This window comes from Dendrobium catenatum, unplaced genomic scaffold (assembly GCF_001605985.2).
Source record: "Dendrobium catenatum unplaced genomic scaffold, ASM160598v2 fragScaff_scaffold_972, whole genome shotgun sequence".
In the NCBI taxonomy this organism is placed as follows: domain Eukaryota; kingdom Viridiplantae; phylum Streptophyta; class Magnoliopsida; order Asparagales; family Orchidaceae; genus Dendrobium; species Dendrobium catenatum.
In genome coordinates, this window is record NW_021319434.1 from 246,757 (window position 1) to 318,845 (window position 72,089).

General features: G+C 35.8%; 2 protein-coding genes across 4 annotated transcripts in view; both read left to right on the forward strand.

Annotated features, from left to right (window-relative positions):
• LOC110113109 (hydroxycinnamoyltransferase 1) overlaps positions 1–8,532 on the forward strand; it is a 13,782-nt gene extending 5,250 nt beyond the window's left edge. For both annotated transcript variants that reach the window (XM_028697561.1, XM_028697562.1), the window contains one exon: positions 7,149–8,532. In XM_028697561.1, coding sequence (XP_028553394.1) covers positions 7,149–8,015 — 867 coding nt within the window. In that variant the 3' untranslated portion in view covers positions 8,016–8,532. The remainder of the gene's footprint in view (positions 1–7,148) is intronic.
• A 16,085-nt stretch (positions 8,533–24,617) lies between these two features.
• Positions 24,618–57,700, forward strand: LOC110113113 (probable protein phosphatase 2C 11). Of its 2 annotated transcripts, none has more exons than XM_020845544.2 (11): positions 24,618–24,804; positions 26,946–27,064; positions 33,629–33,692; positions 41,862–41,970; positions 42,097–42,250; positions 54,024–54,149; positions 54,262–54,385; positions 54,464–54,540; positions 54,643–54,695; positions 55,354–55,408; positions 57,307–57,700. In XM_020845544.2, the coding sequence occupies exons 2-11, from the start codon at positions 26,948–26,950 to the stop codon at positions 57,496–57,498; spliced, it is 1,071 nt and encodes a 356-aa protein (XP_020701203.1). In that variant the 5' UTR covers positions 24,618–24,804; positions 26,946–26,947; the 3' UTR covers positions 57,499–57,700. The 2 variants fall into 2 exon arrangements, with proteins under 2 accessions (XP_020701203.1, XP_028553396.1); XM_028697563.1 differs by having other exon boundaries at positions 24,626–24,773.
• Positions 57,701–72,089: the final 14,389 nt, after the last annotated feature.

The following is a 72,089-nucleotide window of genomic DNA, read 5'->3' on the forward strand; positions in this document are numbered from 1 at the left end:
TTTCAGCTCCAAATTTGTCTAAAATCTAAATTTTGTTTTACCGCCACCTAATAACCCTCCCATCACAACTCTAAGTGAATACTAATCAAGTTATTGCCCTCGATATAAAAATACTCTAGGTCAACGATTCTCGAACTACCAATGTCTGATTATAGTCTTCCAATCATAATTGTCTAACTATATTCCTCCGGCCACTATCACCCATCTATGAAACTCTAACTACTTTCGTCCGACTATAATCCTTTGCCCATCATCAAATGAATTGTCTTCCAAACATTGTCGCCTGACTACGATCTCTTAGCCAGTATCACCCAACTATAATCTCGTTACTACTATCACTCGGTTATGCCGATGCGTACTCACTTTGTGGCCAATAGCATTGAGGCATGCCATTGCCTATTAGGGAGATGTGTGTCATCATCACAAAGGTTGACACTAGCCTAGTTTGTTACATTAAACATCAATGCATGTCAGTGCCTATAAGATTGATGATCAGTCAACACAAGCTCTAACTCTTGTTGTCAATGCTAATATTTTATCTTTGATATCCTCTCTTTAAAGAAGAATGAGAAAACATACAATAAATGATCTCTTGAATTTGGCTCAAATATTGCAAGACTCTTCCGACTTCTATCACATAATTTATTATACATAGTTCAAATATATGTATTATATGAAAACCTTCCTCAATCACGGGGAAGTGCATTATTTATAGTAAATAGCAAATATTAGGGAAATCATTTCAACTACAACATGCCCATGATTTTTCTCCTTTTTAATTTTTCGCATAGAACTATAATATTCCTTGCAACTTTTCTTTTATCTGTATGTGTTAGATCTTTTTACAAAGCTAAGCTTTTAAATGCTTTTTTCTCTAACATCATAAATGTTCTAGCACATAGTTATAGTAGGATAATGCCTTTATCATCCATTATTTTATCTATTATGAAAAAAGAAAGTTAAGACTCAAGGGCAAGTTTGGTTACAATTTTGAAGGGATAATATCCTAGACAGATTATAGTTAGAAACTCCTTTCTATTATTCATTATTATATTGAGGCCTACCTGTAATCTCAGAGGCATGATCATGCTAGCTTCTCAAGCATGGTTGTCACTGAGCATGTACTTTTATTCAATATTTTTATACATATAAGTTAATCTTGCGGGCAACTATACTTCTCAAAGTTTCTCTTAACTATAGAGAATTTTTCAAGAAAGTTCTAGGTGAATTTTAACTCCACAGTCCCAAATTAGGTTTCTACTCCTATATGAAAGTTATTTCCATAATCTTGAGAGGGCACTTATGGTCTAAAGATAGATTAATTTTTTTATTTGATTCATGATACACGTGGCATTCGCCCTCCCTCTATCAATATACAATCAAATCCTAGAGGAATTCAATTCTGCTTCTTCCACATAGGTTAATATGATCATACAATACTCTGATAAATAACCTTGGGATCTCTCAAACTCTTCCATACAACTTAACTTTACTAAGTAACAATCTGACAAAAAATATGAAATAGCTCAAAGATTTGTGTGAATTCTTCTTAACTTCTTTCGTATAAGCAAATGCTATCAAGCAACAACCTTGCATATTACTTTGAAAAGGTCAAATATCTTTGGCAGATTTTTCGTGGCCTCCTTCACGTAGGTTAACATCGTCAAGTAACACTTTGACAAATAATTTTCGATATGTCAAATATTCTTGGTGGATTTTTTTCGACATCTTCATCATAGGTTAACGTTAACAAGTGACACTTGACAAACTACATATGATAGAGAAAAAATCTTTGAAGGATTTCTTTAAACGTTTCCCATCATAGATTAAGGTTTAAGATGACACCTCATTCCAACAATCTAAGAAAGATAAAATTTCCAAAATAATTCTTCATAATCCTCAATATGGATAATGTGCTTGATTTAAAATTACAATATTGACAAAGCCTATTACCATTATATCGAAATGTCAATCACATCATGAAAAAAAGAGATGTAGGCATTGAAAAATGTTTTGTCTAGACATTAGGTTAGTATTATACTTAATACATCCTTAAAAAATTTTCATGATCGGGTACGAACCTCAAGGCAAATTCAAATTAGAAACTTCCAAAATTAAAATTGGGACCATCCGAACTCTGATTTTAGCAAACTTACACTTGACTTGAATGCCTCAAGAATACGAACCCAACGACACCAAATTCGACTCAATCTGAACCCAAATGAGTCCAAATCAATGACCCGAAGCGCTGTTGGAAGGTTCATACCACAATTTGGATTACCAAATAGTTTCCAAACATGACATGCTGGTAGTCGAATCAAGCAGCTCAACTAGACGAATTCAACGAGCCCAATATCATAGAATTATGACATCATTAAGTCCTTCAAATGACTAGCGAACGGTCCACGATTAAGGGATTTAACATCGGTCGTCCATCCAAACCACTCCTCATTTACACTTGGTCTTCATCTTATTTACGGGTCATGTCACTCTCATAAATCTATAAATAGAGCCACTCATTCCTCTTGTGAAGTGGGGGGATCCCAAGTAAGAGAGTAAGAGAAAGATCGGAGATCGCTCTTTCCACTTAGCTCTTCCTCGATCACCGCCCTGAGTTCCACCGGACCACCACCTAAAGTCGTAGGTCCACCGGACCACCACCTGACTACCGGAGTTTGGTCGAAGTTTCACAGGACTACCAGCTGACGTCAGTGTTCTGTCAGACCACCACTGATGCTCGGAGTTCCACTGGACCACCACCTGACGTCCGGAGTTCTACCGAACAACCACCTGATATCGTTGTTTCGCAGACCACCACCTGATGCTCGGAGTTCCACCAAACCACCACCTTATGCCTGAAATTCCACCGGACCACCACCTGACGCTCGAACATCTATCGGACCACCACCTAACGTCGGAATTCCGCCGGACCACCGCCTTACGACAATGGTCTTTCTGACCCTTGTCTTCTACCGATTACGGTCCTTCCGATCTCTATCGCCTACTACGGTCCTTCCGACCACCATCGTCAGACAACGTAGTTTCTTACATTTGTCTCCTGCCGACTACGATCCTTCCGACCTCCTCCGCCAGACAACGGTCATTCTGACCCCTGTCTCCTGCCGATTATAGTTCTTCTGACCTTCATCACCTACTACGGTCCTTCCAATATACATTGCCAGACAACGGTCTTTCTTACCCTTGTCTCCTGTCGACTTCGGTCCTTTCAATCTCTATCGCTTATTACGATCCTTATGACCTCCACCGCCAAACAACGGTCTTTATGAACACTGTCTCTTGCCGACTACGGTCCTTCCGACCTTTGTCGCCTACTACGGTCCTTCTGACCTCCATTGCCAGACAATGGTCTTTCTGACCCCTCCTGCTGACTACAGTCCTTCCAACCTCCATCGCCAACTACGGTCCTTCCGACCTACATCGCCAGATAACGGTCTTTCTGACCCTTATCTCCTACCGACCACGGTCCTTCCGATCTCTATCGCCTACTATGGTCTTTCAGACCTCCATCGTCAGACAATGGTCTTTCTCACTCCTATCTCCTGAAGACTACGTTCCTTCCGACCTTCGTCGCCTACTACGGTCCTTCTAACATCCCTCGTCAGACAACGGTCATTCCGACCACTATCACCCGACCCGATCTTTCTGACCTCCATCGCCCGTCGACTTTGGTATTGCCAATCAAATGAACATTTCAATACTAATTCTTCTAATTCCCACCCTGTAATATGATGTATATATTTGCTATATTAACCCAAGGCCTTCCTCCCAAGGAAGGGTCTCATTTGTAATCGACTACAAGTAATAGTGGATTCATTCAAACTGGGTTAAGACCCATGATTTTTCCCCCTTTTTCAGGGGTTTCCACATAAAAACGCTAGTGTTTCTTATGACGATACACCCTATCTTTTATTTGCTTGTGTGTTGGATCTTCGTACAAAGCTAAGACATTAAATTTTATATTTCTCTACCGCAACGAATATTCTAGGACGTAACAGTTTGGTGTCGTATGTGGAAACATCTTTCTTAAGTGGGGGTAATTTTTGCTCCAATATGTGAAAATCGTTCATGTCAACATCTTGACATCAATCATTACTGCATCAATTTTATGGGAATTAAATGTGGACTAGGGGCAATTATTGCTCCAATCTCTAAAGATCGTTCATATAAACACCCTGACATCAGTTATTTCTGCATCAATTTTGTGGAAATCAGATGCAGACTGGGGGGCAACCTTGACTCCAACTGTGGCCAAGAATATTTCTCCAATGCTTTCAATATCAAAATGATATTTCATGAAACTCTAAGTAAATTCAAAGATGTTTCCAATAAATTTTAAGCCCCATATAGTCCCTAGCTGAACTTCTACTTCTTGGGCAATGTTTTAATCTCAACCTTTTTTTTTTTTGAGAAACATCTTAATCTCAACCTTAAAAAGGCAGTAATGGTCTAAATATAGATCATTCTTCACCCTTGATTCGGGATATACGCGACATTTGCCCCCTCCCAATCAAGAAAAAATCAATCACAGGAGGATTCAATTCAACCTCTTCCACACAAGTTAACGTCATCGAGCAGCGCTCTGATATATAACATCGGATAAGCCATGCATTCTTGGTGGATTCTCTCGACCTCGTCCACACAGGTTAAACATCATTGAGCAGCGCTCTGACGTACAACCTCGGTTATGTCACACATTCTTGATGGATTCTCTCGACCTCTTCGACACATGTTAATGTAGCCAAAGCCCCATCATTTTTGAAGCCAAACATGTTGTCAATGAAGAGACCCCAACCATTAATGTTTGAAGAAGACCCCTAAACTTGAGAGCTCAGACATTTGAAGAATCACAAAGCATCATTAGACAACTATCGTCCAATTATAACCAACAAGCCACATCATTCTTATTACCACCATACGACTTGACCACTATACCAACACTATATCCTGGCTCTACTATATTATATCAATAATTTTTTTTTTTTCATTATGGGGAAGGACATCATTTAGAATTTTTTGAAGCCAAACATGTTGTCAATGAGGAGACCCCAACCATTAATGTTTGAAGAAGACCCCTAAACTTGAGAGCTCAGACATTTGAAGAATCACAAAGCATCATTAGACAACTATCGTCCAATTATAACCAACAAGCCACATCATTCTTATTACCACCATACGACTTGACCACTATACCAACACTATATTCTGGCTCTACTATATTATATCAATACTTTTTTTTTCATTATGGGGAAGGGCATCATTTAGAATTGATGACATATATTATTAAAATTTTTTTAATTTGGTCAAACCCTATGATTTTTCCTTTTTCAAGATTTTCACGTAAAAATCTGGTGTTTCTTATAATTCCTCTTTTATCTGTGTGAGTGCTAGATCTTTGTACAAAAGTATGATGTTAAACACTTTCTCTTTACTGCCTCAAATGTTCTAGCACAGGAACTGAGGGGGACATTGATGGGGATGGATGTGGAGGATGAAAGGGAGGGTAAGGCGACTAAAAGGATTGAGTGAAAGGGAAGTAGAGGAGACATCATAAGGCAACTAAAAGGATTGAGTGAAAGGGAAGTAGAGGAGACATCATTTGTGGTTGAGTGTTCGTCGACGAGGGGATCTGAAGATACTTTGAGAGGTTGAATGTTGAGTGGAGGTGTTGGGAGGGAAAAAATTATTTTTAGATATGAAGAACATTTAAAACCTTTCTTTATTAGATTTAAACGAGAACTTGACTTTTAATAGGACACAATGGAGAAAAAAGATTCATGTAGCCGACCCCACGTAGTGGGATAAAGGCTTGATGTTGTTGTTGTTGTTGTTGTTGAAGAACATTTAAAAGCTATTTTTTGGTATATTTTAAACAAGTAATTTTGTTTTTTAAAAAATAAAATAAATAATCAAACATATTTTTGTCTTTTTGAAATAGAATTTTAAAAATAAAAATTAGAAAAAAAAAAACTGATATTATTTTATTCATATCAATATCTAAGAGAGAATACAACCTCATATTATAAAGCTGGGGTTGGACATGAAGAGAGAGAAGATTTTACCTCTTCCTCTTCATAGAGTATTCGAAGTACAGTTCTTTCTCAACCTTCACTTTCTCCAGCCTTGAACACCTAAATTTATCTCATCACAGGAGAGCAATTTTCTTTCATTTACATCATCTCTTTGCTAGTTTTAATAGCAATCACAGATTCAATTTTTGTTGTCAATAGTGCCACCCAAAGTATAGAGATTGTGTCTAGGTTTTCTTTAGATCCAAATCAATATGGCACTGTGATTTTAAGTCAATTGTTTTTCAATTTAAAAAGTAATTCATTTTACATTCAAGATTCTGGGATTCACTTCTCAGGTTCAGTCCTTAACTTGGATACAAAAGTGATCCAACAATTAAAATGCATTGGATTTAGGCTTCTGTAAGGAAAGCTTTCTTAATATTTTTTAAAGTAGCTTTCTAGAATAAAAATTAAAAAATTTGTATTAAAAAACTGCTTTAAGAAATAGTAAGGGGTCTTGGGTTCGAGCCTTGTGTATGCGATGTGTGTGAGTCTACTTAATTTGCCTAAATGTAAAAAAAAAAAAAACTTTTTTAATAAAAAAACTACTGTCATAAAGGAAAAATTACTACGTGCTGTGTGCGGATGTGTCTGGAGGTCAATTCGGAATCACCACATCACCCAATGTATGTGGCATTTCCAAATTGTCCTCCGGATACATCTGGACTCCACAGGTAATAATCTCTCATCCTGATTATTACCTCATCATGAAGTGTTGAAACTATTGTATTTGTTGATTCCCATCCCATTGGAATTGGATTTGGAATTTGTCGTCTCCTCCCTCCAAGTTGCATTTCTTGACTTTCTTGGCTGATTCACAATTGAAAAATTGACTTCCATTCTCTTATACTGTAACAAAGTTTTAATTTCATTTTGCTTTCCAAATATTAAATCATTTTAATTTACAAATAAATTTAAAAAAATGAAGATATTTATCATGAAGTATAATCTCCATGGATATAAAATAAAATAAAATAAAAATTTAATTTTGTTCATGCGGAGTAAACTGATTTGAAAAGGATTTTTAATCCGCCATTGACTGTATCCGCATGGTCGCAGATTACCTACTTCAAGTGCGGCGGCGCGTCTCTCGGCGTCGGCATGCAACACCACGTGGCCGACGGCTACTCCGGCATCCACTTCATCAATTCCTGGTCCGACGTGACGCGCGGTCTCGGGCATCTCCCTCCCCCTTCATCGATCGCACCTCCTCCGCGCCGCAACCCCCCCCCCCACCTTCCCCACATCGAATACCACCCCCTCCCTCCATTGTCCACCCCCACCCCCACCGCCACCCCTTCCTCCACCGCCGTCAACATCTTCCACGTCAGCCGCACCCATCTCAACCTCCTCAAATCAAAAACCGCCACCACCAACTCCAACCCCCGCTTCAGCTCCTACTCCCTCATCGCCGCGCACGTGTGGCGCTGCGCTTGCGCCGCACGTGCTCTCCCTCCCAACCAACTCTCCAAACTCTACATCGCCACCGACGGCCGCAAGCGGCTTCAGCCCTTGCTTCCAGATGGCTATTTCGGAAACGTTATATTCACGGCGACGCCGTTAGCGACGGCCGGTGAGATGGGCGACGCCGCGGGGATAATACAGGCGGCGTTAGGGCGCATGAACCCGGAGTATTTGAGGTCGGCGTTAGATTACTTGGAGGTTCAGCCGGATTTAACGGCGTTAGTGAGAGGCGCGCACACCTTCAGGTGCCCGAACATCGGGATTACGAGCTGGGTGAGTTTGCCTATCCACGAAGCGGATTTCGGGTGGGGAAAACCGATATTTATGGGTCCGGGAGGGATTGCCTACGAAGGCCTTTCGTTTGTTCTGCCCAGCGCGGCCGCCGATGGCAGTCTCAAGGTTGCCATTTCGCTGCAGGCGGAACACATGGCACGGTTCAAGGACCTGTTCTACCAATTCTGATTCTTCAGTGTTAGGAGAAATTATTATGTGCGGTATTCGGACAGTGTTGATCAATCAGAATGCATCACGTTAGTAGTATCGAGCAGCGGTAATTCGTAAGGGAGTAACGTGGCACATTCTTATTGATTTCCAGACGGTGTTCGACGTCCGCACTTAATAATTAATCCAGTTTTAGGAGGTGGAGGAAAATTATAATGATATCACAGAAGAAAAAAATGTTAGAATTTTTTAATATGAATTATATTATATTGAATTTAATAATTATTTGATACACTTTGAGATTAGCCTCATCACTAATCTTAAAGAATATATAATAATTATTAAATTCATTATTATACAATTTGTATGATGATATTCTAGCAATTTTTTTTTCCATGTCGAAATAAGATATTATAGCTTTGAATGAATATTTTCTTATGTTTTATATGGGAGTTTTTTAATTAGGTTTGTTAGAGGATCGGTACATTTGTCGAACAACTTGATATTTGCTTGTATAAGGGTTGTTTAGTTTCATTTATTTAAAGCTTGAATGAAATTTTTAAAGCTCTTCGTTTAAATGAATAAACTTGAATATGAATTTGTTTATTCATTTATGTTATGAGCACATTTGTTTGTTGTTTAATAAGTAGCTTGTTAGCTTGGTTGGTGGGCAAGTACGATGGGAAATTCTCAACTCGTGTTCGATTTTCCTCAAGCGTCAGCACCTCTTAAATGAGGCTCAATCAAGTGCGGGCCAGGAGGTTTATGATGTGGGTGCCTCTTCTAGATTAGTCGATGATTAATTATGCTGTCAAGCGCCCTTTCAGGGGTGGCAGTGGATGGATTTCCCATTCCCACAAAAAAAAAGTAGCTAGTGAAGAATTTAATAAAATGACTTTTAAATAATAGTTTAATTATTTATTTATATTGTTAATGGTATAAGCAAGATGAAATAAACAAATATCTAGATGTATAAATTTCATCAAATGATTTATATAATACTAAGTGAATTATTAGAATTTTATTAAAGTTTATAATTTTATTTATTACTAGCTTTAAGTCTATAGATTTACTCTACCATCAAATATACAAGTAATCAGATACAATTACTCAATAGTATCACAGGTTGAGCTGAATAATTCATGATTGTAAGAATGATTATGCTTAATGCCTCTACATATATAATATTCCACATCATAAATTGATCTTTAAGAATGATTATGCTTCATAATTAAAAAAAAAAAGTTCTAAAATAATAAAATTCATTATCATTGGATACCATTTAGTTCATGATTAAATGGCCAAAAAAGATTTATGGAATTTTGTTTATATTTAGTCCTACAATCAAGTTGCAAATATCTTAGATGAATTAATTGCAACATATCAATTTTTAGCTATCTAATAGTATTGTTGAAGAAGATAAAAAATAATTAACTTAATTAGGAGGGGTTGACAAATCAATTCAATTTCTATTAAAAAGTATAGTACAAATGTGTTTATAATGATCCAATCATGCCACTCAGTATAGGGCTTCCCAAAGGGAAATATATTATAACTAAAGAAGTCTCAATATCGTCAAGGCACGTCACTTCATGAAACCTGATTGATGCCCTGCAATTACTAAAATTGAGCGAAAATCGTATCTCATCTCAGAAAGCTTCCATCTCAGCTGTGTATTTATAATCCTCCCATAACATATTCCAAGATAAGCTCTCATTGATCTATCAAAATGAATTCGTAATATGCTCAAGAGAAATGCATGCAAGAAATTTGCATCTATAAAGTATCTAAAAAATCAAATTATGCATGAGTGATCAAATTTGAATTTAAATAATGATAAGAAGCTTGACTCTCAATGGCATTGATGTAATTCCATGCAAGTTTAAGTATTTTCTAAACTTGAACTTATTAATTTATTGAATCTATGTCTATTTTGTATTGCGTGTTTATGTTAATATATTATCTTTTTCAATCTCTATCATAGAAAGCCAAGCAAAGTAGCCGTTAAATTACATTAATTAATCTTAAATGCTATATTCCAAGTATGGCCCCATCACTATATCTTCTATTATCAGAAGATTCTCTAACGATGAGTACTCAATAATCATAAGAAAAATAATATTTTATTTTACTTTTTCAGTGCATAAAAGAAATAATAGCATTGATTCATCATCAAAAAATTATCTTGATTAGGAGCGAATGTCAATGCAAAATTAAGTTGGAAATTTTCAAAATTAAAATTGGGACCATTCGAACTCCGCAAACTTATAGTCAAAACTAAGTCTCTCAGAACTACGAACCCAATAACTATGAACCCAACAACGCCAAAATCGACTCAATCTGAGCCCAAATGAGTTCAAATCAAGGACTCCAAGATTATTAGAAGGTTCAACCGCAATTTGGATTATCAAACGATTTTCAAACATGATAAGCTTATAGTCAAATCGAGTGGCTCGATGAAACAAATCCAACGAGTCCAAAATCACTAAATTTTGATATCGCTAAGAAATTCAAATGCCCAGTAAATGGTCCATGATCAAGGGATTCATTATCGATCGGCCATCCAAACTACTCCACATTTACCCTTGATCTTCATCCTATTTACGGGCCATGCCACTCTAGAAAATTATAAATAGAGTCCCCCCAATATCATGAAAAGGGGCCCCAAGCAAGAGAGCAAGAGAGATATCGGAGATCGCTCTTTTCCCCTAGCTCCTCCTCGACCACCGCCCGGACTTTCGCCGGACCGCCACCTGATGCCAGGAGTTTCGTCGAACCACCACCTAATGCCCAAGGTTTCGCCGAACCAATACCTCATGCTCGAAGTTCTACTAGATCACCACCTAGCGCCCAGAGTATTGCCGGACCACCACCTAATGCCTGGAGTTCCGCTGGACCACCACCTGATGCCCAGAGTTCTACTGGACCACCACCAGGCGCCCAGAGTTTTGCCGAACCAACACCTGATGTCGGAGTTTCGCCAGACCACCTCCTAACACTCGGAGTTCCGTCAGACCACTACCTGATGACTGGAGTTCCGCCATACCACAACTTAACGCTCGGAGTTTCGCCGGACCACCACCTAATGCCCAGAGTTCTGCTTGACAACCACCTGATGCTCGGAGTTATGTCGGACCACCACATAATGCCTGGAGTTCTGACGGACAACCATATAATGTCCTGAGTTTTGCCATACCACCACCTTACACTGGAGTTCCATCAGACTACCACCTCACGCCCGAAATTTTGCCAGACCACCACCTAATGCTCAGAGTTCTGCCATACCACCACCTGGCGATGGAGTTCCGCTGGACCCCCACCTAACGCCTAGAGTTTCGTCGGACCACCACTTGACGCTCGGAGTTCCGCCAAACCATTGAATAATATTAGAAGTTTCGCCAGACCATCGAATAATGCCCGGACTTCCGCCGGACCATCGCCTTATGACAATGAATTTTCTGACCTCTGTCTCCTACCAACTAGTCCTTCCAATCTTCGTCGCCTACTACAGTCCTTCCAACATCCATCACTAAAAAATGGTTTTTCTGATCCTTTCTTCTGTCGACTACAGTCCTTTAACATGTGTTGCCTACTACGGTTCTTTTGACCTCCATCGCCAGAAAATGATCTTTCTGACCACTATCTCCTACCAACTATGATCCTTCCAACTCTCTCGCCATATTACAATATTTCTTACCACTATCTCTTATCATCTTTGGTCCTTCCGACCTCCCTCGCCAGACTACGACCCTTCCGACCACTATCACCAGACTAAGATCTTTCTAACCTCCGTCGCCCGCCGACTATGGTTCTGTCGACTAAACGAATATTTCAATATTAATTCTTCTGATTACCACCATTTAATATGATATACATTTGTTACATTAACTCAAGGTCTTCCCCCAATGATAGGCCTCATTTGTAATAAACTGCAAATAATAGTGGGTTCATTCAAACTGGGCCAGGCCTCATGGTTTTTCCCCTTTTTTAGAGGTTTTCATGTAAAAACTCTGGTGTTTATTATGATACTACACCATCTCTTTCATATGATTGATGGATCTTCATACAATGCTGAGACATTAAACTTTATACTTCTATATCGCCATGAATATTCCATAACGTAATAATTTGGCATTATCTCTGGGAACATGATTCCCGACTAGGGGGGATTTTTATTCCAATATCAAAAGGTCGTTCATGTCAATGTCTTGGCATCATCTATTACTACATCAATTTTATGGAAATTAAAAGTGGACTGAGGGCCATTTTAACTACAATCGTGGTTAAGAAGATTCATCTAATATTTCCAACATCCAAGGTAATATCTAGGGAAACTATTTTCAGGAAACTCCTAGTGAATACAATGATGCTTCTAATAAATCATAAGTCCTTAATTAAACTTATACTCCTTATGCAAGGTCTTAATCTCTATCTAAAAAAGGCAATAATGATTTTAAGGTATATTATTCTTTACCTTTAATTCGGGATACACGCGACATTCGCCCCCTCCCAATTAAGGCAAGATTGATCCGATCCCAAGGGAAGTCTATTCGACCTCTTTAACTCAGGTTAATGTCATTGAGCAGATCTCTAACATACAACCTCTGATATGCATATATCTTTGATGAATTCTTTTAACATCTTTCACAACCTCTTCAATATATGTTAACATCATCGAGCAGTCCTCTGATATACAACCTCAAATAGGTCATATATTTTTGGTGGATTATATCGACCTCTTTTATATAGGTTATCGTCATTGAGAGTGCTCTGACATACAATCTTGGATAGGGCATACATCCTTGGTGGATTCTCTCGATCTCTTCCATACAAGTTAATATCATCGAGCAGTGTTCTGACATACAACCTCAGATAGGTTATATACCATTAGTGTATTCTCTAAGGAGCTAGAGACGCTAGCTCGACTGAAAGGAACATCTTTAATATAGGCTAACATCATCGAGTAGTCCTTTGACATACAATCTCGTATAGGTCATACATCCTTAGTGGATTCTCTTAACCTCTTTCATACATGTTATCGTCATCGAGCAGTGCTCTGATATTCAATCTTAGATAGGTCACACATCATCATTAAGTAGTGCTTTGACATTCAACCTTAAAAATGTCATACATCCTTTGTAGATTCTCTCGACCTCTTGCATATAGGTTATCGTCATCGATATGTACTATGAAATATAACCTCGGATATGTAACACATTCTTTGTGAAATCTCTCGACCTCTTTTATACATATTAATGTCATCGAACAGTGCTCTGATATACAACCTCGGATAAGTCATACATCCTAGATGGATTCTCTCGATCTCTTCTATATAGCTTAACATCATCAAGCAGTGCTCTGACATGCAACATCAGATAGGTTATACATCCTTGTGGATTCTCTCAATCTCTTTTATATATGTTAATGTCATCGAGTAGTGCTCTAACATACAACTTTGGATATGTTATACATACTTGGTGGATTCTCTAGACCTCTTCATGCAGGTTAATGTTATCGAGCTATGCTCTGACATATAATCTCGGACATGTCATACATCTTTGATGAATTCTCTCGACCTCTTTAATATAGGTTAATGTCATCAAGCCATGCTCTGAAAAACAACTTCAAAATGGTCAAATATGCCTTGTCTATTCAGGTGACCTCTTCTCCACTACATATTGATGTGTTTCTTATAACTTCATCTTCAAAGAAAAGTTATGACATGATTATCATTAGGCATCCACTCAGTTAATAGTGTTGGTGTGTCGTTAGACTACTGATATGGTACACTACTTCAACCCCTTTCATCAAGGATGCCTGATGTTCGTATGCGTCAGTGTGGATGAAGACTACTTCGAAGAAAATATGACTCGACTACGACCATCATTATTCCTTTGCCCCTCCATATCAAATATTAGTGGCCCCTTACTTGACTACTATTATCAGCACACTCTCCTCTTGAGCTCTTCATCTAGCTGTCGACTGCTATCGATCACAATCAAACTTCAACCTATCACCAGACTTCTACCCGTCGCCAGACTTTCCTCGGACTTTTACCCGATGTCGGACTTTCGTGAGACTTCTATCCGATGTCGAATCACCACCCATTGTCGAACTTCTATCTAACATCGAACTTCTACCCAACATCGAATTACCACCAGTCGTCGGACTTCTATTCTTCATAGGACATTCGACGTGCTTCTACCCGACCTTGAATTACGACCTGTTACTAGACTTCTACCCAATGTCAAATTTCCACCCATCATCAGACTGACGTCGGATATCTACCTAACATCAAATGTTCAGCTGTCATCAGACTTCTACCGGTCACCATACATTCATCAAACTTCTAACCGATGTCGAACTTCTATCCATCTCCAGACTTTCATCTGTTTCCAGACTTCTACCTAACTGTAAGATCTCTTGAAGAAGGAGGAGGAAACTCCTACTTAGTGAGGGGCCCTATATCTAGATAGGGGATACGACCTAAACAGGACTAAGGGAAGGCCTTAGAGTGAGGAAGAGGAGAAGGGAGGAGTGTAAAAGTTTCATACCCCTAGCAAGAGGAGGGGAAGTTGTTAAAATAAAAAGGCTAGATGTTAGTCGACGGTTAGCCGAACTGTTGGTTAATGAAGCCAATCATTACGGCTGGCATAGTACTTGAAGCCACGCCCGTGGGTGATGTGGGCCACGTCAGCCATAAGCGGGCACTACCAGCAAGAACACGTGGATGCACAAGCGCACGGGCAATAGCGTACGGGCAGCCGGGTAGGTTTGCAAAGGCGGTGCAGCGATGACGGCGACTAGTCAGTCCTAACGCGTTCCTGGACCCAATTTTTTACTCGAAAAAGCCAAATCAAATGGGTTCCTGAGATAGTTTTTTGACATTTCAGACTCAATTTTGGCACTTTTAAAAATATCCGGGACTTCTACACTCAAGATTGGATTATGCTCAAAATTCAAATCATGTCAAAAATTCCCAAAGAGCTATAATGTATATTTTTCAGACATCTGGAGCTTTGAAGCCTAAAAATAAGGGGCAACTGATACATCATCAAAAAAAATTATCTTGATTAGGCACAAATCTCGAGGTAAAATTAAGTTGGAAACTTTAAAAATTAAAATTGGGACCATCCAAACTTCAATTCAGTAAACCTACAATCACACTAAGCATCTCAAAATTATGAACTTAATGAAACCAAAATCAACTCAATCCTGGAGTTTTGACGGACCACCACCTGACGCCCGGAGTTTTGCCGGACCACAAACAAATGCCCGGAGTTTCGCTGGACCACCACTTGATGCCCAGCGTTTTACAGGACCACCACATGATACTTATAGTTATAATTAACCACCATTTCATGCCCGGAGTTCCACCGAACCACCACCTCATGCACGGAGTTCTGTCGGACCACTACCTAGCACTCGGAGTTCTGTCGAACCACCACCTAAAGTCTGGAGTTTTTCAAGACCACTACCTGACGCCTAGAGTTCTACCGAACCACCACATGACACCTAGTGTTCCCCCAGACCACCACCTGATGCCTAGAGTTTCACCGTAATACCACCTGACGCCCGGAGTTCTGCTTGACCACCACTTGATGACCAAGTTCCGCCAGACCACCACCTAACACCCAAAGTTTCTTCGGACCACCCCCTGATGCCTGGAGTTCCGCTAGATCACCCAATAACACTCAGACTTCTACCGGATCACTGCCTTATAATAACGGTCTTTCTAACCCCTATCTTCTGCCGACTACGATCATTCCTACCTCTGTTTCCTACTATGGTCCTTCCGACCTCCATCACCAAACAAACGATCTTTATGACCCCTATATCCTACTGACTATGGTCTTTCAAGCTTTGTTACTACTACAGCCCTTCGAACCTCCATCGTCAGATAACAGCCTTTCTGACCACTAGCGCGTCTCCTGCCGACTACGGTCCTTCCAACCTCCCTCGCCACACTATGGTCTTTTTAACCACTGCCTCCCGCCGACCTTGTTCCTTCCAACCTCCCTCGCTAAACTACGGTCCTTCCGACCACCATTACCAGACTACAATCTTTTCAACCTCCACCGCCCGCTGACTATGATTCTATCGACTAAACGAACATTTTTCTATCACCACAAATATTCCAGGATGCAACAAGCATAGTGTGTTAATAATTTAGGATTTGTTTGGTATCATTTCTATTTTTTTTTTAAAATGTATTTGATTAATATTATCAGTTATTTTTGTTTTTTTAAACAAATCAAGAAGTTTTTTAGAATAATAAAATATATTTTAGATATTTCAATATTTTAAAATTTTGAACTTTCAACCTTCTCTGCCACCACGCCTTGCCAGCCACCACCACACTACCCACGCCATTACCACCACATAGATCAACTAGTATATATGATATTCAAAGCAACATTTTATTATTTTTTAATATATATATATATATATATACATACACACACGTTTGACTCTATTCAACTAAATCTGAATAAACTACCATTACAATATTTAAATAATCTAAAAAATTTGAACCAAGGCTTCATTTGAGCTAGCTTTTTTACTGTTTTCAAAAACAATTTTTTAGTATCAAAATTTTTTAAATTAGAAATTTTTGTAAGAGAAAGATGTTTTCGTAAGAGAAAGACGTTTTCGAAAGCAGTAAGAAAGCTGTCCCAAACCCAATGATCTATAAATTTATAGCCCTAAAATCTTGTTGAATTTATTTGTTGGACAATTGGATTATACAAAAATTTATGATAGATTGCTTAGCTCACAATATTATAATTATTTACTTATTTTATTTAAGGGTGGAATTTTTTTTTAATAATTATGATATTTTTAATTCAAAAATAGGACTAAAATAATATCTCAATTTGAATTTTCTAATTTTTATCATGTCACTAATTTACGCAAAATATACTATTTATGCAATTTTTTTTTTGTAATAGAAAAAAAGATAAGAATTTATCTCTTTGGCATTATATATATGAATTGAGGCATCCCAACTAAAATAAATACAAGATATGTTGCATAATATGTATAAACTAACAAAATTGAGTGTCTAAGTGTAGTCCTATGAAATCTAACAAGTAACACCACCCAAAGAAATTGCGATGTAGATGTAGTTCAATTTAACTATGTGAGCGAGTGATTATGATAAAGCTCAATGTTAATGCTCAACTAAACTTCACAAATTAATCCAATTGAACTATTAACACCAATAATAAAATAATGAATAATACACAATAAAGTAATGGCAATGACTAGAAAAACAAGTTAATGTGATTGAGTATATTATAAGCATAATGATACTAATTGCTTTCAATTCAAAATCTAGCATAAGCCTATGATAACTAGTACTACAATCAAAATACTATGACGAAGATGGTTTACGATTTGGAGTTATATTGACTCAAGAAAAAAAATATTTGTCTGGATCAAAATACGGGTTATTACAAAACCAACATTAATAAATAACTAAATTGTCAAAATTTATAATAATGAACTAATTATAATGATTGACAATCAACTCAAAACCGCTTTCTAATGATTGACAATCAACTCAAAATGGAAAGCTAGTTTGGGTCACCACCTTGCGTGACATATGCATACTAATTACCTTTCAATGGAATGCATATACATACTCTTCTAACTACTAATAAAGTTCAACATTACATACTAAAATAAAAATTAACATACATTATATTCTATAATTATGTTTATGGTAAATAGATAACTAAAGATAACATGAACATCACTTTTAGGCCTCTTAGAATGCTACATGAATTATCCCCAACTTGAATAAACTATGTTCTATAAATTTAATGTAGCATTTATAATAAAACTAAGTTCTAACTCCCAACATCCAATGCCATGAACTATCACAACCCAACTTGATAAGACTCACAGACTGGACATGTTCTATCATGTTGACTTGCGACTAGCGAACCCAAAGATTTTTTTTTTTTTTGAAAAAATTTCAAAATATTCTTCTAAAATTTTAAACTTGTAATAATAAGAAAAGAGCTACAAATAACATCCAAAGTACTGAAAGGAAACTCATCCACAAATATCCTATATTCATTTATCATTAAGATGTTTATAAGAATACAATGCATGGCTATAGTCTAAGCTACAAAATAGAGCAATAAAAATTAGTCACGACTGTACAAAAATTAAAAGAAAGAAATAACTCTACAGTCTCAAATCCGATCCAAAAACTATTACACAATAGGCCATTTTCTTCTATAAAATCCTAAAAATAGAATGTGAAATCACAATGAGCTAACACAGCTCAACATGCAATATTTTTTCTAATCTAAATTTCATGATATTTCTTTTACTAAAGCATTTTAACTTTACTGAAACATAATACATCACAATGCTGAGAAGAATCAGAATTAGTCATTATAAATTTAAATAATAATACTGAAAAAATGAATAAACAAAATTGTACTCCATATTTGACATAATTTCAAATAATTTTGGCCCCTTATGCCTCCCACCCCGTCTTAGACAAAATCCAAGGATTCTGCCCCCTTATGCCTCCCAATAAATAGAATAAAAAATTTTAATAATAAAAAGTGCACATAGTGCCAAAATGTGCCCTCAACACCCTATTATACCCATGGGTATCAAAATATTCATTTAGTACAAAATAGAACTTCCTCAATCCGCTTCCAGAACTCCTCAAAATCACATCATTCAATCATATAAGAATATAATTCATTGTAACACAGTAATTAAAATATAAACAAGCTCATTTCAATTTTTCAGTGTTATAACTGCAATCAGCATAATGCCATATTGAGCCAAAATTTACTATTTCAAAACATAACCAAATAATCAGAGATTTTGCAAAATATTATTTGAAGACTTTAATTGTACTCCAACATTATTTTTCAAATTTCAGATTATTTTTTAAACAAATAATAATGCACATATTTCATAATATATGGTGCAAAATTTTCTAGAAAAACTCTAAATATTTATAATTTATGTCGTTATAACATACATAAAGTTAAATGATAAAAGCTTACCATTGCGAAGTTTTCCTAATTTTTTGTGATAAAAATATAAATTTAATTAGAAAATTAAAAAAATATATGTATATTTTTATAACCAAGATATGTAAAATGTCATCTATGTTGATATGGGCAAATTTTAGAACTAAACCGATAGCAGAAAAAGACTCGATGCTGCTCAAATAGGACTCTCTCTCTCTAGGATCTCTCTCTTTCGCTCTCTAATACTGATTGGCTCAAATGAATGAAAGAATGAATAGTAGTTTGCGATATTTTTAAATAAACAAATTTGCACTGGAGCTGCGATGCTAGCGACGACTCTCTTCAGAAACTCACAGCACCGCTACACCAACCACATGCTGAATCGTCGAATTAAATGCAGATTTTTCATAGACTCTCATGTTGGGGAATTGCTAAATCCAATGTCATGGTGCTGCCAAACCCAACACTATGGTGCCCTAAGAGGAAAATTCAAATTTCTCAAACATGCAAATAGATACCTGAAACCTACTCCAGTACACATGTAGACTTTCTCATACATATCAAACATTTCTAAGTGCATGCACATGTGTTCAAAATACATAAACTGAAGCAATTACATCTTTTGAATCGAGTCAGAATAGGTTGAACTGAATGTTGAATTTGAAGGTGCCACATGAACATGGCGATGGAATGTTTTTACGAGTAGGAAGACATCCAAATAGAAGCATATTGGTCGTACCCCTATAAATAAGAGCACATGTAATAGTGGCTCTATAATCTCCTTTAAAAATTATCCATCAATCATACTTTATAGTTCCCTTAAATTTTAGTAAATTAATGCAATAAAAATAAGATTAACACTTATGTTAAAATGCAAACTTTTTTTTTTATAATCATATAGTCTAATGTCCTTAATCAACATATAGTATTTATTTGATATAAAATTAAATATTTAAATGTGAAATAAATTATAGCCACTTTAAATATATCTTGATGTAATAAATATGCAAGAAGGTTATGATATTGAGATGATAACTTCGGTATAGAATCATGTAAATAATATTTATTTTGAGGATTATTAAGTTTAGATTGTAATAATATTAATCTATCTAGGACACTGGTTAAAAAACACGAGCTTAATCAAAGCTAATCCAAGTGTATGGTCTATAGTAGGATCTTGACAACTTAGAAGGAATGGCTCAAACATCAATTCCTTATACAAAATGACAAATATAAATGGTATTCATACTTTAATAGTCATAAATGTATTATCCTCCTCAAGGAGGATATGTTCATTATGTGTAATATCATGGGAAATGCCTAAGGATATGTAAAATAAAAAATCATATGGTTGTGAGTTAAATCATTTGTCCTTACTCTTTATTGGGGTAAACAAAGTAACATGTCAGTAGTATTTTAAATTGGTGGTCATATAGAATCATCAAGTGAAGACTCACTAATAAGTGTGTCAATAGGTTGCACAAGAGGTGCATCAAGTAGTGTACCATTACAAGCTACTAAGGTGGATACACCAAAAGAACATGATATATGGGATAGTTTAGAGATAATAAAAGAACTATTCAAGGCAAGTGTATTAATCATTGGTTCACGGGCTATCTCATGAATTTGTTCATGTAAGGGTTGAACTTGAAGTAATTCTATGGTCTTATCATTGTGTTTAAAACACAAGTGTGATCATGGTCATTGTTAGTAACATTAATGTTATCAGTTAAAGATTTACTTAGATGGATATGGCTTATGTCCATAAAAGGACATTACACGATAATTGGTTCTCATAACTATATAGTTTAATAGGAAGTTGTCATCTATTGTTCACAATATAACATGTGTTAATTCCCCATTTAACTTTGAAAAGATTGGAATGGAGCACAGAATTTAGGTGTGGCTCTTATAAATGCTTAGATTGATATAACATTTTCTTTTTTTTTTAATCTTGTTTATAAACATCATGAATCTTTGTCTATATCAAATTATAGACCTTTGGAATATATCACTTTGTTTACATTCCTTTAAATTAAAATAATAATTAATCATATATAAAGATATGGTCTTTTGATTCATAGATCTAGTGATTTTGAGTTTATGTGTTATCCTTTCTAATATTTGAGCTATCCTTTTTATATGAGCAAACTGTAAATGAATGCCTTTGAAGATTATAAAATATGTGAATTTTATAATTATTAAAATAATATATGAAAAAAAATTCTAACCCTCCAAACAACATCACATAACACGTATGCTCAATTATACATAAACCCTCAATCAAATAAGTATACTTCCAAAAATACAATCTTCTCTCCATATTCAAGGAGTGAGATTTTTAATATTAAGTGTGTCACACTCTTTACAATATGTATTGCGCAAGAAAAAATGGATTAGGCTAGTTTAAGGTGTTGGTTTTGCTATGTACTAGATATAGCTAATTAAATCACAATAACTATATTATGAGCTTGTCAAAAGATTTTAAGACAACCCAACACTTTAAATGGAAATAAATTATAATGAAATAAAAAAAAATATCAAAATGGTGAAAAGTAAGAAGTTACCCAATGAAGGAAATAATGTTCCACTTGATGTTGTGCTAATTTGATGCATTCTAACTGTAGTAGTCTTGACGCAATCCTTATCTGAAAATTATTGATACACATATTTTGTCTCCAATACTAAGAAGATAGGGAGTCGGCACTAGGGTTAAATGATTTTAGTATTATAACCCTCTTGATGTGGTGAAAGAGGTGGAATGAGGAATTGAGAAATCTTAGTGTATTAATGATTGTAGAGGTGTTAAGGTGGAGTTGGAATTATGGGGATGTCTAGAGGAGATTTTGGTCATGGAATTAATTTGATGGCTTGTATATGGTGTGTAAGATAGGATGGAATATAGGTGGGCTTTAAGTTAATATGCTTGAATAGAGGTGGTTATATACCCAATGTGAAAGAAAATGAAGTGTAGAAAAACTCAAGAACTTCCCTAGGATAGTAATTATTATATAGGTGAGGGTGATTTAACCTTTGATTTCAAAGCTTTGGAAGGATATAACTATTTGAAGATGTAATTCTGGAGGTTAGTGGAGGGAGACAAGGGAGATGAGGCTTTTGGAGGTTAATTGTTGAAGCTAGGTTAAATAGTTACTTCTCTAGGTAATGCTATGAGGACTGGTTGATGGTGATGGAATAAATGTGATTATTGTAGATAGATGTTGTGACATAATTGGAGTTGCACAAACAATAAACTTACAAAACATAAAAAAAATAAATTAATAAATCAAATTAAATATCACAAACTTACTTAGTGTAACTAGCTAGTAAGTCAATCATGAAGAAGAAGAACCCTTCAGTAAGCTGTAATTTCATCCAAAGCTCATCTACATTAGTTTTTCTTATTATAGTATGCATCTCTATACAATAACAAATGAATTCCAAGGTGGGGTAGGAATGGTAGTTGGAGGTGCTTTCATGAAAGTGGGTGCCTTTTGTGGGGAAAGTCGGTAATGTGGCACCTATAATGATAAAGTTGTGGGCAGGCTGATCCAAAAATCTTTGGCATGTGCTTTGGACACCCCGTTGATATGTGAAATGTATAATTAATGTGAGCTCCTTTAAATTGGAGCATTTATTTGTTTTTCTCTCATCTTGTGTTGGATGAGCACCTCTTTGAAATTTAATTTAGGTCAACCGTTTGCATGGTACATGCAAGTTAAGATTGTTTTATATATGATCATCTTTATGATTAATTTTAAATTCTCTATAATTAAAACAGAATTTATTAAAGAATTCAAAATTTATCTGGTCCAGTTCTATATAATCATATTATATAAAGTACCTCCATCCTTAATATCTCCATATCGAATAATCCGGATAAGATTATTCCATTCTTAATGTTGATGGACCGTACTAATAATATTTAATCATAGATTCCAACTATAATTAATAATTATGAACTTGTTTTGATTATTATCCATAATTCAATCCTCTTGTATATAATTATATACTGAATTATGGTTGTATAAATAATCATGGAACAAAAATATTATATCAAATGATAATATCGAAACATGCTAAACTTGTCTTTAAATATTTATTTCCTTAGAAAATATATTACAATAATATTTCTTTAGGGCACAACCCTAACAATCCAATACCGCATAAGCTAGAGTGATTATCATTCATTCTACCATCTTTAGACATAGAGTCAGACTGTATGAATCTAGACATCATTGATTGGACAAATCTCATTAAAGCTATAATAATTGCTATCCATTCAATCATCATTACACACAAATTTGAATTGCATAAATCTTGACATTCCCAATTGGATGTTCAAATTAAATCTTGAGCCAATTGCCTTTAAACATATCATAGTATCTATTAATCTCATATCTTAATAAGAGCTATGGACTATTGTTGCATATTAATAACATCAAGGTAGCATTCTCATAAAATTTTATAGATAGATTAATATATGTTGAACACATTCAACAAGAATCAACCGATACTATAAGCTTGACCTTATTCATGACTATTTAAATAGAGGATTTCTAATTTTTCATATAAATATAATTAAAATAAATTTGATAAATAATAATTATTCCAAGAAAATTTAAATTATATTATTGGAGGCATTAATCCCAACATAATATTTAATTGATAAATTTAACAAACAAATTACTCTGTAATTATGTTATCTATTGTAAAAAAAGTGAAAAATGCAATATAACATTTTACATGAAGAATTTATCAAATCAAAATATTTATACATAAAAATAGAGAAAATGATCAATATGGTTCTTTGACTCTTTATGAAATATCAAAATTGTTCTTAATTATATTAAAAGACCTTTTTTTTTATCTCTCAACTCCTAAAAGAGAATTAAAATAGCCTCACCATGAAACTCTTTTGATTCTTTTTTTTTTTTAATTGAAGGATCAAAATGATCATCATCATCAACAACAACAACAATAACCTTTTATCCCACTATGGGATCGACTACATTAATCCTTTTTCTCCATTGTGTCAAGTTAAGAGTCAAATTATCATCTAAATCTAATAAAGAAAAATCATTTCTAACATTTTATAACCAAGTCTTTTTTAGCTCTATCGCTACCTTTCTTAATATAAGTTAAATCTAATGCATCTACTTTCCTGACCAGAACATTGGAAGGTCGCCATTTTATGTGACCAAATCATCCAATGATATTCTCTTTAATCTTATATTTTAGTGGAGCTACTCCAACCTTTTTACTTATATGTTTATTTAATATAATTGAGGATCATTTGGTAAAAAAAAATCAAGAGATATTTTTTATCTTTTTTTCATAAAAAAAAATAAAGCACCGTTAATTTTTGCCACACAGAAACCATAGATGTAATTATGATGTTTTTCGTAGAAAAAGTGTAATGATATTTTACAAAATATAAATTAATTGCTGTCGTTTGGCAATTGGTCTTTTGTTGGATTGCTGAATCCGATCCTGTTTGGCTCTTTGTGGAGAGTATGAAATCAGTTTGAAATTTCCCAAAAAAATAAAAATCAGTCTGAAAATAGTTAATTTGATTCTAAAATCAATAAAAAGGGCTAAAACGTTATTAGTTTTAGACCAAAAAATGGAAATATTGAAAATTAAAATACATAAATTGAAGGCGAGACGAATCACTGTAACTTAGAAGAGATAGTCTCGTTTGGGAATTGGGATCGACGCGTCTCTCTGTTTCTCGTTCTCTCTCTCTCTACGCGCAGATTTTCCTCAGGTCGTAGAGGCTCGTGAGCTCTCTGATTTTGGTATATTGCTTGATTTCTTTCAGCCCTTTTATTTTTTGCTTTAGAGTTGACCTGTTTGAAGGTGTAAGTTTGCGTTTGTCGGATCGTAGCTGGTCTTTTGCATCTTTGAATTTGATTGTGCTCTGTGATTTTAGGATAGGGGGGCAGTTTGCTTGAACTTTTTTTTTCCTTACTTTCTACTGAGGGGATGGTATTTACCTTAATTAGGGTTTTTGGATCGATTTTATATGTCATCTGCTTTATCTTCGTCTTAAATGTCTAATCTTGGGACGAAAATATGTATTCTGGGATTCCTAATGATGGGCATACGACATTGATTCTATTCCTTCACATCTGTCCAGCTTTGATTGATTGCAAGTGATGATGGTGTCTGTTGTTGCTTCTGCAATATGCATGTGTGTTGCATAGAGTGTTTGACTAAGGAGGTGAATTTTGAGGAATGGTAGATTAGTTTTGTATCCAAAGGGAAGCATTTAGGGCTTGATTTTTTTTTTTAAACTCAAGTATTTGGACATGATGGAAACTCACTTTTGGAATTCACATTTAGCAATTATAAGGAGATTTCAAATTAATAGGGTATTTGATTAAAATTTTATTTTGTCAATCGTAATAATAATATTTAAACGAGAGTTTGAATATTAAGGAAGCTCATTTCAGTTCAAAGAAGCACAATAAATGAGTTCATCAAACACAAACAAATATCTTTGAAATAAACTCTAGAAATATTCTTTAACTCTGCCCTTACAGCTGGAAGCCATTAGAATACAGTCATAAACATATATTTTCGAATAAATTGAAGACTAACTTTTTTTTTTAATTTTATTTCAAGCAATTAAGCATAAATATCTGCTTATGTTGACATGCCCTGATTTGAGCTTTGTTTATGCTACTATGCCTCTCACAGGTTATAGTAGGAGTGAAAAGTTGGCAAGTTGGCATAGCTCATTTGCTGTCTCCTCTTTATTGATTGATGAATCATGAATATAAATGATGCACTTGGAGGAAGGACACACCCAGTGCATGAAGTTCTTGCTATTGTAGAATTTAGGGAAATTTTGATATATGCAGTCCTCCCTTAAATTGGGAGGAGGCTGTTTCTATGATAAGTGATGAAGCTAAATACCAAAAGAGAAATGCCATTTCATCTGAAATTATGATTTCAAATTCATTATGAACATTGATTTGGATCTATATCTTTAATCCTTCGTTAAGTTAGATGATGTCATGGGATTTAGATTGTTAATTTGGCATCTGAATTTTGGCTATAGTAGCATGATACAGACCAACAAGCTTACATCTATTATTCAGATATGGCTAGTATGATGATAATGAGCCATTACAAAGCTATCCTTTTAAGGAAATTTTCCTATTTAATAGTTTCTTCCTGGTAACATGGAATGGGTGATGCTTTATTTTCCCAAAATGAGCTTTACCATTTGGACGGTATAAAATAGCCTTTTCCCATCTCATAAAAATCATTATTTTGAGCAAATTTTTTTCGATGCAGGATAATCCCTCTTTTTTTCCCCACAGTTTATGCAGACTTGGTTAGTTTTTATTAGATAGAGTCGTCTTAGATGGTTTGGTCATAGAAAACGTTGGCCTTCCGATGACCCAGTTAGGATAGTAGATGTATTTGATCCGAACTATGCTAGGTAGACCTAGAAGACTTGGTTTTAAAATATTAGAAATGATTTTTTATTAGATTTAAATGAGAATTTGTGATGTGGGGAGAATCACCAAAGAAGCATGATGGAGAAGAAGGAGAAGAGCTAAACAGCTCTTGGAGACCAAAAACAGTGAAAACTGTTTCAAATTCCAAAAATACTAATTCATGCTCTTCTTCTACCTATAGCAACTATTTATAACAATATAATAGAAATGCCTAGAACTCTCTAGAAAAAGGTATTAAATTAGATAAGCTATTCCTAAGTCTTGATTTAACTAATATGCTCCGCATCAATTTGACTCTTAATAGGACAACGGAGAAAAAAGATTCATGTAGCCAACCCTACGTAGTGGGATAAAGGCTTGATGTTGTCGTTGTACTGTTTTTTTTTAGCTTTTGTACTATTTTTCTCTATCTCTGCTTTATTTTTCTTTTTCCTGCTGATATGTTTTCTCCTATTTACTTTATACAGCAATGGGTATATACCTCAGTACTCCAAAAACTGATAAACTTTCTGAAGATGGTGGGAATGAACGAGTTAGATATGGGCTATCTTCCATGCAAGGGTGGCGTTCAACGATGGAAGATGCAGTAAGTGTAATTAGTCACCTGTATATCTTATTATAATATCAGCTTAACTTCAATAACGATGGCGCATAAAAGGAATTTTCAATTGTAAATAAATTAGTCACCTGTATGTCTTATTATAATATTAGCTTAACTTCAATAACGATGACGCATAAAAGGAATTTTCAATTGTAAATAAATTGTGACAACTTTTTCTCATAACGATAAAAAAATTTATTATATGGCACATTTCAATAATCTTCTCTATTTAATTGTTAAACCTTGTGATAGAAAGCTTTTCAATTTCTTGTGATGATTGCATTCCTAAATATAAAGTGCACGGCTAGTATATGAAAACACCTACCTAAATTATACATATTGACGATGCTATGTTACCTCAATTTTAGTAATCCTATATTCCGATCTAATTGTTATAAATGTTGGAAACATATTTGTATGCAAATAATAGTAGGGATTAATCCATAAGATTAATCAATTCAAACTTTTTTTTTGGTAAACTAATCGCAAAAAGACATGTATAATATCGATTGAGTTTATATTTGTTTTTGATTTGGAGCATATCTTCTACATTTTATATAAAGGAAATGTCCCTCTTGTGGTGCAAAGGGTATATTCTCTCAATACACTTGCTATACAATCTGACATGCTGAATGCCTCTCTAATGAGAATAGAGTGAGGCTGCTTTGAGCCTCAACTCTCTCATTGCCCTTTGGGTAAATTATAATTGATCTTAGAAGATGGAAATGAAACCTTGTTTATGAAAAAGTTTTAACACATATAACTATGTATGTGAACACATGCATACATGCATTTTGATGATTTTTTTTTGTTTGTATTAATGTGTATGCATTCATGCATATCTTTCCATATCACCTTGATGTTAGAAAAGTTACAACTAAAATCATCACTTTCTTGTATCTTAACTATTTTGGGCCAGCTTTATAAGTCATCCTCCATTCATTCTTGCTAGGGTGCTTCATTAGGTACTAACTCTAGTTTATGTAGATCTTTTTACATTAATTATAACTATGTTATCTTTGATCTTTCCATATTTCTTCAAATATGTTCTACTTTTCTTCAATCTCCCCAGCCTAACATCATCCCTTTAGCCTCCATTGAATTTCGCCATGTCAAATAAATTTTAGCTTTTAATGATTTATATAATAGATTATATATTAAGGAGGGAGAAAGATATATGTGTAATTTAGCCAAACATAGAGATAAGAGTAGTAAGGATTTAGTTCAAGTGAAGCGTATTAAGGATGAAAATAAAAAAATGCTTTTATTAGAAGAGGATACTCAAAAAAGGTGGATGAGATATTTTTATAAACTCTTCAATGATGATTATGAGAATGAGATTGACATTAGTGACCTTAGCACTCTAAATGAAAATAAAAGTTTTTGTTTTTATCAGCATATTAGTAAAACCGAAGTTAGAGAGGCTTTAAAGAAAATGAAGTGTGGAAAAGCTGTTGCGACCTGATGATATTCCAATAAAGGAATGCTTAGGAGATGAATGAATTTCTTAGCTTATTAAACTTTTTAATATTATTTTGAAGACTAAAAAGATGCCAAATGAGTAGAGAATAAGTGTTGATTTTTATTTTTAAGAATAAGAGTGATGCATAAGATTGTGCGAATTATAGAGGACTTAAGTTAATGTGTCATACTTTAAAACTATGGAAGAGAGTTATGGAGCATAGGTTGCGGCATGATACTAATGTTTCTCAAAATTAATTTAGATTCATGTTGGGTAGGTCTACTATGGAAGCTATATATTTATTGAGAGGTTTGATGGAGAAGTATAGAGAGAATAAGGAGGATCTACATATGATATTTATTGATTTGGAGAAAGCATATGATAAAGTTTCAAGAGAAGTGTTATGGAGAGTTCTAGAAAAGAAAGGGGTTAATAATGCTTATATTCAAGTCATTAAGGATATGCATGCAGGAGCTGTTACTTGTATTTAAACATAAGGTGGTTTTACCAATTATTTTCCTATTTCAATTGGATCACATCAAGGATCAGCCTTAAGCCCTCTTTTTGCTTTAGTCATAGATGTTCTCACTAGACATTTGCAAGAGGTTGTACCCTAGTATATGTTTTTTGTTGATGATATTCTTCTTGTTGATAAGACTTGAGAGGGAGTTGAAGATAAACTTGAATTATGGAGGTCAAACTTAGAGTTTAAAGGCTTTCGTTTGAGTAGATCTAAAACTGAATGTATAGTGTAATTTTAGTAAAAATAGTTCTTATGGTGGGATTGTGACTTTGGGTGATCAAGTCATTAATAAGAGTACACATTTTAGATATATTGGGTCTATTCTATGTTGTGACGGTGAAATAGATGGAGATATTATTAGTAGAATTCAAGTTGGATGGTTGAAGTGGAGGAATGCATCGGACTTGTTGTGTGATAGAAAAGTCCCCCTCAAACTTAGGGGGAAATTCTATAAGATGGTGGTTAGACCTACAATGCTTTATGGTGCAAAATGTTGTCCATTAAAAGAGAAGCATAATATTAAGTTAAGTGTTGCAAAGATGAGAATGCTTAGGTGGATGAGTGGCTTTACTCTTTGAGATATGATACGAAATGAGCATATAGATGAAAATGTTGGAGTAGCTCTAGTGGAAGAAAAGATTAGAGAGAGTCGCCTTACACCGTTTGGTCACATAAAACGGCGGCCTTCTAATGACCCTATTAGGTAAGTAGATATATTAGATTTGACTTATATTAATAAAGGTAGAGATAGACCTAAAAAGGCTTGGTTAGAAAATATTAGAAACGACATTTCTTTATTAGATTTAAATGAGAATTTAACTTTTAATAGGGCATAATAGAGAAAAAGGATTTATGCAGCCAACCCCACATAGTGGGATAAAGGCTTGATGTTGTTGTACCCTATGTTCATTATGTGATTCCCCAATCATCTATCTAGTATTATCATTTTACTCTATCATTCTAGTTTTATCACACACCCATCTTTATGTTCTCATTTTTACCAAATTGAACTTGATTATCATTTACTTTTTTATTGCATGATTCTCATATCCATACAACATATTTGTAGTTTTATATAATTTACCAATTAACTTTATAATATTATCTTATCAAATGATATGCTTGACATTTCTCCATTATAATCACCAAATTTAACTATATAGTTATGTCTAAGTTTAAAATTGCGCAATATGAGGCTCGCCTTGAGGCCCGCCTTTGCGCAATTCCAAGAAAAAACGCCTCGATGCTTACGCCTCGAGTTTTTGTTAAGAGGCTTGTGCCTCAACTTGGTTGAGGCCCGCCTCGCCTCACGCTATATATATATTAAAACTTACATAAATCTTGAAGTAAATGCCCGACATTTGACTCTATAGGAGAGGAGGAAGGGGAGAGAGCAGTTCATCATAATGATGATTCAAATGAAGAACCCCTTAGTGATGACAGTGCTGATGACTTATAAGTTCTTATGTGACATGTCATTGCTATTTATTTTTAGAAATTGGAATTATATGTTAATGAAAAGAATACTGGGATTTGGGAAAGATATAATTTTGAGTTGAACTATATTTCAAGTTGTCTTATTATTGGGATATTTTGATTTCACTTCATATCTTATGCTTTTTTAAGTTTTATATTATTCACTCATTAGTATATAAAAAATTTATCATTTTATGTTTACGCAATCTTTTGATTTTGAGGCTTACGCCTCAAAACGTCTTGAGGCTTACGCCTCGCCTCAAGAATGAAAAACGCCTCAATACCCGAATACGCAATTTTAAACATTGAGTTATGTTCTTATTTTTATCCTAATTCTTTTTTTGTAATAGATTAGAAGCACTAAAATATAAGGCTTAGGCATCATTTGACTTTTTAGAATGAATAATAGTTGTTTGTTTTACATTAATTAACTCATACATACTCTTTATATAGTAATCTCATTCTTTATACCTGTCACAGTTTTTTTTTTTTACATTTGTCCAAGTTTACTAGACAACCTATAAAAGTTGTCATTTGCAAAATAAGTTATTTCGAGCAACCTTAAGCCGTTTATTAATCAATTTTTTATTTTCAACTTATCATCTACTTCACAAGTCATTACAAATGATGATATCCATCTTATATATCTTTTTGTATTTATGTTCGTAAGCAATGTCCAAAAGATACTTAATGCTATTGCTTCTTGTAGCCCAATTGTGATTAAAACCTCTTTGGTTTCTTCATAGCTATTTTAAATGATATTTACTATGTCCATTATACTTCTATTTAATAGCTTTAATATGCCTTTGTTACCGGAGTAAACTTATTGAATTATGAATTTTGGATTAGTAGAACAAATGCGGGTGTATGATATACAATTTCAGTGGATATAAAATTCATTATTATTTGATAATTTTGCTTAAATTTGAATTGATACTTAAATGTAATAGGCTAAGATATTGGATATCTATTATATGGTAGAATAGTGATATAAATGAGAACTTAGAATTACAGTTTATGTGGTTAAGATCATGTTATGACTCGAGAGTAATGTTTGATGAAAGAATGTCATATGCTCTTAAAAGTATAAAAGCTATAGTATGGACTGACTTTCTCAAAAAAAAAAAAAAAGTTACTTGTATGGTAAGGTGCATGTAGAGTAAAATCTAGAATTTGGTTTTGACATGCACAATGATGAGTGGAAAATATAACTCGACTCGACCAAAATTAATTCAATAAAATAAGATAAAATAAAATCAAACTCAAATTAATGTCGATTCGAAATGAATCGGGCTCGACGAGGCTAGATCAACTCAATCAAACGCGTCTGATGGCAAACCGGGACAAAAACGAGGTCAACAAGATCGGATTTGGGTTAGGTGTATTTGGGCTGAGTAGGATTCAGGTCAAACATTTTGACCCCTATGATAAACAGGTCAAGTATTTTCAGGTTGAGTTAACTTAGGGTTAGATCCAAATTTGACCCACCAATCCAAATTGACACCCATGTGAATGCATCTATCTTCAACAAATTAGGCTCGAAACCCCATATAACTGCTGTAGACTTAAGGTGCCTTCGATATTAAGTAGCTCAATTTATGATGAAAATAGTTGTTAGGGCCACTTATAAGAATACTTATATGATAATTTGTAGAACTGGTTGAAACTTGCTCTATTATGTAGCTTTTTGGTTAGGATGCTTCTATCTTGTTTGTGGAATGTGCAATTTGGCTAAGGGTCAAATTTTCTACTACTGCCCACTTGTTATATTTTGTGTAATCATCATTTTTTTTGTAGATCTAAAACTGAATATATGGAGTGTAATTTTAGCAGCAATAGACTTAGTGAGGGGATTGTGACTTTGGGCGATCAAGTCATTAATAAGAGTACACGTTTTAGATATCTTGGATCTATTGTTCAGAGTAATGGTGAAATAGATGAAGGTATCATTAGCAGAATTCAAGTTGGATGGTTGAAGTGGAGCAATGCATCAGACTTGTTGTGCGATGGAAAAGTCCCCCTCGAATTTAAGGGAAAATTCTATAAGATGGTGGTGAGACCTACAATGCTTTATGGTGCTGAATGTTGGCCATTAAAAGAGAAGCATAATACTAAGCTAAGTGTTATAGAGATGAGGATGCTTAGGTGGATGAGTGGCTTTACTCTTAGAAATAGGATACAAAATGAGCATATACGTGAAAAGGTTGGAGTAGCTTCAGTGGAAGTTAAAATTAGAGAGAGCCGCCTTAGATGGTTTGGTCACATTAAACGGAGGCCTTCCGATGACCTGGTTAGGAAAGTTGAGGTATTAGATTTGACTTATGTTAAGAAAGGTAGAGGTAGACCTAAAATGACTTGGTTAGAAAATATTAGAAATGATCTTTCTTTATTAGATTTAAATGAGAATTTGACTTTTAACATGACAAAATGACGAAAATGATTCATGTAGCCGACTCCATGTGGTGGGACAAAGGCTTGATGTTGTTGTTGTTGTATCATTTTTTTGTAGAATGCACATAATCAATATTTAATAATTGTCATTGTCCTGTTTAAGCTGAATTGGAACTTTTTTGGGCCCTGTTGCAAAAAAAAAAAAAAATCTCCAGCATCTGTTCTGCTTTGATTGTCGCTCTCTTACTAAAACTGTCCACACAAACACCTTGTCCCCAAATAGATTTCAGTGGTTAAAATGTTAAAATTAGAACTTGACTAAATATTGATTATTCATGACCCTTGTCACGGCCTGATGAAACTTTGATGACTGAGCATGTTTATTGTTCATTCCTTCAGCATCAGTAGTAATATGAAGTATAGGTGCATATCATAAGTCTAATACATGCGAGCAGAGTCTATGATTATATGCAATTTAAAGACAACCTTGAACGAGTGGGCAACTTCATTGTGACTTGTTTCCCTAGGAATAACTATACCCGCAAAGAATTACATATTTCTAGAGAAGCTATGTGGCCTTATCCTATCCATTTGGGTTGGAATTGAAGTGGCTATGTTAATGACTTAGGCACGCGTTTTATTGTGCCGTTATTGCATCTTTATATTGACATGTTCTCTTTTTTTTTTTTTTTTTAAGCATGCTGCTCTTCCTGATCTGGATGCCTCGACATCATTCTTTGGTGTTTATGATGGCCATGGAGGTATGCTTTTTCATCATTTATTTCTCTTATGTTCCATACAAGCTATCCTTTGTTTTTTGTCTTTCTTGCCAAGTCAGTTGCAGGTCTTTATGCTTTATGTTTTCCCCTAGTCTTGATTTTAATTTGCATGCTTGCTGGATACAGCTAGCTTATACTCTACCCGGAACACATTAATGTTCTTTCTCATTTCTTCACAATCGTTTTTAGGGTTTTGTTTTCTGTAAAATGGTTTCCAAGTTGAAAAAAAAAACTAAATTTAATAGAATGCATATAGTTGGGTTAAGATTAATTAATGTACTGTTTGGTTTGATGCAAAGTAATGCATGCATTCAAGACTCCAACGAATGTTATTCCATTAGGCTCCTCTGCAGCATCTAACATATGATCAAACAGTTCCAATGCCTCCAATCCCTTTCCATGCATTGTCAGACCGCTAATCATTGAATTCCAAGTAATGACATCTCTCATCGGCATCCTTGAGAAGAGCTCCTTAGCAGCAATCATATCCCCAAGTTCAATATATGCTGAAATCATGACGTTCCATAGGATCACATCATGCTTTTCTAACTGTCCCACAACATTTCTTTCAAGCAAATCAGCAAACATCCTATATGCTAATCTGACATCTATTTTTTTTCGTAATCTGGCATCTAACTTGCTTGAATACATATCAATTAGGGCAGTTGAATCTTTTTGTTAGCACAATTTTAGCAGCAGTACCCAATACCTCATGAACAACTTTATCCAATGCAAGACCAACTTCATCTCTAACAATTGTTGCTCCAGTTAAGATGGCAAGGTCATCAAGTTATTGATTCTTCTTTTCTCCAAATCTGGGCACCTTCAGGGCAGCAATCTTCAATGTGCCTGTTATTTTTGTTGCTGCGACTGCTCTGAGCATTGAAATAGGGATAACTCGGACATCGGCAAATAGTTCTTCTTGTTGGTCCTCCCTGTTAAAAAATAGTATCCCGGTTCCCCTGGCTCATTTAACTTCCTCAATTGTGTTGGGGAAAACAACATCAGCAAAGAGTTCAATCTGATGGTTGCCTCCATTCTCTGTCCCTGAACTAGCATAAGAAACTGAAAGATCCCCATGGTTCTCAAGAACAACTGAGCTGCTGCCATTTGATTTTTTTAACACTACGCCATGAACTTCCTGGTAAGATAAATTAGTGGGAAGTTGTCCAAGTGGATCGCGGGTCTGATCGCGTATGGGCCGTGTGAGCGCAGGAATGAGTCGCATGAGCGTGAGGTGCAGAGCCGTGAGTTGGCTGCAGGAGTGGGATGGTGCCGCGTGGTTTCGAAAGGCGGGAACTTGGTGGGATGCAGAGGCGAGGTGATGTGGGAGGCGAAGGCATGCATGCTAATTGCGAGCTGGCTGGAGTGGACCTACGGGGAAAGTGGCGTGCATGAAGGCCGGAGCGGAATTGGGAGTGGGAGTGGGTGTGGGGGTGTCATTGCGCTAGTCGCATGAATTGGAGGCGGGAGTAGGCTGCATGAGTGTGAAGCGTGATCAAGCATTTGGGACGATTCCTGCGTCTAGGTCTTCGGTACAGAAAAGTCGAAATTGCAGGGGATATACTCCTACTTGAGCAAAGGTGCTGAGGTCACACTAAGTGGGAGCAAATTGAAGTCACACAGAGTGTCGAAGATCAGATTGGGAGCGGGTGGTAGCAATGGATTGTTTGTCATGGGCTGTTTAAATCAGAAGCGAAAAGTGGGACGGTGCACAGTTGCGAGATGATTGCAAATTGAGTTGTCAGGCAGGGGATCTCACCATTAGAGTGGAAGTGAGAGCAAGGTCGGTCGTGCAAGGGTGAAGGCACCAGCATGGTTGCCGATTCTTCGTATTCTCTCTGCAGAAAAGCCGAAATTAGACAATAAATCGTCTATTCGATCAATTGAGGCATCCACTTGAGCTGCCCAAAGGGCTTTTGATGCGGACATCCGATTTTGAAGATTTTCAAAGGAGGAGACGACGATCGACAACCGAGATCATTCCACCTTATCTTAATTTATTTTTATTTTTATTGTAAATTTTCCATTTTTACCCTTACTTAAGAGGGTCGTCCTATGTAAGCCCTAGGGTCATAAGTGTCTTATTTTAGTTTCTTAGGCCTATATATAGAGGCCCTTGCTTATGTAATGTAATGTTGGATGATTAATAAAATTTATTGTTTGCACTTGTGTTCTTTGGGAAGAACCTTGAGTGAGATTCCTATGGGAGGAATTCATAGCTTCCACCAGCCGTAAGATGTGTCCGGGCTCGTGGCCTGAAGTCCCTTGGTGAAGGGCAACATAGTACCTGTCAGCTACAGGATGTGTTCGGGCTCGCGGTTGTATCTTTTTTTTCCTAAATCCTTTTCTCCTCCTCCCTTGACTGCCGACCAAAATCCTCCACTTTCCACCGGCCGATTCTCTCATAAACCCTTCCACTTCCACAAAACTGGCCTCCCCTTCTCCCTCCCCACGGCCTTAGCTCCACCTCCAACACCCCCATGCCAACCTCCCTAGACGTCGGTCTCACCAAACTGCCAGCCACCTTCTTTCCCCTTGGCTCCACAAATCTCCCTTCACATTCAAACCCCTTCCTATTTTAGCCCTTCTAACTTAGTAACAAATTGAAATTTAAAATTCAAATTAATTCGAGTTTGAATTTTGTTTTTAAAATTAGGATTCTTATTTTAGGAAATTATTTGAATTAGGTCAAGTTAATTATTTAATTAGATGTGATTTAAATATTAGTCCCTAATTTAAGGTTCCAATCAAAATCATTTTTAATTCTCTTTCCATAACCTCTCCTCCCCCTTTTAATACGCAGACCCCTTCCCCCCCTTCTTCCTCTTTGCCTCTAAAATTTGAATTCCACTTTGATTACTTTTTATTTTAGGAAAGTATTTGAATTAGGTCCAGTTAATTATTTAATTAGATGTTATTTTTAATATTACTCCCTAATTTAAGGTTCCAATCAAAGTCCTTTCAATTCTCTTTCCATAACCTCTCCTCCCCCTTTTAATGCCGCTGGCCCCTTCCCCCCTTCTTCCTCTTTGCCTCCAAAAATTGAATTCCCCTTTGATTACTTTTTATTTTATGAAAGTATTTGAATTAGGTCCAGTTAATTATTTAATTGGATGTGATTTAAATATTACTCCCTAATTTAAGGTTCCAATCAAAGTCCTTTTAATTCTCTTTCCATAACCTCTCCTCCCTCTTTTAATGCCGCTGGACCCTTCCCCCCTTCTTCCTCTTTGCCTCCAAAATTTGAATTCCCCTTTGATTACTTTCCTTTTATCAAACGATTTAAGTTAGGAAAATATTTGATTTCAAATTCTAAGTAATTTTGAATTTGAAATACTTTCCTAATTTAATATAACCTATTTTAGGAAAGTTACTTAAAATTAAATCTAATTAGTTTTGTAATTGGATTTGATTTGATTTAATTATTCCTAATATTTTGATCTCAATTAAAGCAAGAAATTCAAATCTCAAATGTCCCCTTTTTTCTCTTCTCGTTCTACATCAGCTTTGCTGCATCGATCGTCATCAACCGCCCATCTTCGGTGTCGATCGTCGTTGACTGTTCTTCTAATTGGGTGTCGATCTTCGTCGACCGCACATCTTCTTCGATTTTGATCGTCGTCGACAATCCATCTTCTTTAACAATCCATCATTCTTCACAAACTTCAGGTTCTTGTACTAACTGATATAGTGGATGGGTGGAAGAATTGGATTTGCTAGAAGGAACACTCAAAGCATCAGAATCAACACAAGCTTAAAGCTTCAAAGGGATATAATATTTAGCATCTCTTACACCTAATCTTAACTATTTATAAAACAAATAGAACAATATAGAAACTTCTAGAAAATATGTAACAAACTTAGATAAGCTATAACTAAGGAGTAAGGGCTTATTTAGCTAATGATGCATTGCATCAGAGTGCTTTAAAGAAGTTGGAAAATCAACATGATTAGATATATTTTTGAAAGGATCTAACTATAATAAACCTACACAAATGAGACCATTTTATAAAAAATGAGAGTATCGATATATCTATCCTAAAATAGTTAAGAAAAGGTTTGCGATCATGATGATTACAAATGTTGATTCATGATTTTGCAAATACGTATTTAATTTTTTTTTTTTTCACTTTGACTATTAGTGGATGACAGAGAAAATATAAATGTTTAGTTATTTAGCCATTTAGGTTGTTATTTGATTATACATTTGTCTTCTCTTATTAGAATGTAACAAGTAAGTGTATTGTCGACATATCTAATGTTGGCTTTGCAGATCCTTAATTATCTCCCTAGAGAGCTTGATGATGAGTTACATTATTTCTCTTGTTCATGTTTTTTTTTTCCTCATCTTTTTCCAAAATTTAGCTATTGTCAATTAATAAATATATGCACTTTCCACCTAGTTCCAAAAAAAGTTTAGATATGTTTCAAATTGGAGTTTTATAAGGTTGCCTATCTTTGGAAACTAGCCATATAATATCTTTTGTGCACTTTTTGTTAGGGAGTATTCACTAAAAAAGGGGACCAAGATTGGGCTTGATACATTAGTAGTACAATTTATTTCCAACTAAAAGCTTAAGACTATAGGTGAGTACCAATCACTTATTATTTCTACACTAATATAGTTTTTACACGTAATGTGAGACTAATCTAATATTTCCGTAATGTTAGCTAAAATGGAATGAAGTGTAAAAGGAATGGAGTGTAAAAAAATGGTGTAAAAGGAATACTTTGGAGTTCTTTGGATAAGTATAAAGTAAATTCTGGTAAATAATTTTTTTTTGTTTGGTTTGAAGTAAAATAAATGTAGTGTAAAGTTTAAAAATAGCAGCTGACAACTGGTGCAGAGGTAGTGGAGGACGGTAACGGTGGATGGTGGCGGCGGTGGTGGCGGACAGGTGGTAGGGGTGGCCTTAGGCTGGTGGAAGTGGCCGAAGATGGTGATTGGTGATTGTCAAGCGAGCTTGCTTGCGATGTAAAGTATTCTCGTTCAAAAATGGGCGAGTTTTGTTTACCTCAAAAATGAACTAGAATGGTTTACACTTCATTTACTTTACTTTGAATTTTTTTTCATTCCAACCAAACAGCCCCTTAATAATATTTCCCTTATATGAGGGTTCTTTTGAGATTGAGTTAATTTCACATTTTAGCTGGATGTAAACTTGAAAGAAGCAATATTTTTGACTTTTTCAGCCCCCCGTCAGAGTAAAATTTAAGAATTGGTTCAAATGTTCAATTTAATAACATGGGGATTATTGTGTGTTAGAATGTTCATGACGATAGAGAGGGATTTTCTTAGAATTGTATGGAAATCCTTCACTAATAAGTTTTGAGGGTAGCTCATATGAGACATGATATTTTTTTCATAGAAAACATGAGAAAGAGAATAACATGGCTTAGCCCACGCATTATAATGTAGCGACATGAGCTATGAACGACGACCTCAGTGGTGGAACTATGAAGGTAGATGGTGCATTAAGGCGGTGGAGTTGTCATCAAAAGATGTTAGTGGTATGTTCGATATTTTTCTTTTAGAAGGGGAGATCGAAGACAAATAGGGTATGCATCGACCTTGGTGTATATAATAAACATTGATGAAGATGGTGATGATGTATTTCATCATTGATATTGATGGCGGACATCGGCTTTAGTAGCGATGATTGGTGCTAACCTTGGTGGAGACAATGGGCGTGGGTATTGTTTGTGAAGACGGATGTTTAACTTTGTAGCAATAGTGAGTATCGAGTCTTGGTGTCAACGACGGGTTTCAACCTTGATTGACAATAGTGTGCGTAAACACTATTGTTGAAGAAGGGTATCAACATTGTCATCGACAAATGTTGTCATTGTTGTTAATGGCAGATGTCATCCTTGTTGGCAACGATGGGCTCAACCTTGGTCGATGTAGTGCTTATTTATAGATTTATGGAAAAGGATATGATAATTTTGACTAGAAGTTAGAACATTACTTTAGATGGTTTATATTGATCCCCTTTGATCATATAATATTTTGTAGACATCTTATTGCCCTAATGGCATCAAAATTGAGCGAGCATGGGCTTCACTATTTGTCTTGTCAAGACATTCATTTTTTCCATAAGCACATAATAAATGGAGAGTGTTTTGGTTTTTCAAAGGGTCTCACAAGTTTCAAATTATGCCATTGTGCATTTGACTTTGATACATTTGGGATCAGATTGAGGTATTTTTGGTATTGTTGGGTTTATTTAATAAAAATGTTAATTTTGACTATAAGTTTGCTAAACTTGAAATTTGAATGATTTTGTAATTGATTTTACAAGTTTTTAATTCTAATAGGTAGATAATGGTTGTTAGTGTTGTTGTTGATATCTGATGTAGGCCTTGGGTGTGATGAGGGATGTTGGCCTTGGCGACGATAGTGGACTTCGGCCTTTGAGATCTAGATTCTCTCATTTGGAATCCTTCTTTTGGCCCCTTTCTACCCCCTTCAAATGGATAGATGTAATGTCTATTTATAGATGTTTTGAGGGATATTCTAGTCATTTTAACTAAAAATCAAAATATTCCATTGAATGGTCTGCATTAATCTCACTTGATTGTAGAATTTCTTTTAGTCTTCTTAATACGTTAAAGACATTGGAAGTAAATGATTGTGGTTCATTGTATTCGTCATGTGGAGACTAATTTCAACTATAAGTATGTAAGAAATGGTCCACGAAGTTTTTCATTATGCATCCAAATATTTGATTTATGTCTATTTGGACTTGGATCAAGACTTTCTTGATATCGATTAATCTCATCTCAATGTTTGTTTTGACTATAAGTTTGTAGAAAACAAAGTTTGGATGATTTCATTGTCGATTCCGAGCGTATCTGATTCAAATACTTGAGCGCTTTGATATTTAAGAATTGCATGAAAATCTGTGCTTGATTGGATGTGCTTAACATATCAAGGATTATTATTACATATTATGAGTGTTTATATTTCCTTTTGTATTGATTACCATTTAAAAATGATGAACCTAATTATCTTCAGTTCTTTAAATTGATAGCATGTCAATTGCAATTCAAGTTATGAGACTTGTCTTACCCCGGCAGACATTTTTTTTAATGTTCAAGTTGCTGTCACTTAGAGATATCTTGTTTACTTCGGTGCTGGATTAAGGTATATAATGCCACAAATCATAATTTCTAACAAAGAATATTGTTTTTAATCTAGATAATGCATATACACCTCTAAACCACTGGTACTTTATGATAAATAAGAGTAAAAGCTCAAAATATCCCCCCCCCAAAACCCCCCCCCCCCCCCCCAACTATTAATAAATGTCCAATTTAGTCTCAGAGTTTCGCATTGCCCCATTTTAGTCCGTCGACTATTAAAAATTATCCAATTAGTCCATCTGTTAAATTTTCCATTCAAATTAATGGACGAAGACCGCAAGCATTCGGTTCTTTGGGGTATTTTAGTAAAATACTTTTTTACTTAATCCCTCACATTCCTGTTATAATTTTTCCTAGAGATGGAACTAGAGATTGAATGGTGGATGGGGAAAACCTGCTGCTGAGAGCAAGGCGACGTGCATATAGGGACCACGAGCGTGATGACCGACTGGTCTGAGAAAGACTTCGAGCTAGGAGACGACACGCATGCTGTGCGAGCGAGACATGAGAGGTCACGAGCGACACAATGCGAGCAAGAGGGCAAGCGACGGCGAGCGATAGACAGAGATGGAGACTGCCGCGAGGCAATTCGACACCCAGAGATAGAGAAAATGGACAAATGTAAGAAATATAATATCATATCTAGTTGTAATGCCTAAAATATATTCTTATTTAACTTTGGAGTTAACTTTAAGTTTTATTTTAGGCTCTAGGGCTAAATTGACTCCCTTTCTAATATTCGAGGGACTAAAATGGGGCAATACGAAGCTTTAGAACTAAATTGGATATTTATCAATAGTCGGGGAGACTATTTTGAGGTTTTACTCATAAATAAAATAATATGTGCAAATCTGATGCTATTCGTCTTTTGTAATGGCATTTATCAGTTCAAGTTGTGGCTTCTACTACCATGATCTGCTATATTTTTCTTCTAATTTGTTTATATTGCAAGTTGTGTAACTTGCTACTGTTTGCTTGATAATGATTCACATGCTATATTAGGAAAGGTAGTTGCCAAGTTCTGTGCGAAATACCTGCACTCGCAAGTACTTAAGAGTGAGGCCTCTTGTACTGGAGATTTAGCTGCTTCTGTTCAGAAAGCTTTCTTGAGGTATGTCGTTTATCTTGATGATTTAATGCTTTTTAGTTCTTGTACCTTGCTGCTTCTAGGTTTATAAAACGGTTTTTGTTGACTATGAAATGGAACAATTTTCCATTTATATTTGCTATCATGTAGGATGGATGAAATGATGAGAGGACAGCGAGGATGGAGAGAATTAGCAGTACTCGGAGACAAGATAAATAAGTTTACTGGTATGATAGAAGGTTTGATATGGTCTCCAAGGGGTGGCGACTCAAATGACCATGAGGATAACTGGCCTTTTGAAGAGGTAAAGCTTTATTGAACGATTATCTTTCAGTCTTTCATCAGTATTCTTTCCTTGATATAAGATAAAGATCAGACTATATCGTTCATGTGCAATGTCAAATATCGATTGAATTGCAATGGTATTTAAATAAATTAGGTGCGTTATTTGCATGAAATAGTATATTGGCACTTTTAAGTTGGTTTGTTTTTGCTCATTTTAATAAAAATTTAAATTTTTATTTTGGATTTCTCTACAACATATATTTACAATTTAGTTACATGGAAAGGACAAAAGTCCTGAAAGTGGACATCTAAAGTTCTCTTGGATTTTCTCATTTATTAAATGCGTATGAAAGGAAACAGTGTCTCTGTAATTTTTCTTTGAAAATTTTTTAGTATTTATGAGAAGCATTGGTACAAACTACAAAGGGAGTCTTGCTGTTGGTTTGGATCAGCTTTTTCATATTTTTGCTTTCCAGAAAGTTGCCAAAGCTCTTTTGTTCAACAACGTTTTTATTGCTTTTGAAAAATTTATGTAATTAGAAGTATAATGAAATCTATTAAAATGAAATAGCTAAATAAAGATGTTATATGATATTTAAAAAAAAAAATATAGTACCCACAGTAGCTTTCAAGAAATATATTTTTCTCATAACAACTTTACAATTATTTTTGCAAATAATCATAACCACCCAAATGAACCCTTGATCACTTAGGAAAAGATAATCTTTTCCATCAAGCCGCCTCATGTGTGAATAGGAACTCATGAGCAATTTCTCTCGAGCTGGATTATGTTTTCTTTAGTGATAATCTCCCTATCTTAGGTCAGTGTTTATTTAGATTTCGGTTGAAACTTTCTATGGGCACAAGCTCCCATAGTTTGCTATTAGGAGAACACTCTCTGCTTAGGCTTATTTGTGGTTAGATTTAATATTAAGGTTTGAATTTAATTGATGGGAATGATTGGGGGATGTAGGTTAACCCTATTATGATCTTATATTTCCTTCATCTCACGTATACCAGCAGAATCAACTTACTATTTTTAGAATACTCTATGAAGCTTGGTTAACAACCATTGGATGCCTCATCTCAAATCCGAAGTAGATTAGGGTGAGAATATGTTTTATCAAAGACCTGCTCTCGAAACTGATTTTGACTTGGTTACTGGCATAGAGTTGGCCATATTAATTTTACCGAATAGTTTAGAGGCATAAATCAAATTTGCTTGTGATTTAAAGGTATTGTACATGCCCGACAAGAGCTCAGAGCATGATTATCAACTTCCCATAGTTTTAACTTGACTCCAAGAAGTTTCTCTAAGGCACACATGTAGTTTGATTTTCATTAGTAAGCTTGTGAGCATATTAATTGGCCCATGTTTAATTTGGGATGAGGCTTACATTCATTGGAAGACCCAAGTTTTGATTTTATAATTGACTTGTCTTTGTGTCAAACCAAATTGATTGGGAAGAGGCATACATCATGAAGGGAGAGGTGATAGTTCTTACTTTTCCCGGATATTTAAAATGATCATTTTGGTTTAATTTGGCATGTTTGTTGGCTTCATGCTAGCCAATTAATTGAGATGAGGTATGCATTTATTGGAAGGTCTGTAGGAAGACACCTTGTTTTGAATTTTTATTCTGAACTTTGATAGGAGTTTTAGGACTTAATTTCACTAGTTGAAGCAAATTTCAAAATTTTTATTGATTTGTTTATATTGTTATCAATGTTCTTGGTTTATAACCTTAGGTTTATGGGGGCCCGGCATAAATCTTGTTGTTCTGAATGTAGAATGGTTAGGATGGGTATTATTATCTTGTGCTTTGGACAAGATGTGGTAATGACTCACTAAGTTTCTTAGATCAATTTGGAATCAATAAGGTTAGGATCGGTTCCTTGGCTTATTTGCTTAATCAATTGGGTCATATTATATGTGATGTGAAACAAATAGGAATTGTAGGAATTTAATAAAATTTGTTAAGCTTGCCAATTTTAAATTAATGTTTCACAAGATTAGATTCTAGGAGTTCTTAGTTATTGTTTTGCTTTGGCATGTGGTTACAAAATAGATTAGAAGAACAATTAAAATAACATCAAAATTATAGTAAAGCTAGATGCGCAAGTAACAAAAATCCACTGGTTAACAATTAGAGCAATCATCATGAGTTTCCCTTGGTCACACTCTTGAGGGCTTTAGCTTTGGCATGCGGTTACAAAGTAGATTGCAATGTCAAATACCGATGTTCGTCGAGAGCGGTAGTCAATGAGAAGAGGATCCGGTCGACGTAGTCTTTGACGGATTGGTCTATCTCCCAATTGATGTCAAAGAAGAGGGAACGAAGAACATCTACTAGTCCTTGATCATTATAGACGAATCCATGATCTAGCTCGGGATCGGCCATACATGGGTAGGAGGCCGGGGAAAATTGTGTCCTTTCTCTTAGATGATGATTCAAGTCTGGGAGAAGAAAAGTAATGGAGGAGGGTAAGCTAGGGTTGTCGACCAAGACTAGGAGAGGGGCCACTTTAATTTCAGATTTTAGGTTTAGGTTGGTTGAGGGGAAACAACTTAAAATCTGAAATTTAATTTCCAATTTTAAAATTGGGGAGGAGTTTTGAATTTTCAATCTCCTCCAATCGGGACTAGGTGCCGGCACACCTTGATGGGAGGGGCTTTGATTGAGAGCAGTAATAGAGCAGGAATGGGAGGGATTTAATTAAGAGAGAGGGATGTTGGGGGGGGGGGAAGGGGGAGTGGAGAAGTGTCCACATACAATGTATGTGGCCACATGCATTGAATGTGGAATATGGAATTAAATCCAAATTAATTTTAGATTGTAGTGATTAGGGGAACTTCCAAAATAGGTTTCTTTTAATTTGGAAAGTTTTTGAAATTCAAATTCTTTTGAATTAAGTGTCTCTCCAAATTATAAAAAAAAGGGTCTCTCCAAATTAGAATGCTCTAAATTAGGAAAGTAATAAGTGGATGATTGGAGATTGGAGATTGGAATCAAGGGGATTGGGGATTTGGCTTGGCCGGCGGCTAGGGTTGGGCTAGGTAAGGGCCGATAGCTATGGAGGGGTCGGTTAGGGGTTTTTAGGGGGAGTAGGGCCCGTGGGTGGGGGTATTTGGTGAAGGTTGGCTGGCGGTTTGGTTGGAGGGAGAGGGTTGGGCTGGAATTTGGGAGGGGGAAGGGGGTAGCCGATGGTATGGGGAAGATGAAAGGGGAATAAGGAATAAGAACAGATACAAACAACAAGCCCGGACTCTACTTGCGGCTGATGGGAATTGCTTGGCCCTCTCTTAGGGTTCTCTCCTCTCTCAAGAGCTCACAACAAAGAAAAGGAACAAGTGCTGAAAATTTCATTCAAAATCATCATCAATCTAATACAAAAGCTAGGGCCTTCATATATAGGCCTCAAGAGATAAAAGGCACAAAGACTAAATTGCCCTCTGGGCTACAACACGAACTAATCCCTCTCAGGGGTACAATGATAAAAACTAGAACATAAATAAAATAAATACATAAAAATGCATCACAAATAAAGACTCATAATCGTAGCTGTCGATCTTCGATGCCTTCTCTGATAGACACGCCTGAATCTCCTGCTGATGTCCTCATCAATATGCATCTTAATTTTAGCGGGCATTAGTATTCTTTTTATATATTAATGCATTTGGCATAAGCATGGATGCATTAACATGACTAAATATTACTATATGATATTTATGAACATTTGTAACAATTGTAGGAATGTCTTGACATATTGGTACACTTTTCAAAGCTTGAGTGTTTAAAGAACTTTTTTGTTTCATGAAATGCCCGACTAAGTCGATCAAAAGTTGGCGATAATTTTATTAAAAAAAAATTATTTGTATACTATGGAAATGATAGTATATGGTGAGATTAGTTATAATGACTTATATGAATTTAGGGTCCAGTTAAACCATAAATTGACAATGCATGGTCTTCAATTAGTTTTAGCAAAGATTGATGTCTCTTCAATTACTCGCTTTCATTCTTTTATGCTTTTTTAACTAGTTATTATTATTTATTATATATATATAATAGTATATATATATATATATATACCTAAAAAAGACTTGGTTAAAATATATTAAAAAATGATCTTTCTTTATTAGATTTAAATGAGAATTTGACTTTTAACATGACACAATGGCAAAAAAGGATTCATGTAGCCAACCCTACGTGGGACAAAGGCTTGATGTTATTGTGTATATATATATATATCTATATAATATATAATATATATATATATATATTTTATTTTTTTTTTTTTTTTTTTTTTTTTGTGTGTACACATAGAATTTCCTTGTTGTTTTTCTGTTGGTGGTTATTATACAAGATGAAATAGCCAATTCTTCTTCAATGTTGATCAAAGAGATTGGATTCACCAACAAGTTATATTCATTTGACGGCCATAATGACAATCATTAAAAAATGATTCTAAAGTTGCTATCAAACTGATGAGCAAGCATGGTTGTCTGTGAACAAATAATTGCTCTTTTTGTCTTGCCTGCAAATTAACCAAGGGAGGAGAGACCGTGTTGGACTATAGCCCATACATGTCAATGGCTCAAAATAGCGTGTGCAATGGTGCACGGCGTGGCGCGGTGCACCTACAATGCCAATGTGTTTGCTGCACACAAATGTTTTAAAATAGTGAGCGCTATTGCGCGCCAGGCGTACGATGCAAATAGCGTGTGCAATTTATTTTTATAATATAATAATATATATAATATATATATATATATTTAAGATAATTTTTTTTTTATTTGCTAAAGCCTTAGATAAATGAGAAGCATCCCTAATTTCATTATCCGGTCTCTCTTTTGTCCTAGCTCTCTTGATTCTTCCCCTCCTCCGCTCCGTATCTCTCTGTTCGCTAGCCCACGCCTCTGAGCCCCTTTCCTTCACCTACTTCTCATGCACGCAAGCAAGCAGTCAACCCCCACTTCCCTAATCAAACTCGTCGCCACCCCCAGCCCTAGTTGAAGCCTCCTCTTCCTCGTAGTTCTCATGCCACAGGAAGAGCCAAATCCCTCCCGTCGTCTCCTCTATTTTGTGCGACTCCAGCACGCCGAAGCTCCTCCTCTCGCAAGCAGGTAATCTTTCTCTCTTCGTCTTCTTCTTCTACCTTCTTCTATTCATCTTTATTTACGTTCTCCCCTTCTTCCTCCTTTTCTTCCTTCCTTTTCCTCTTGCTTTTCTTCTCCATCTTTCTCCTCATCTTGCTCTTGTTTCTCTCTACCTTATTCCCTCCCTCTTCCTTCTTTGGGAAACTATAGCAACCAAAATACTAAGAATGATGGATGATAGTTTTCTTTCCATCTTTACAGTCAAATTCATGCATTTGTTTTACTCCTAGTTATTTTTTTTATAAACACTTTTTTTATGGATAGTTTCATGAGATGTTAATAGAATGTGTGTCGATTTATGTTGCTTGGAAGGAAACAATAGTTTTGTTAGAGATTATGAGAAGTTATGTTGTTCTTTATCCAAAAAAGGTGCATTCTTGTTGTTAATAGTTTGTGGCTACTAGGTAGAATCAATGTGGAGTTCAAACTATCGCTTTTTTAATTTAAAAAAAAATTAGTGTATGCCCTTGCTTGTTCCATGTCTTAGTTTGGAGAGGAATAAATATAAAAAAAAAAACTTATATGTATAGATACATGTTGTAAATGATAGTTGTGTACAAAAGGAGCATTCATATGATTGTTATTATAATTTGATTCGTGGTTGATTAGAGAGGTTTACATATAATGACATGTTCAAGGTCATTTCATTTCATATGCTTGTATTCCAGATGCAATTATGGTTGATAATTTATAGGAGTAGATTCTTATGGCCTCTCCTAGGAATTTCATTTCCTTGTATCATTGGCTTGCTAGTGTTTTCGATCTTGTTTAAATTTGATACACCTGAGATGATATTTAGTTGGATTTTATGTGATATGATATGTGTTTCGTTTAGTTTTTTTTATTTGTATTTACTTGTTTTTAGATGATCATAAAATGTCTGATTCAATTCAATCTTTAAAAAAGGATCTAGCATGGAAATGTGCAATACTAACAAATGAACCCGACAACAACAGTGTGACATGTATTTTTTTGTGGAAAAATAACAAAAGGAGGAACTACATGCCACAAACAATACCTCGCTGGGAGTTTTAGGAATGCTAGACCTTGCTCTAATTACCCCGAGCACGTGAAGTCTGAAATTAAGGCATCCATGTTGTAAAAAAAGATTTAAAAGAACAGTTTAATGACATGTCAAATGTCAACCTAGATGAAGGAGATGGTGAAGTATAGTAATGTAATAATGTTTCAATTGCAATTTTATAGCAAACGAAGAAGCAAATTGGATCATGATCGCTTAAATGACTTAGCTTATATAAAATATAATAGAGCATTGATTTGGAGATACAATCATCGTGATGTGATTGATCCAATTCCATTGACTGAGATGGATGATGCAAATGAGTGGCTAACATGAAAATTAAATTATGAGTTTGATGAAGAAAATGACTTTATTGCTGGAGAGAAAAGATTTAACTTGGACAAGTGTTGCTAAGGCTACTGGTATTTGTGATAAAAGCTACAACATTCGGGAGAGATCTAAAGGGAAAGAGAATGGATCTTCATCTAGGCATGATGTTGTTGATATTGAGAATGAGGTGATGAAGAAGACTATGAAGCAGGAGACAATGTTGATGAAGACAACGAAGATTTTTTTGACAGTTGCTGATGATGATGATTCCCAAGAAGAGTATATTAAATCTTATAAAATCATTTACCTTTTAAAAAAATAATTGTAATATTTTGAATTATGAGATATTTGGGTGTTGTTTTCTTGAACTTATATATGAGTATGGTTGTCTTTCATTATCATTATAGCTTGTCTTTCAATTTAATGATATTTCATATTTATGCTTTATTTTTATAATTTTTGTATAGTTTGCATTATGTTCAAAATGGCGCGCGCCGCCCCGTGCGCTATGCCCCATAGCTCCAAAGGGACTTTTGTACCGTATTGCGCTTCGCCGTTAACAAGTATGCTATAGCCTTCAAAGTCTAGTCAAAATGAAGTTCAATGCACAAAGTCTTCAATTTAGTATGGGCAAAGTTTTGAAAACTCTTCAATTTTTCACCGAAATTTGCATTCAAGAGACTTCTTCAAAAAGATGGAGAGAAGAATATATTTATGCTTGCATTTATGAAAAAAGGATTCATAAGGCTTAAGTTCATCAATCTCAAGGAAGTTATGGTTGATGCTGCTAAATTGTACCCTAGAGAGTTCATGTGATGGAGACAAGAGTATATGCAGAAGAAAGGGAGAGCAAGAGAGGGTGTGGGATAGAGTTGACACTAGATAGGAGTGATGAGCATGAGTGTTGGGGAGCTTTCATATGAGAGGACAATAGGTAAAAGTGAACCTTAATGTTGTAAATGCTCGTCAATGCCAAAAATGGAAGCCCACCCTTTCTTGCCATTTCGCTTCAGCTTTCGAAATTACTCCAAACAGACATGTTCGGTGCTTGAGGTCTGTCTAATCCACAGAACTCTTCTGAATAACATGATTTTGTTTGAATCGCAGATCTTGTTTGATCACAGTCGTCGATGCAATTTACTAGATTTAGGAAGTTAATTTGAAATGCTATTAAAGTCAAATGGGTTTTAATAAAATAAAAATGGGCTCAATCAGGTTAAATTAGAGTCCAAATCTAACTTAACTTGAATCAATTTGGGCTCGATCTAATTCAACTAATTTATTTACATGAAATTTAGCCCAAAATCGACATCAATTGAAATTAAATTAGGCCCGATGCGGTCGATATATGTTGATCGAGAACAATCGAGTGTAGTCGAGTCAAATTCAACTCGATCCGAGTCAATTTGAAATCAAGTTCTAATTGACGCCAATTCGACTTGAACTCAGCTAGTCGTGGCTCGATTGAGTCGATCAAACACAGTCGAGCCCACTTGGTCCCAAATCTAACTCAATTGAACAACAACTAGTACGCTCGAGAGCCTAAGCGTGAAAAACAAGGTCAACAAGTAACATCATTTATTACACTTTCATATTTACTAATGCTATTATTAATGACCAATACAATTGAAATAAGAACAAACATGAGAACCATTTATTCAAAAGCTGTAATATTAAAGGGATTTTTATATGGAGATTTTACAAAGGGAGGTAAGATCAATTAGTCTTATCAAAACTCATAAAATATGCACTCATATTACAAATCTGTTAATTTTGTAAATTGAAATTAAAAGAAGAGAATCTGATTATAAGTCACACAACTCCCAAATAAAAATGGATCCTAAAGTTAAATATACTCTTGAAAACCTCTCTCGCACTCTTGATAAAGGAGTTATGCTTATGTTCTGATTTAGCCTGAGTATTTTAAAGGAATGACCCCAATAAAAATGAAAGAGGAATGAAAAGGCTCAAAGGGGTTGTCAGATGAGTCAAACTAACAAATTCTCTTATATCTAACATGTCAGGTCACCACAAGTATTAGATATATTTAGCCGTTAAAGTGGTTGACCCAATTTAGACAATCTTTATTTGCAACTATGAATTGGTCATTCATGAATCATTGTGATCTAAAGCCAAGGAAGCGGCATAGATTCCTAGACATACGAATTACTTGGTAGAACTTGAAAGAGTAAAAGGCTCTCACTACATATAGTATACGGAGTTGCCTACAAAGAGATAGGACAGGGAGAATTTAACAATGTGAGTCAAACTACCCAAAGAGCCTTACAATCCGGTTTGGTTATATATATATGCTTGGTTATATACCTTTATGTCTAGAATTTTTACTATGTGCAAGAGAAATTTATCATATCATGGTTTCTTGATTAATGAATCAGTTAAGCTCAGTGCTGATAGAAAACTCGCTTTTGTGAAAAGGTATAGGAAACTCAACCTGTATTCCAACATCATCGCAAAGGGAATAATTTGCTCCTTAATAAGTGATCTTAAGGCTAGACCATTTTAATTAAAGAAAATGTTATCAAGGTTGATTTTAAGTGAAGTATCATTTTAATGAAAGTTGTAGAAAAGAACTTTTTAAGAGCTTATTGAAATGCATTATCTCATATAATCACAACACAATTATGCGCAGGTTCTCATAACTAGACAGGCTGGGAGAAGCTAGGCTGCAATACAATCCTAATAGAAATAAAAACTGACAGTTGGGCACCATATAAATACAACCAAATCCTAATTTCTATGTAAAAACGTAAAATGCCAAGAAAATTAGCACGTGAGCATAAGGTATACGAATCAGATTGCCTTCATTCATAATCTTTGCCTCTCGAATTGTCTGGATTTGAATGTACACATGGATCTAGAAATATATTAGTTGGAAACATTTGCATATACCTCTTTCTAGTATAATTAAGAAGGCTGCATCATAGTTTCGTCTTCCATACATTCTTTTTAGATAAGAAGAGAAAGATAAGGAAAGAGTAAACAACAAAGTAAGAGACTTGGAGAGAATATATTAAAAATTGTGAGTGGTATTCCCGATTTAGAACAACAGGATTTTTTTTTTTTTTTGGCTTCATCAAAATTTTCTCTGGCACTGCAACATTTATCTTGGCACCACCGCATTTACTTATGACATCAGCATGCTTGCATTGTGTTGATGTAATATGCCTCATCCACAAACAAAAGTGCATTACAATTTTCCCTTTCTTCTTATAGTTCTATCTTTTTTCTCTCTTTTTTTTTTTGTATCTTTTTTCTTAATGTATTCCTTACTATTTCTTACATTTTCTCTCCTCTCTCTTCTTCTTCTCACTTTTTTCTTTTGCAGTTTTTCCTCTGCAAAAAATACATGTTTGCTTGTTTTCTATTCATAGGAGCTTATGGAGGTTAAAATTAAATTATAATATGGTTCAAATTTTGATTCGCGCCATAATGATAGAATTTGCAATAAAATTTGAACTTTTTCCTAATAAACAAGATAATTCAGATGAATTTGTATCTATCCTTGAAGTTATCCATTTTGAATTTTGAACTGAAACAATAGAGTAAAAATTGAGCTCCACCAAATTAACATTACTTCGAAACGCAATTGCATACTGATGAGGACATCAGTAGGAGATTTCTACATGTCTAATATCAGAGGAATTGTAGATCGACGGCTACGATTCAGAGCCTCTATTTTTTATGCATTTTTTATGTTATTTTCAGTTTTATCATTGTACCCCTGTGTGGGGATTTCTTTTATGTTTTAGTCCGAGGGCATATGAATTTTGTATTTTCTTGTTATTAGAGGTCTATATATTACGACCTTTGTTATTGTATGAGGATAATGATATTTTGAATGAAAATTTCCAGCTTCTTGTTTTTTATCTCTTTGTGAGTTCTTGAGGGAAAGGAACCCTAGGAGGGCCAAGCATCACCCGTCAACCGCCGGTAGAGGCTGGGGCTCACGATTAGTATTTGTGGTTTCTTTTATCTTCCTCCTCACTTCCACCACCGGCCATATATCTTAAACCACCCCCAAACCGCCGGCCTTGCCTCCCTCCACCTCTTCCACAATCGGCCTCCCTCCACCTCCCTATCACTAGCCTCCCCTTACTGCCCTCCCGCCGATCCAAGCCCCACCAGCCCTTCCCTAGCCGCCAGCCCAACCAAGCCCACCCTAGCCGCCGGCCATGCTAATCCCAAACTCCAAATTCCCAATTCAATTTTCCTCCTAATTTTATCCCCTTATTAATTTGAAAAGTTTCTAATTTGAGTTCAAATTAATTTGAATTTTAAATCTCTTTCCGAATCAAGAGATTTAAGTTAGGAAACCTCCCCCAATTACTCCCCGATCTGAAATTAATTTCAAATTTAATTCTCAATCCCAATTAATGCTTGATCCACATTCGTTGAATGTAGACACTTCCTCCTTCCCTCTCTCTTGGCCTTCCCCCCGCTCTCCCCTATTTTAATTATTTTCTTGTTAAGGAATCCAATTAGGGGAATAATCAACCACCTATTTACCATTCCCTCCATCTTATTTGAATTTCAAATTCAAATCCCTAAATTAAAGCAAACTTGACATTTAATTTCAGATCTCTAATTTTATTTCCCTCTCCTCTTCCACTCAATACCAAAAGCGGAATTCACATGGAGCCCTTTCCCCTAAGCCAAGGATGAAACCCCCTAGCCCATTGATAGTTTTCCCGCAACCCCCCCCCCCCCCCCCCCCCCCCCCCCTCCGTTATCTCGCTTCTTTCATTTGGAGATCGATCTAAACTGTTGAAGGTTTTCTCGAGAGGATTCCCTCTCCTTGACGACAGCAATTGGAGAGAAACTACTGCCAGTTCAGTGGAAAATCCTACGACCATCCCCGGCTTCTACTTCTCCAAAATAACTTTCCATTGATATGTATTGTAAGCGTTTACTTTATTTGGTGGCATCATTTTTATTACTTATATCTTTCTCCCGCTAACTATTCCTTAGAGTGAAGAGTGAGGGAAACTCGAAGGTGAAGTTTTTATTTGTTAGACGAAGGATTTTTGTTATTTGCATATTTAGTTTTACTATCTTTTTGTCACTATTTTGAATTGCCCCATTAATATAAATTGTAACCGCAAGCCAAATCAAATCAATAACTACGAAAACTGAAAATCCATTCCTAGTGAAACATTACTTATAATTGTAGCGCTTAAACAACTTTCTTATGAAATCCCGCAATTCCTGTTCATTGTTTCACATCACATACCTATTAATGGCTTTAAACCTTGCATTCAGGGCCCTCACTCAGATTTCAGTGGACCAACGTCTGGAAGCACTGCGTGTGTAGCTATAATGAGAAATAACCAACTTATTGTTGCTAATGCTGGCGATTCTCGCTGTGTTATTTCTAGGAAGGGTCAGGTGTGTTATTCTAGCAACCTCTAGTATATTTTTTATTCTGTGCTTCATTTTGAGGCCATCTATTATGCATGCCATTCTCTCTCTCTCATTGTTTCATTCATACTGTGTCTAGGCATACAATTTATCAAGGGATCACAAGCCTGAGCTCGAGGTTGAGAGAGAGAGGATTTTAAAAGCAGGAGGGTTTATTCATGCAGGACGAGTAAATGGAAGTTTAAACCTTGCAAGAGCAATTGGTATCTTATGCTTCTAGTGTTACTCTCAATCAGTCTCCATTATTGTTATATCTGATATTCCATTTGATTGTAGTGCAGGTGATATGGAGTTTAAGCAAAACAAGTTTTTACCTCCAGAAAAGCAAATTGTAACGGCCTATCCGGATATAAATGTTGTGAGTATCATTCCCCGTAGTAAATTTTGCATTACATAACCTTTTTTATTTTTATTTTCTTGACATTGAACTTTATTTATTCATAAAATTGTCTTTTGTAAGGTGGAGCTTTGCGATGATGATGAATTTATTGTTTTAGCTTGTGATGGGATCTGGTAAGACTGCTCAAATAATTGAATCCTCTTTAATTTGAGCATACTTTTCAAGTCAATTTTTTGTGGATCCTAGTAGTTTTCCATTGCTCTTCTTAGTTGTTTTAAATTATAGGTGTTACCATACATGAAAAATCTGTTCATGCATGTCATAATTAAGAGATGTCTTTGATCTTTTGTGAAGAATTTATATTAAATTCCATTTAAAAGTGCCATTTAAAACCAAAACTGATACTAATTAAACCTTGCAATTGACACATCGTTAACTATTGCTAGTAATTCTTCTCAAGTCTATTTGAAGGAGTATTGGTAAAACCAAAAGGTATGCTAATTGAATGCGTTCATCACACTTCAACTTATTTTGTTGATTTTATGCAGCTAATTGTGGACAACAAATCATGCTTACAACTCTTATGAATAAAATATTCTCAAACAGTCAAAGAAAATGTGTTTTCTTATTCGCATCAAATTTGTTCTCCCCGGTTTTATTTAACATTGATACATTCTGATATCCAACATAAGCTTATGAATGTTTTTAATACAATTACTTTTATCGAATCGACTAATGACTGATTGATTCAGGTCACCACATACTGGGAAATGATGATTGCATTCATTTTCACATTGGTTCTAAGAGCATGCACTCTTTCTTTTCTAACAGGGACTGCATGACAAGTCAACAACTAGTGGATTTCGTTCAAGAACATATAAACACTGTAAGTATTGATTATTTAAAAGTCACATTGCCACTATTAGTGTGCGTGTGCGTGTCTCTCTCTATCTATATATATCTTGTTTAAAAAATATTAAAGCTAAATAGGCACTTCTATAATAACAAACCGAGGGAGTTTATCTTGGTGGAGTTAGAAATTCAACTACTATAATTAACAGGATATTGTGCTTAGCAAAGTTAAAAACTTAGCTTTGAAAGCAAACAACAACAACAACATCAAGCCTTTGTCTCACTACGTGGGTCTGGCTACATGAATCATTTTTCTTTATTGTGTCATGTTAAAAGTCAAGTTCTCGGTTAAATCTAATCAAGAAAGATCATTTCTAATATTTTATAATCAAGTCTTTTGAGGTCTACCTCTACCTAAGTCAAATCTAATATCTCTACTTTTCTAACCGAGACATCGGAAGGCCACTGTTTTATGTGACCAAACCATCTAAGGCGACTCTCACTAATATTATCTTCCAATGGCGCTACTCCAACCTTTTCACGTATATGCTCATTTTGTATCCTATATCTAAGGGTAAAGCCACTCATCCACCTGAGCATCCTCATCTCTGCAACACTAAACTTAGTATTAGAAGATTATTTAAATCTTAGAAAATACAACTGGTATTATAATTTCAAAAGCTCTCCTAGGAGTATGTTTAATCTGTACTTATAGCATTCTTGTTATCTCCTATTCCTTATTTTGGACACAAGCAAATAAATGGAATTCTAATTGCGTCTATCTTGGAAAATCTAATCAACAAGAAAATATATGAAAAATCAATACTTTCCCAAAATAATACGGTTAAGGCAGATCTCCAGATCGGTGCTTAGGCACTTAGTCTTGGGGTGCATCCTTAGGTCATCTCCAACCGAACGCTAAACGAGTGTATGGAGTCGTTCCGTCGCTTCAAACGAACGCGAAAATTTCCGCCATTTCATTGCAGGTGAACAGTGCGACGCCAATATTGGCGTCGCACTGTTCACTCACGCCATTTTCTGCTCTTAACCGGAAAAACGCGTGAAAGGGAGAGCGATCGTTACCTTCCTAGAAACACCTAAAATGGTGGTTCGATTGGAGCATCACCACGCCATTTTGGAGTTTTGCGTTACTTTGCCGTGAAAAATGAAGTTATCGGTTGGAGATGCCCTTAGCGTAGGCTTTGATACCAACTTGACACCAGAGATCACTTAGGAGCAAAATAAATCTTTGATTACGGAAGAACAAACTGAAAGAAAGGTGGATCTTAGCAAAGTTAGAAACTCCCTTGCAACAATGGACAAAAAATTGATCGTAGCCAAGTTACAAAATTCCACTATGACAAACAACATGAAGATGAGTGTCTTGAATTTCATCATTTCATGACAACACAACAGGAATTTTAATTCATCAAAAGCTCCCTTAGGAATTACAATTAATCTTCACTTATAGCATATTTCATCACCTATTCCTCCCTAATTTTGGACAAAGCAAATAAATGGAGAACTATTACCTCTCACTTAGAAAAGGTAATACAACAATAAATATATAAAAATAAAGAGTTTCCTATAAAAGGTTGATTGTAAATAAGAAAAAGCTTCTTTATGATTAGAGAATGTTATTGATATGTTTCTTTGATATATTTGAACGCTTGCCATGTAGTTACACAATAGAAGGAAGAAGAGTGAACATAGTAAGAGAGAGTGAGAGAGTAAGAATGTGTGCGTGGGGAGAGAGAGAGAGAGAGAGAGAGAGAGAGAGAGAGAGAGAGAGAGAGAGAGAGAGAAGGAGAATCAATTCAATTAATCAATCAAGCCAAAATAACATTTTCCTTTCAATTCTCGCCTAATATAAAAACTGGCATCTTTTCAAAGTGAATTTTCTTGTACTACTCATGATAACTGTGCTTGCAGGAGAGCAGCCTCTCTGCAGTGTGCGAGAAAGTATTCGACCGTTGTTTGGCTCCATCAACTGCTGGAGGAGAAGGCTGCGATAATATGACCATGATCTTGGTTCAGTTTAAGAAGCCCATCCATTCAAATGCCACAAATACCGAGCAATCATCCCAGCCTGCGCGTGAGATTGAGAAAAATTCCAATGTTTGATCTGCCATCATCAAAGCAGAATTGTGCTTCTAAGTTTTTATCATCTTCAGTTAACTGCATGATTTGTATCATATAAACTTTATTTCCATCTTCAAAAGTTTTATTTGACTTGATTTAGAAACAGCTGATGTTTCCATTGAAGAAAGGGACACTTAGGAAATAAATGTACATATGCTTTTATCATGTTTTCATTCATCTCTCATATTTATTTTTGTTGATGTAATTGCGAGGGAATGATGCTTGTTTAGGATCTTTTTGGGATGGTTGCATTGTTTTATAAAATTAGTTATGAAGTTGTTGTAGGAAAAGTAAACTATTTTAGTTATAAAAAGTAGCTTTTCATCTTAGAAATTTTTTGAAATAAAAATCAATAGCCAAATAAAATTATAATTATTTTTTCAAAAGAAAAGCAATTAGAAAGTAGTCTCAGTCAGACTCTTAGGAGAATTAGGCTTTTTTTGTGACGGTTTTATTATTGCTTCTTAAAATAATTTTTTAGTATAAAAATTTTAAATTTTGTACTAAAAGGTTGTCTTAAGAAGCTGTCTCAAACGAAACCTTAATCTTAGGGGTGTCAATTTCGGGTCACAGGTCGGGTTCGGGTTGAACCCGGAAATGACCCGACATTATTCGGGTCAACAAGAACTTGATCAATTTTTAAAACGGGTTGATTTATCGGACTCGAATCTGGCCCGCTTCGGGTTCGGGTCAACCTGACTCGACCCGCGGACACGGTAAGGCCGGGAGCAGCTTCGCTACATTGGCGGGCCTTCAGCGCGGCAGTAGCATCCGGTGGCAGCGAGTCACTCGGTCACGCGGGGGATGCGACGCAATCAAGATTCACACGGCGGGATGTGACGCGAGGCCAGTAGAAATGATGCGAAGCGACAGTGGGCAGCGGTCACGCGAGGGGAGGCAAGTGAGTCAGCGGGGCAGCTTGGTCATGCGGGGGCGGACAAGTGTCAGGCGGTCAACGCAGTGGGGTAGCTCAGTCAACGGGTCAAACATTTTCGGGTTTTTGGTCAACTCGAACCCGACCCGATTTTTAAAACGGGTCGAAAACTCTAACCCGAACCAGACCCGGTTCAGGTTCGCCAACCCGAAATTTTCGTGTCGGATTCGAGTCGGGTTTTCGAGTCTTGTCAAATATTGACACCCCTACTTAATCTATAAGATTTCAAAAAACTTATATTAATATTGATTTTCTTCTTTATTTTTCTCCAAAATGAAATAGAATAAAATAAAGTAGAAGGCTGAAATTATTATTTAACCATGCTACATAAAAGTAATGTTGGAAGTCAATTTATTTAAGGCGGGTAAGAAAATATCCCTTGTCAGACAGAATATATGGCCAGTGTTGTTCAGGCTTTTTTTTTTTTTGGACATTTAGGCCATTTAAGGCAAATTCACACACACAACGCATACAGAAAGACTCGAACCTTGGACCTCTTAGTTGGAAGCCTAAGCTCTCAACCAATAGGCCAAGGAGAGTTGTGTTTCAAGCTTTTTTTTAAGGCTTCCTTTACAGAGAGATTGCTTTACTATTTATGAATGCTATATTAAGGAATACATAATGAAATGGTCATGCAGTGGCAGTTAGATTGTTATTAGGTAAGTAGTGATTTTTTTTTACATTTTTTTATAGGCTATAAATAAATCACTTAGGAAGAGATAAAGCAACATTAAAGTAAAAGTGTGAAACACGTGAATTTTGGCTTATTCCCCTTCTCAATATTATTGCTTGTAGGCATCATATATTATGTATAGCCTTCTATTATATATATTTAAGAGGCATGTCATAAGTTAGTTTATTATTCTTTAAACTTAAAGAGGCATGTCATAAGTTTTTATGGCAAAGCTTCATTTTGGACGGTTTTTTTAAAGCAGTTTTTTAGAATTGTACTAGAAAGCTATTTCAAGAAGCAATAAGAAAGTCGTCCCAAAGAAAGATTAAGGCTTCTTTTGGGATGTTTTTTTACTACTTCTTAAAGTAGTTTTTCAGTAGAAATTTTTTTATTAAAAAAAGCTACTTTAAGAAGCAGTAAAAAAGCTGCCCCTAATGAAACCTAAGTTAGTGGGTGTCTACATAATGCATAGAAAAAAGATATAAAAGAAAAAGTTAGTGGGTTCCTACAAACCCTTATTAAATTTTGTTAAGTGACATGAATTCTTGAGCTCAAAATGAAATATTAATGGTTCGTTGTAAAAACTTATTGTGGCTTATTAACCTCTTCACGAGCATCTGTAAACCCTGACGAGTAATTGCCAATTTGTTAGGTAAAATGATAAAAATTTGGTTCCATATCGCTAAAAGTATAAAGGAACCAATCCAATGGTCCCTATGTAAATATTTTGTGTCCAATCTATTTTTATAGATTTTTTCCCAGCTCTCCGCTCTAGCGAAACCCTAATTCCTTTTGCCGGCGCCCTTCTAACGTCGGGAGAGGTCGTCCTCTCCCCCCTTCGGATGGCCCTCAATCCGAAGGATTTTCCCGCCTTACCTGGCTCATCCACATACCTCGAGCCTTTAGGGCTTTCGCAGTATGCTCTGAAAACGTGCATTAGCTGCCGAGAACTCTCTCCCCGGCCCCCCCCTCACCCCGTCCATCTAACCCAAGCCTCTCTATCACATATATCTGACACGCGGCCGCAGGACTCAAAACTATTCTTTTTGCTGTTGAGTGATTCTGGTCTGACAGGTTCTTCTCTCTGGAACTTTTCGATGGTTGGAGTCTGTGTTCTCATCTCCAAAGACTCACCTCTACCGGATGAAATACCGTTGGATATTGACGGTGAAGACTTAATCCTCAAGGTTCTCTATGACTGGAAACCCACCCCTTGTGAAGGTTGCCGTTCGCTGGTTCACCCCTTCTCAATCCGTCCCAAAAACCCGAACCCCTCTCCACCTGTTTTACCTCCTCCACGCCCTCGTGGTAGAAGCTCCAGCCGTCCACCCCGTCCTAACTCTAGACCTAGCTCCAAACCTCCTTCTCATCCTGCACTTAATGTGCCTCCTCAACCTACAACCCCCCTTCTTATCTCTCCAGTTATTGCTACTCCCTCCGGGGATGCTGCGATTCCAAATCAAAATGGTATCCTGCCCTCTATTGGTGCTTCTACCAATCCCTCTTCCATATCTCTACCCATAGTTAACAACAATTCCCCTAACCTCCTCAAACCCGAAAAATCTATCATCATACCAAACCTGAATTCACCCAATGAAGATGCTTCTTTGGAAGCTTCTTCTTCCACCACACCTCCCTTCATTCCTAACATCCTCATTGGTTCATCCTCTTTGAACCTTTCCACCTCTAATAAATTCAAAGCCCTCCTGGAGGATGACCCTCCCTTGGATGATGACCCTCCCCTGGATGCTGAAACCAATCCCCCTCTCTCTGAAAATCCCATCCAAAATATTCCCTCTCCATCCACCTCCTCCACCAAATCCCCAAACCGTCCTCCTCCTAAAACTAATACCCAATCCTCTCCTCTCTCTAAGCATACTAGAGGGAAATCTACCAAAAAAAGCAAACCTTCAAAATCCAAATCATAATGTCCTTTCCCAATATAGCTTGTTGGAACATAAGGGGGTTTAATAGACCCGACAAAGTTTTGTTGTGCAGAGATTTAGTTCGGGTTCACAACCTGAAATTTTTATGTCTTCTGGAAGCTAAAGTGATTCCTTCCTCTGTTGATGATGACTGGTTTATTAGATCTCATATGGTTTTTGAGAATGAATCTCATTGTCATAATTTTGGCTGTTCTTCCTTAGGGAGGATTTGGATTAAATGGGACCCTTCTTTTGTCTCATTTTCTCCTACTTTCCTCTCTTCTCAACTCATTCATGGTGTTATCTCCATGGGAACCCTACCTCCTTTTCAGATTTCTGTCATTTATGCAGCAAATAATGTAGATGAAAGGGCCTCTCTTTGGAATAAGATCAGGGAATTGATTCCTTCTTCCCCTCTTCCTTGGCTGGTTATAGGAGATCTAAACTGTTACAGATTTCATAATGAAAAGGCTGGTGGTAATCCAGTACCTACTAGCAAACTTCAAGAGCTTAATGGGACTATTTTTGACTGTGGTCTGCATGACCTGGCTTCCGTTGGGTTGTTTTTCACTTGGCATAACCAAAGGGTTGATGAGCCTATTCACATCAAGTTAGACAGGGTGATGGTCAACTCTTGTTTTCTGGATCATTTTCCTTTGGCCCATTATAAGGTTGCTTCTCCGAATGGATCTGACCACTCGCCTCTTATTACCTCCATTGCTTCTAACAATCGGTTGCCCAATCAGTTTTTATTTAAGAATTACTGGACTTTCATGGATGGTTTTTGGGAAGATGTCCTTACAGCTTTTTCTCAACCTTCAAATAAGGAGCCTATATGTCATCTTCACCATTGCCTCCAAAATCTCAAAGGTGCTTTAAAGAAATGGGTTTGGGCTTCCTCCAACCATTTATCTAATCAAATTTTGGAGCTCAAGAATCAACAGCTTATTTGTTTAGAGAAAATTCAATTGATGCCTTTGGACCCATCTTTGAATTCTTCTTTAAAAATCATTAACAGCAACCTTGCTAACCTTCAAGCCTCTTGGGCTTCATGGGTTTCCCAACGTGCTAAAGCTAACTGGCTTTCTCAAGATGTTGATGACTTAGGCTTCTTATATGCCAAGATTCGTGCAAGGAGGAACCACAATAATATATTTGAAATCACTGATGATCAGGGGATTCATGCTACCCCTAAGGATATTGCTTCTGCATTCATTCGACACTTTAAAAACCTCTTCAACTCTCCAAACCAATTAATGCTGAGAACTTCTCTATTAATCCTGGTATTTGCATCCCTCAACACATGATGGATCTTCTGATTTCTCCTTTTACTTATGATGAGATTAAGCTGGTGGTTTTTAGTGGGTGTGACTCTTCTGCTTCGGGGCCTGACGGATTCACCTTTGCCTTTTTTAAGAGAACTTGACATATTTCTGGACCTGTCATTTGTAATGCTGTCATGGAATTCTTTAATTCCGGTTACTTACCTAGGAGTGTCAAAGCCACGGCTTTGGCTCTTATTCCTAAAGGAGCCCATGTTTCCTCTATTTCTGACTTCCGCCCCATTTCATTATGCAATGTGTTGTACAAAATCATGGCTAAGCTGGTGGCTAACAGGCTAAAGGTTGCTTTACCTACTATCATTCATGAAAGCCAAACAAGGTTTATCAAAGATCGTTGTTCTACCGACAATATTCTGCTAACAGCTGAAATTTTAAAAGATTTTAAAAACTCTTTTTGTGCCAAGTTGGACATTCTCAAAGCCTTTGACACTGTTTCTCACGACTTTCTTTTTCAAAGGCTTAGGCATAAAGGTTTTCCGGAGTTATTCATTAAATGGGTCAAAGGATGCATCTCAAATGTTTTCTTCTCCATTTGCATTAACGGGGCTTTGAATGGATTTTTTGGTTCCTCCTCGGGGTTAAGACAAGGTTGCCCATTATCTCCACTTATTTTCTATATTGTTATGGACGGCTTCTCTTGTACCTTGGAGAACGGTAACACTCAATTCATTGGGCCTCAAATAAAAAATCTTTCCATTACGCACCTTTTTTATGCTGATGATGTTTTAGTGTTTGGAAAGGCCTCACCTTCTAATGCTCATACTCTTGCTAAAGCCATTTCTATTTTCTCTAATGCTTCTAGCCTCTTTATTAATCAAGCAAAGAGTTCTATTATTTTCTCTAAGGATGCTGCAAATACCACTGCCATTTGTAATTGCCTGGCATCACCACTCAAAGCTCCTTCCTCAAATATCTTGGAATACCTGTTGCTACTGGCCGCCTCAATTCTTCTCACTTCCAGCCACTAACTAGTAAAATTTTTACTCTACTGGATGGCTGGAAAGTTAAATTTCTCTCTTTTGCAGGTAGGGTTCAATTCATCAAGTTCACCATTGCTAATACTCTTGCTTATTGGATTAGAGGATCCATTATACCTAAATCCTGTTGTAAAGTCTTCTCTAGGCTTTGCTCCAGGTTTCTTTTTCATGGCAAGATTAATGATAGAAAGCTCCATTTGATTTCATGGAGTGCCACTGCCATGCCTACCAGATTGGGAGGGATTGGTGATCCTTCTATTGATGCTCTTATCTTTGCAAACCACTGTGCTTTTATTTGGAGATTCTTTACTACGGAAAATTGGGCTATGAATTGGTTTAGAAATAAATTCATTTCACCTTGGAAACCTCTTATTTCTACATCTTCGAATTTTTGGAGAAAGGTGCATCAAACTGCTTTCAATATTAAAGGGAATATTTCTTTTACACCTTCTAGAATTTGCAATTTATCTATGGATTGGGATCATTGGTGCAATGGTAAAGCTCTTGTAGATATTATGCCTTCTTTCAAATTTGAAAAACCTTACGTGCAATGCTACACTGACTTACATGGCTGGATTTTACCACCTCACACCCTGACTTTGCTGATATCTGAGATTATGGATGTGCATTTTTCTGAACAAATGATTGTTTCTTGGAATGGCTCTATTAATCCTACCCTCTCAACCTTTTAGAACAACTTTTTTGGAGCTTTTGAGGAGGTTATTTGGCACAAATTTATTTGGCATAAGAAAAAATCACTTCGATTTTCTTCTTATGCCTGGATGGCTATGATGGGTAAATTAAAAACTGCTGATCATCTGATTCTGAGAGGGATTGACGGTTTAGCTGCTTGCTCCTTTTGCTGTGATGGTAATGATTGCCATTCCCATATCTTTTTTAGTTGTGACTACTCCTACACTGTCATTACCCCCCTTTTACCACCTCTGGGATCCTTTCTCTTAAGACCAAATCTGATGCAAACGTTTCAGTGGTTTGATGAATCTGTGGATTACTGTTGCTGGGAGAAAAACTTTTGCTATTTCACCATTTGTTGCACTATTTATTACTTATGGCGTGAAAGAAATTCTAGGAGGTTTGAGAATGTTTGGAAAAGCCCCTCCCAACTATTCTACATTATTCGTAATGCTATCATTGCCAAAGTTAAATACTGGAAGAGATTTGATGAGCTTAAAAGAAGATTCCTTTTTCTTTGTTAATTATGTTATGACTGCACCTGTTTTGTCCAACTATTCGGTGGCGTCTATTATCTGGAGTTTGCAGTGGTTGGTGAATTCCCTTATGGTTTTACCCTATGTTCTGTTTTATTGCTGCGAATAGATGGTTATGGACCGTTACTTCATAATGCTGTTTTACTTTTTTCGGGTGACTGGAATCACATATTGTCTCAATTTGCTGCGTAATTTGCTGCTGAGGCTGAAACTGGATGTTGCTACAACTTTTTTGGTGGTACCTGTATTTTTGTTCATTCTACAGGATGCCTGGACTGATATTTTTACAAGGACGATGATGAATGCTGGATTTTTCAGCTACCCCTTGGACGGCCGTTATGGCAACCAGGGGTTTGTGTCATGCCCTGACCCTCCCGAGTTCAGATAGATATCGGCAGGACAGCCTGAGTCCTTTTGGCTTTTCAGCCACTTTGTTCTTTATTATTACAATTTTGTAATTTTCATTTTAGAACTCCTTAACTTCTTTTTAGTTAGGGAGTTATAGTTTTGGTTCTTACTTTTCTTGTAACCTTTTTATATTAATGAATGGGCAATGCCCCAAAATAAAAAAAAAAAAAAAAAAAAAAAAAAAATCTATTTTTATAGGGACAACATCACGAAGCACCCACTAAGCAGAACTTTATAAGAATTATGTTATTGTAGAAGAGAAGTTGTTTAAGAGATTTCTAAACTCTCTCTCTCTCTCTCTTACGAAGCATGTTTTATATGTATATTTAAATTATTGAAATTTTTTTCTTATGCCATTTATGATAGATTTTAAATTTCTAGATATGATATGACAGGATCAGTTGAAATATAATAAAAAAGATCAGAATGAAAATGATCTAAAAAGTATAACCAAATAAATCTTTAATATTTATAATTAATCTTATGCCTACCCCTAATATATCATCAAAAAATTATCTTGATCGGGCACGAATCTCGAGGCAAAATCAAATTGGAAACTTCAAAAATTAAATCCGGAATCATCTGAACTCCGATTTAGCAAACTTACATTTGAACTAAGCGTCTCGAAAATACGAACTCAATGACACCAAATTCGACTCAATCCGAGCCCAAATGGGTCAAAATCAAGGACTCGAAGCACTATTGGAAGGTTCAAACAACAATTTAAATTATCAAACAGTTTCCAAATATGACATGCTTATAGTCGAATCGAGCGGCTCGACGAGACGAATCCAACGAGCCCAAGATCACCAAATTCTGATATCATTAAAACCTTCAAATGTCTAATGAACGGCCCAAGATTAAGAGATTCAATATCGGTCGTCCATTTGAACCACTCCACCTTTGCCATTGATCCTCCTCCTATTTTATGGGTCATGCCATCCTCAAAAAACTATAAATAGCCCCTCATTTCTCTTGAGAGGGGACTCAATCAAGAAAAAGAGGAGAAGAAGAAGAGAATGATAGGAGGGAATAAACTCCTCATCCACCACCGCCAAAATTTTGCCAGACGCCCAAGTGATGCAAGAATTCTACCTGACGCCCAAGTGATGCCAGAATTCTGCCCGACGTCCGAGTGACATCAGAATTCTGCCCAAGTAACGCCATAATTCTATATGATCTCTAAGCGGCTCTAGAGTTTTACCTGAATAACATCTAATGTCAGAGTTCTCCTCGGCCATCGACTGACGTTAGACCTCTACTCGACGTCAAACCTTTGCTCGTCCCTAGATTTATACCCGACGCCAGACCTCCACTCGTAACTAGACTTCTACATGACGTCGTCCTTCTAACCTTCGTCATTCGACAGCGGTCCTTCCAACTTTCGTCGCCCAACAAATACAGTCCTTCCGACTCTCGTCCGCCGACTACGGTCCTTCTGACTTACGTCGCCCACTGACTATAGTCCTTCCGACCTCCGTCGCCCGCCGAATACAATCCTTCCGACTTACGTCGTCCACCGACTACAGTCCTTCCGACCTCCGTCGTTCGCCGAATACGATCCTTCTGTCTTACGTCGCCCACCGACTACAGTCCCTTCAATCTCCGTCGTCCGCTGACTACAATCCTTCCGACTCACATCGCCCACCAACTACAGTCCATCCGACCCACATCGCCCGCCGACTACATTCCTTTTGACTCATGTCACCCACCGACTACAGTCCTTTTGACCTCTATTGCCTGTTGAATACGATCCTTCCGACTTACATCACCCACCGACTACAGTTCATCCGACCAAACAAACATATCAGTAGTGATTTCTTTGTATTTCAATCATGTAATGTAAGTTATAAGATGTACATCAAACTAAGGCCTTCCCTCAAGAAAGGCTCTCATTTGTAAACAATTGCAAATAATAGGGGTATTTTATAAAAAGGAGCTCGTTTTAAATTTAAATTAGTTTAAGGAGCAAGTTAAGTAAATAATTTAAAAAGGAGAAAATACGGAACTTAATTATCCGATTTCAATAAAAACCGGTATTTCATTATCCGTTTTCTACATTAATCGTGATTTTAAAAGAAACCAGAGGAGAAAATTCTGATTTCTTAAGAAACCGGATTAAAAAAATCGAATTTCTACGTATCTTTAGAAACCGAATTTAGTTAATCCGGTTTCTTACCAGATAAGTATATAAAAATTTTGCCAATTGATATAAAGTATATAAACATAAATATAGAGTATATAAAAATTCTGTCACGTTTCTTAAAAATGAATACTTTAACAAAAATTTTAATAAAAATGAAACTTTAATAAAAATTATGTCCGGTTTCATTTTATTAAATTTATAAAATTAAAGAAATATTAAATATTTTTAATTTGAAATAATATAAATATTGAAATTTTAAAATAATATAAATATTGAAAATTTAAAATAATATAAATTAATATTTACATAAAAAGTTTACTTGTATATATTTTTGCATTAAAATATTACATTTATATATTTTTAAATAAACCAATAGTTATTAAATTTTAAATATTTTAATCATGTATATATTATTTAAAAATATTTATTTCTTTTTTTATTTACATGTTTATATTTTATTAAAATATTTAAGTGAAATAAATAAAAAAAATACATGTATATATTTTTTTAATTTTAAATAAGCCAATAGTTTTAATTTGAAATAATGTAAATAAAAAAAAAATAAAAAATAAATATGGAAACCCAATATTTTAAATAATAATCATATTAAAAGCTGTTTTTTAATTATTATTTAATATAAAATAATGATTCTTCATAAAATCATTTTTTGGTTTGTTAAGAAACGGGAACATTGATTTCCGGTTTCCTTAGAAACCATTAAATTGAATTATTTTTTTTTTAAATAAAATGATATAAATCATAAAAAATTTTGATTTCTTATGAAACCAGATTAATAAAATTTGGTTTTTTAAGAAACCGGAATTTCCTCCTTCGGATTCTTTTAAAATCACGATTAATGTAGAAATCAGATAGTGAAGTACCGGTATTTACTGAAACAGGATAATTAAGTTCCGTATTTGCTCATTTTTAAATTATTTTGTTAACCTGCTCCTTAAACTTATTTAAATTTAAAACGAGCTCCTTTTTATAAAATGCCCATCCAAACAAACATATCAATATTGATTTCTTTGTATTTACATAATGTAATGTATTATATAAGATATACATCAAGCTAAAGCCTTCCCCCAAGGAAGGCCTAATTTGTAATCAACTACAAATAATAGTGGATTCCTCTATACTGGGCTAGGTCCTGTGATTTTTTTCCTTTCCAGAAATTTTCATGTAAAAAAATTGGTGTATTTATTTTCTTGTATTCGTGTGCTGGATATCCGTACAATGCTGAGGCAAAAACTTTCTAACTCTACCACCGCGTATACTCAAGGACACAACACCGTTAATAAAAATATCAAATATATTTCTTATCTTAATAAGAAAAAGTTAATTGAATGTTTTGTATTACTTTCCAAAAAAAAAAGTATTATTTTGACCTATTCATTCTCTTTTTAATATAAAAAAAATTAAATTTAAAATTACACATTATTTTTTTATTATTTTAAATCTCTCCGTGATATGCCGTGCAGCCATCGTTGTCATCGCTACCCTGACAATTTTAAAAACAGACTTGCTTGTTCGAGCAAATACAGGATATACAGAAACCCTAAACCTCTTTACCTTCTCGCGCTATGGATTTCAATGGTTACACCGGCGACGACTTGGATTCCTCTCTCATATTTATGTCATCCGATGCCTATTTCGCCTCCCAAGCTCTTCGCTGTAAGTGGGCTGAAACCCTTTTAATTTCTATTGCGGTCAGTGTTGCCTGATATATTTGTTAACCGTTCAGCCGGGTTCATTGGAGGGGCCACTATGAAGAAATTACCGCTATCCAACCCAAGCCGGGAAGCAATAGAGCGAGAGATCTTGAAGGAGCAGATTCGCGAGGAAATCCTTGCGAGGGAGATGGTAAAAAGGAGGATTCTGGAGGAGGAAGTGAGGAGGGAGATTGAGATGGAGCGCATTTTGGAGATAAGGAGGCTGCAGATGGAGAGTTGGTCGGGGCTTGCCGGCACCAGCGGAATGGTGATGCATGGCGATCGCCAAACGCAAACCATTACGCCTTCCTGGTTAGAGGCAGGGGTTGCTGCGTCTCTAGGGCGTGGGATTGCGCAGGATGGTGCCGAGTTTGCGTTACGTGATCGATCTTCGTCTCACCTGCTTCCGAAGAAAACAATGGCGGTAATGGCCCAGCCTGCTGTGCGGCACGAACTGGAGAAGCGTTCGCCATCAAATGAGGTTTGTGCTCGTTGGCCTGCTTAGTTTCATGTTGTCGTTAAGTGATTGTTAAATATATGGTATTAACATGGTTTGCAACGTTTGTTCATCATTTTATTTTCTTTTTTACTTTCCAACCACAAGTCTGTGTTTCTTAGTTCGCTGATTCTTTGACTTGATAGTCTTTGGCGTCTAAATGTTTGACTTAGTGTATTTAATGTTCCAAGATTTATGAAAACTTTCGATTTAAAGTTTCTTTCATGCACATATTTAAGGGTTTTCCTGAATTAGAAATATTTTGAAAATTTGGGAATATTCATTTCATAATTCATGTATTTCTATCTCTCCTCACTTTACACCTCCTAGTTTTGATTTGGGAATATTCACGTCTGTCTTTTCACTCTAGTACAAGTGCACTAGTATGTTTGAAACAATTCGCTAATCTTATTCATTGTTACAACTCTTCAATAAAGGGGGTTTTGATGCAAATGTTTGTGAAAACAGGTATTTGGAGCAGGTAATTACTTTTTATCTCCTAGAACTAGAGAAGCTGATCTCCATGCTTCTCCTTATTATTATTTTTACTTATTGACTCGATTTTCTCCACCTTTTTTTTTGAGTTATTTTATGCGAGCACGCTTTATTCTCTGCTGTCAAATGCACAATAGACTTAATTAAGTTAATCTTTCGTGGACATTATATGTGTAATTATTATGCTGTTGGGTGGAAGAAGAGATGTGTCATGCTCTTGGCTTTACATCTGTGTCAAAATCATCAGGAGTTTGACAGTGTTGGGCATCATGGAACTCAATCGTGGGAATTAATAATTGAATATTAGAATTCAGCATAGTTGAGCAACGATGAAATGGTTCTTATTTGGTTTATCTTTTTGCATGCTCAGTGGCTGGTAAAAGTTGTTGTAAAGCGACATGCTTTTTGAGTGAAAATGTGAACATCTTTTTCTAGAGTTTGCTTTAAAAAGGTGATTTCGTACAAATTCATAAAGTTCGTGAATGATTGTCTCCTATCATACGGCTTTTATAACATTTTGTTTGGAAAATAGAAAAGCATGACCCCAAACAAACAAGCTTCAGTCAGAAAAAGCACAACCCAAATTAAACAAGCCTGAAGTATGGATTTTATCGATTATAAGCCTTATCTATTTATTTAAGTAATGGATATAATTCTACTGCACGCTCTTATACTACTCTATCCAGACTTAAAATATCCAGAAGTCTGGCAACTCTATTCTGCAAGGACTGCCTCTTCAATGGCGATGAACTAGAAATTTGTTTTATTTATCTTTTCTATAACTCCGTCCAGCTCCCATTTATCTTTCAGCATGCTAGTTTTTGAGAGCATTCTTAATGATTTCTCTTTCATCTTCCTGGTGTTTTTGTTTTTTCTATATTGCTGTTTGCTTCCTAGTAGCATGATTACATCTTTTGTTGATCTTGGCGTGGCATGAGCTTCAGAGTTCGTTTTTTTAATATCTAATGCTTGGAGCACATTTCTGATAGTCAGGCTTGCATATTATTATGGAAATGATTAGAAATGATTAAAAATATTTACTGGATTAAACTTAATCTTCTGAAATTCTAATTGCCTTAATAGAGTGTATTTTTTGGCATAACTATGTGTTCCACTATTTATTTTAAATATTACTAGCAGGATTGGATTTATGTACCGATGAAAATATCTGTAGAGTTCCATTGTTTTGATCTTACAAAGAATATATTTTCAATTACTAATACATCGTTGATAGTTGAATGATTGTGATATGCCATATAAAATATCAAATTAGGAAGTATGTTGCCAAATGCAGCAAGTTTTGGGTCATATGAGCTGTTAATTGAGATTTGGATATTCATGGGAGATGTCTAGGTTTTTTATGACATGTTAAAGAGTAAAGACTAAATATATGCAAGTGGTTAGAGAAGAAACATTTATTTATCAACCTTTAGAATTTTTAAATTTTAAGTTGGTTTTGAATTTGACTTCTTAGTAGGCCCAGCTCTAGCATGTAGTATGTCACGCAAAAATTATCTTGATCGGACATGAATCTCGAGGCAAAAATCAAGTTGGAAACTTCAAAAATTAAATTCGGGAGCACCTGAACTTCGATTTCAGCAAGCTTACAGTCAAACTGAGTGTCTCAAAAATATGAACCCAACTACACCAAATTTGCCTCAATCCGAGCCCAAATGAGTCCAAATCAAGGACCCAAAGCGCTGTTGGAAGGTTTGAACCACAATTTGAGTTACCAAACGGTCACCAATTTTGGCGAGTTTATAGTCGAATCGAACGGCTCGACGAGACGAATCCAACGAGCCCAAGATCGCCGGATTCCGACATCACTAAGGTCTTCAAATGGCGGACGAACGGTGTATGATCAAAGGATTCAATATCACCCGTCCATTCAATCACTCCCTGTTCGCCCCTAATCTCACACCTATTTACAAGCCATGCCACTCCAGAAAAACTATAAATAGAGCCCTCATTCTTAACAAAGAGGGGTCCAAGCAGGAAGAGAAGAGGAGAAGAGAAGGAAGAGAATGAAGAAGCTCCTCCTCGACCACCGTCGGAACCGCGCCAGACCACTGCCGGAGCCTCGCCGGACCACCGCCGGAGCCTCGGTGGACACGCATGGGAGCTCGCCAGACCACTGCCTGAGCCTCGCCGACCACCACCTGGCCTCACCTTCGCCAGAGGCCATCACTTTCGCCGCAACACCACCTGAGGCCGCGATTCTGCTGGGCCCTACCT

Excerpts from the sequence above, each read along its gene's own strand:
- LOC110113113 (XM_020845544.2), top strand. The coding sequence starts at position 26,948 with ATGGGTATATACCTCAGTACTCCAAAAACTGATAAACTTTCTGAAGAT. Across the intron at positions 54,150-54,261 it reads TTATTTCTAGGAAGGGTCAG|GCATACAATTTATCAAGGGA; the intron begins GTGTGTTATTCT and ends TACTGTGTCTAG. Across the intron at positions 54,541-54,642 it reads CCTATCCGGATATAAATGTT|GTGGAGCTTTGCGATGATGA; the intron begins GTGAGTATCATT and ends GTCTTTTGTAAG.